Here is a 72,089-nt window from a genome sequence, read left to right on the forward strand (position 1 = left end):
CCAAAGCTAAACAATTAAATTTTCTTAAAACTGAGCTTCACCATCAAAGAATTATGGAACAAATCAACCATCCCAAAACTATTCATCAAATAAATCAACTTCGTTCCAAATTTGAGCATGACCTTTGCTCTGAGGTTCCCAATGCCTTCTGGCATTGGAAGAAACATATGGTTTCTCTTCCTTACACCAAAGATTTTTCTGAACATCAAATCCTGACCAAAGCACAACCTGCTCAAATGAATCAAACACTTCTTGAAACATGCAAACAAGAGATCAACGACCTTTTAGCCAAAAATCTTATTTGGCCCAACACGTCTCCTTGGAGTTGTACGGCCTTTTATGTTAACAAAGCCTCTGAGATTGAACGCGGCACTCCAAGATTAATTGTTAATTACAAACCCCTTAACGATGCCCTACAATGGGTTCGTTACCCAATTCCCAATCAAAAGGATCTTCTCCAAAGATTTTATCAAGCAAAAATATTTTCAAAATTTGATATGAAATCTAGATTCTGGCAGATCCAGTTTCATGAAAAGGATCGTTATAAAACTGCCTTCACAATCCCCTTTGGCCTCTATGAATAGAACGTTATGCCATTCGGCCTCAAAAATGCTCCCAGTGAATTTTAAAAAATTATGAACGATATCTTTAACTCCTATGGACAGTTTACAATTGTCTAATTTATGATGTTCTAGTTTTTTTTCTGATTCAGTGGAACAACACGTCAAACACCTTAGAACTTTCTATCAAATTATAAAAGCAAATGGCCTAGTCCTTTCAAAACGGAAAATGGAATTCTTTCTGACCAAAGTCCGTTTTCTTAGGCATCTGATTGAAAATGGTATCTTAACCCCTATCGATCGAGCCATTTCTTTTGGTGATAAATTTTCTGACCAAATTTCAGATAAAACTCAATTACAGAGATTTCTTGGGGGTCTAAATTACATGCATGATTTCTTCCCTTAAATCAATAAATTTGCTGAGCCATTATATCTAAGGCTCAAGAAGAACCTGGCTCTCTGGTCTTCTACTCAAACATGTGCCGTTCAAAACATCAAAAAATTAGTCAAATAAATCTCTTGCCTTTTTATCCCTAATCCTGAGGCATTCAAAATTATCGAGACCGATGCCTTTGATATCGAATATGGTGGAATCCTCAAATAATGGTCCCCTAATAATGACAAAGAACAACTTGTCCAGTTTACCTCTGGTGTTTGGAACTCTGCACAAAAGAACTATAGCACTATCAAGAAGGAAGTCCTTTCCATAGTTCTTTGCATACAAAAATTTTAAAATGCATTATTAAACAAACTATTTTAGTTCGTGTTGATTGCAGCGCTATTAAATTTGTTTTACAAAATGATGTCTCAAATCTTGCTTCAATACAAATATTTTCCAGATTGTAAGCCTTACTTTCTATTTATGAATTTCAAATTGAATATATTAAAGGAGAATCCAACTCTGTCCCTGACTTCTTTACCTGTGAATTCCTACAGGGCCAGACTCCTCAAATCAACCTTCTCAAGATGGCTCCCCCGAAGGAGCCCACTTCTTCAAATTCCTTAGTTCGGTCCAAATCCAGTTATGGCACCACTGTCGCTCCCTCAAACCAAATCATTACCTGTAGCCAGTCCCAGTTGGCTTCTTCAAATCGGCCATATTCTCATGCCGTGGTCCTTTCTTCAGCTCCTGGCTCCCTTCAAACTACAGACAAAGCTAGCTCCAGCCTTCAAACAACCCAGGCCAAACCCCTCCAAACAGCCTGGAGATCCAAACTCAAAAGCCAATACTATGAAAAACCCCTCAAAGAAGAACTCTTCACCATTGAAGAATTTCTTCAAAATTATATTGACTCACCAATCAATATAGCTCAAAAAGTATTTTTTCAAGGGTGGCATTTTTATTCCTCCTCTCCTGTAAAAATACAAGAATTCTACGAATACATCCTTATAAATACTGACTCTATCAGAATCAAGCTAAACTTTGACAAACAATACAAGTCCCTGGTTACGCACACTACTGTAACCATTTGTAAAATCCTTAGCCTCCAAGACTAGAACAATCATCCCCTCAATGCAAAAAATTTCTCAAATACCTATAACCCCTCTAGTTATACTTACTATGATTACCAAGAAACATGGTACAAAGCTTTCTGCTTCTAAAACAGAATTAACCACCATTCCTGGTTTTTCTGTTTTGATTACAAGTTCAACAACCAAACCCCCCTCTGGTTTCCTCGGTGGTGGGATCAATATGGTCCTATGTTTGACATCCTCCCACTCAAATTTAGGATTCTTACCAAATAATTTGTAAACACTCTCCACAGCAACCTCACCAACCTGATCTCTTTCGATTTTTCCTCCACTGCTGCCTGGCATGGATCCTTTTTTGGGAGTATGAGATCAATGACTACTAGACCCCAAAACTATTCATCAAATAAACCAAATTCGTTCCAAATTTGAGCATGACCTTTGCTCTGAGGTTCCCAATGCCTTCTGGCATTGGAAGAAACATATGGTTTCCCTTCCTTACACCAAAGATTTTTTTGAACTTCAAATCCCGACCAAAGCACGACCTGCTCAAATGAATCAATCACTTCTTGAAACATGCAAACAAGAGATCAACGACCTTTTAGCCAAAAATCTTATTCGGTCCAGTACATCTCCTTGGAGTTGTACGACCTTCTATGTTAATAAAGCTTCTGAGATTGAACGAGGCACTCCAAGATTAGTTGTTAATTACAAACCTCTTAACGAGGCCCTGCAATGGGTTCGTTACCCAATTCCCAATCAAAAGGATCTTCTCCAAAGAATTTATCAAGCCAAAATATTTTCAAAATTTGATATGAAATCTGGATTCTGGCAGATCCAGCTTCATGAAAAGGATCGTTACAAAACTGCCTTCACAACCCCATTTGGCCTCTATGAGTGGAACGTTATGCCATTCGGCCTCAAAAATTCTCCCAGTGAATTCCAAAAAATTATGAACGATATCTTTAACTCCTATGGATAGTTTACAATTGTCTATATAGATGATGTTCTAGTTTTTTCTGATTCAATGGAACAACACTTCAAACACCTTAGGACTTTCTATCAATTTATAAAAGCAAATGGCCTAGTCCTTTCAAAATGGAAAATGGAATTCTTTTTTACCAAATTCCGTTTTCTTGGGCATCTGATTGAAAAGGGTAACTTAACCCCTTTCGATCGAGTCATTTCTTTTGGTGACAAATTTCCTGACCAAATTTCCTGACCAAATTTCAGATAAAACTCAATTACAGAGATTTCTTGAGAGTCTAAATTATGTGCGTGATTTCCTCCCTCAAATCAGTAAAATTGCTGAGCCATTATATCTAAGGCTCAAGAAGAACCCGGCTCCCTTGTCTTCTACTCAAACATGTGCCGTTCAAACCATCAAAAAATTAGTTAAAGAAATCCTTTGCCTTTTTATCCCTAATCCTGAGACATTCAAAATTGTCGAGACCGATGCCTCTGATATCGAATATGGTGGAATCCTCAAACAACGGTCCCCCAATAATGACAAAGAACAACTTGTCCAGTTTACCTCTGGTGTCTGGAACTCTGCATAAAAGAACTATAGCACTATCAAGAAGGAAGTCCTTTCCATAGTTCTTTGCATACAAAAATTTTAAAATGCATTATTAACCAAACAATTTTTAGTTCGTGTTGATTGTAGCACTGCTAAATTTGTTTTACAAAATGATGTTCCAAATCTTGCTTCGAAACAAATATTTTCCCGATGGCAAGCCTTACTTTCTATTTATGAATTTCAAATAGAATATATTAAAGGAGAATCCAACTATGTCCCTAACTTCCTTACCTGTGAATTCCTACAGGGCCAAACTCCTCAAATCAACCTTCTCAAGATGGCTCCCCTGAAGGAGTCCACTTCTTCAAATTCCTTAGTCCGATCCAAATCTAGTTACGACACCACTGCCGCTCCTCAAGCCAAATCATTACTCGCAGCCAATCCCAGTTGGCTTCTTCAAACATGTCATATTTCCATGCTGTGGTGCTTTCTTCGACTCCCGGTCCTCTTCAAACCACAAACAAAGCCAGCTCCAACCTTCAAACAACCCAGGCCAAACCCCTCCAAACAGCCTAGGGATCCAAACTCAAAAGTCAATACTATAAAAAACCCCTCAAAGAAGATCTCTTCACCATTGAAGAATCTCTTCAAAATTATATTGACTCACTAATCAATAAAGCTCAAAGAGTATTTTTTCAAGGGTGGCATTTTTATTCCTCCTCTCCTGCAAAAACATAAGAATTCCACGAATATATCCTCGTAGATACTGACTCTGTCAGAATTAAGCTAAAATTTGACAAACAAGACAAGTCCCTGGTTACGTACACTACTTTAACCATTTGTAAAATCCTTAGCCTCCAAGAGTGGAACAATCATCCCCTCATTGCAAAAAATTTCTCAAATACCTATAACTCCTCTGGTTATACTTACTATGATTACCAAGAAGCATGGTACAATGCTTTCTACTTCCAAAACAGAATTAACCACCATTCCTGGTTTTTCTGTTTTGATTACAAGTTCAACAACCAAACCCCCCTCTGGTTTCCTTGGTGGTGGGATCAATATGGTCCTATGTTTGACATCCTCCCACCTCAAATTTAAGATTCTTACCAAACATTTTGCAAACACTCTCCACAGCAACCTCACCAACCTGATCTCCTTTGGTTTTTCCTCCACTGTTGCCTGACATGGATCCTATTTTGAGAGTACGAGATCAATCACTACCCGACCCCTGACTGGATTGCCCTGGTCCTCTGTTGGGTATACAATGTCAAATGGTGGGACAACTGTGATGTCTCAAAATGGAGAAAATCAACCCTCATCCAAAGCCTCACGGGCCTCAAACCAGTTTAGATTCTACCGACTTCATAAAAATCAAGCATCAAAAGTGAGAAGGAAGCTCTTCTGGCTCGCCTCACCAAACTCGGCTCTGACTCAGAAAAAAGAATCAAGTGACAGAGCCTGCAGCCTCAGCTCCATCCAAAGTTTCATGGCAGCCCATTGCCACACTCAACAAATGGCCCAAGACCCCTCTAATGATGACCCAAATGTTCCCTCTAGCATGGCATTATCTTCAAAAAAATTCAAGACGGTGACCTCTTGCAAGTCTCGTCAGGCCACCTCAAAATCAAAATCCTTGACCAAACACTGATTTGGTCTACAACGTCTGCTAGGACGGTTCTAGAACTAGCCGACCAGTGATGTCGATAACTCACTTAGTCAGTTAACCACGGACAACCTCTTAGAGGAAAGGTGGTACTGTTACTGTCCCAGGTTAAAGGACAGTCAGACCAATACCAGACTCAGTCAAATATGGTACAAACTCCTTGATCAACTCAATGCGGAAAACTGTGTTCTGGACACGTGGAATGCCGTCGTGCGATCAATGAAAATTCTAAATCAAAGAACGAGATCAACCCCAACTTTCGGCGCCAACAGTGCCTTCAAATAGTGCTCCAAATTCAAGTGCACAGTACCAAATGAAATGTAATTCGGTACTGTTTCAAATGTAATTTAGAATAGTATCAAATGAAACTCAAATGCGCCGCAAACACAAATGAAATGTAAATGTGTCCTCTTAGTCTATAAAAGAGACACTCCTCCTCCTCACAAATCACTTGGTTATTCTCTCTCAAAAATTAGACTTAGAGAGTGAGAAGCCTCCATCCAAAGGAATCGCCCCTCTCAAGTTCTTCAAAGTCGGAGCTCTGTCGGACTACCTCAAAGCTCCATCGGTCTTCACCAACAACTCAAGGTTCTGATCGTCCCCTCTAAGTCCGATCACCCTCAAAGGTTAGCATCAACAACCCTCAAAGCTCCATCAAAGATCCAAATACCCTTCTTCTTCTCAAATCCTCAAACTCAAGCCTGTAATCCAAAGATATCCAAATTATAAGCAAAGTGTATTTTATTTTTCAAATTATTATTTTGCATCATTATTTTCTTGCATCTGCATCTACATCTACAGCTTGCTTCTAGTTCTATCTTCACAGAGAAGCCTACAGTAGCGCCTCTCGACTGTGAAACATAGGCTTGGTTAAACAACTTTTTATTTTGAATTCTTGGTCTTGCTTTATTTGTTTACTTTAATTTTGTACAAATTAGTTCTAGGTCCGGTATTGCACCCATCCTAGTTCTCGTTTCCTTACCAGATCGGAGCATGGTATTGCACTGATTTCGTTCTTCTCACCATACAGAACCAAGAGAACCCTATTTCCCTGGATTTTGGTGTAAATCGATCATATTATATGACATATATATATATATCTGATAAAAAAAAAAGGAAAGTTACGTGATCTTTTTATACAATTTTATAAGGTTCATTGACAAAAGAATTCAATAGAGTGAAACTTAGGAACAATTGTTTCTTGGTTGGTTGGTGGCTTATCAGTAGAGTGCAAGAAAAAATCTTTCTTTATGAAGCATTATTTAATAAAATAAAATTGCACAATATGAAATATGATTTGTTTTCAGTGTATTTTATTTTCGTTGATATTCAATAATAGATAGGTATTCGAAAAATATATTTAAATTTTAATATGATAAAATTTTTTGTTAAAAAATTTGGTTTTTCTTATTCTGTTTTATATTTTAATTTTACGAAAATATTCTCACATTGCCGTGTTTGATTAAATCTGCACACTAAGGCAGAATTGGTAGGCCCGCCATTTCTCTTTCCTTCAAAATAACCCCACCCATGGATAATGCTTAGAACCTCATCTCTCTGACTCCTACCGAAATCGAAACCAACATTGACGGAAGACGTGGGTGGTTCGAAGAAGAACAAGTGGTTAACATAAATTATAGGAAGGAGGGAATTTGGAGATTTCCTATGCTTTCAAATTTGACAAGTACTTCTTGTGATGTTTTGATTTATTTATTTATTTATTTATTTATTATTATTATTATTCTCGTGGTTACTCATGGTTGATTAAAGACAATTTGATAAAGATCTGCATTCATGTATGAGTCTAGAGTAAGGATGTGAATTTGTAATCGAAATCGTTTACCGAAATTGAATCGATTTATTTGCACCGAAATCGCAAAACCATTTAGTAAATGGTGCGATTATGGTTTCAAGTTTCAGGCCGATAGCTAAATGGGTCAGGTCGGTTTTAACCGCGAAAGCCATTGGTTTCGAACCAAATTGAAACCGTTTAAACTGATCCAATTAATCCGTATAACAATTAAATAAAGCAAGGACAATAATCCTTACAACAATTAACAATTAAATTAAGTGTCCATCCTGCTTTGGTATGATTTATTGCAATTCAATTCAAGTTTAGGCTTTAGATCATAAAGTTGTAATCCATACATGTTACTATGTTATTATGTTATCGCAGATGGGGTGTTTTGGTTGAACCACCTATCATTTCAATATTTTATGCTTTAGAAGACTGGATTTAGATGTTGTATGGTATTAGATCTATATATTTGAGATGGTCATAGAAAGAAATAGCACTAGAATTTCAAATTAAGACATACCATCGTCAATATAGAATCTCTTATTTGTGGTTGGTAATTATTTTTCGATAAGCTTATGATCTTCAGTTTAGAGATGGTTGTAGGTTATAACAAACTGATTGTGAATCGTTTTACAAACCGTATGGAATAAACCGAAATAGAAACCGTTTAAAACCGTGAAATCGACACCATTTAAAAATCATGGAAATCGAAACTGTTTGCAGTCACAGTTTCAGAAAGTGAAACCGTTTAGTAAATGGTGCGATTATGGTTTTAGTCAAATAATGTGAACCGAATCAATCTACACCGTTTAAACCAAAATCAAACCGATTAACACCCTTAGTCTAGAGCGTTGACCTAGCTTTAACCCCTTGAATTGCTTATGATCATTGAAATAAAATAGGAAAAAAGACACATTGCAATTTTTGTATTCTCAAAGATTTCAGAATCCATAAAGCCAAGTTGCGAATGAGTAGAAGGGAGAAAGAAATTAGGTCAGATGAGACCCATAAAAAAGTAGCTACAATCCATGTTTCCTCTCTCTATCATGACCGCTGATGTCGTCAGGAACACTTGTGGGACGCTGAAGGTAGAACTGCACCCTTCTACACGACTAAGAAACTGTAGAGGATCTGAATCCCTTCTTGTGATGTTTTGATTTATTATTATTTTATTTTTTATTTTGATAAATTGCTCAGATGATATCAATTCCAGCCTATCCAAAAAGAGGAAAGGGATGAAAGTTGAAGTGACCTTTCTATACAAATTGATAGTTTAAATGACCAAAAGTTGTATAGATGAAACATTTGGGATCAAGTTCTTGCTCAGTTGGTTGGTGACTTATTAGCAAAGTGCCAAAAAAAAAAACCTTCGGACCGTACTATCAATGGATAGAATAACACGGGTTTAAAAAAAAAAAAAAAAGGATAGAATAACACGACACGATATGTAATATGATGTGTCTTTAAGTGTATTTCAATCATCAATTTGAGTCATAATAGATTGGTTATTAAAAATTTGCCTTGCTTTTGTCATTGGCAGAAAATTATGTGTTTTTACCCCTACTCGCAACATTTTTTTAAAACCTAGTGAGTCAAGCAAATTAAACTTGTTGAAGAACGAGTCTTATTACATGGACATTAAATTTATCATTTTGGATGCCATATTACTTTTTCACATAGACAACAATGATAACTTCTCTTTCTCATGGATCCAAAGTGTTTCCTTATATTTTTTGCCAAGTGTTTTTTCTCGTGTATAAGAAGGTTCTACAAAACTTTTTCTTCAGGGCTTCAAAAAAAACCAAGAAAAGTGTGAAACAGGCTGCAGCCAATATGAGCAAAGTGAAATGGACCTTTCTACCCCAAAAAAACAAAATATATATATATATATATATATATGAAATGGACCTAGTACGGTGGGTTTTTTATGACTCAAATAAAATTAGGAGTCAAGGGAAAAATCAGATTGATCAGGACGAAGTCTATGCATTTATAAGTTTGGGTGAGTCTTCAAGACTCTTGACCAAGTTTTATGATTTTTTCACTTGAATCGATGATTTTCCTTCTTGATGTTTGTTCTGTTTTATATTTTAATCTTGGAAAAGTATTCCCACTCTGGTGAGCCCACCATTTTCACAATTTCTCTCTCCTTCAAATTCCCCCAGGAGAATGCTTTAATTGAGTTATAACCTCATCACTTAAACGCATAACTTAAATATAATTACCTTGGTTTAAGATATCGAAATCAGTCTTGGGATCAGAAAGAGTCGATATCAATTTCATTTTGATCCCGTTCTGCCCCTATCGGCCTGATTAGATAGAAAAACCCTTGATTGTCATTGACAAAACTACTTTTTTACCTTAAAATCCTTTGCCATAATATCATCAACGGAACATATATCCGTCGCCATTTTGTCACTAAAACGTCCATCGCACAAGTAAAATGATTTCCATCACCAATTGCCGTCACCTAAAATAACATTTCTTGTAGTTAATACTGATCCATTCCAACAGATTCAGACCTATCTGATCCGATTCCTCAGACTCATGCGTCTCACCCAGGCTAGAAGTTTGAAAAAGCAACGGGATTCATGATTCATCCAGCGTGAGTTGAGTATTTGAAAGGTATTTTGAAGTCAAGAACCCACCATGATCCTTGAACTTTGAACATAGAACTCCCCCAAGTGCTTTCCCCATAGACTTATCCCAAACTAAATCCCATAAGTATATATGATTACAAGACCTTATTTCTCTTTTCCTTGCTTCTTCTTGCTCATCACACCACCACCATTATCTTTTCCCTCACTTCCTCTTCTTCTTGTTATCTTTATTATTAGTTGGTGAGCTAATTAAACTTGGCTCATCCTCCTCTTGCTTCCTTTTTCAGTGATTTCTTAACAATCTACCTACAAAGAGATGTCTTTTTCTCCAAGCGCGTCTCCAATGTCTAACACGAACTCAACAGCAGGGCACATCGAAACTATTATAGGTAAGCTATATTAGTTTCTTGGTTTCAATAGAAACTCCTTGTAAGCATTCTTTCTATTAACAATTATCTAAAAGTATCCACTTAATTGTTGTTTCATGTTCATCAAATTTAAAAAAATATATATAAATAAATATATATATATATATATATATAAATAATAAAACAATAGGGAATGTGTTTGATAAGTTGTTATCAGAGATGTCCTCATATGAAGACAAGACTTGGATATATCCAAGAGGGATCCAGAGAGATTTATGAAAGACAATAGGAAAGGGGGCAACATCAAATAGCAATTGGCACGGCAAAAGGGATTGCATACTTGCATGAAGGATGTCACCAGAGAATATATAAAGCCAGGAAATGTCCTCCTTGATGCAGAACTGTATCCAAAGGTTGCGGATTTTGGATTAGCTAAGTTTTCAAATAGAGAGAGTAGCTGTTAGATCAAACACCAAGAAACACGAATAAAAGGAGACAATAGATCCGTACGACATAGAGATTTAACGAGGTTCAAACACCAGGGTGGTGTGCTACGTCCTCGGGCGCAGAAGAAGATGATTCACTATGCAGAAGAGAGATTACACCCTAGCAGCGGCGAGGAAGAACTCGCCCTGAAACCCTAGCTTCGTGAAAACCCTAGAATACAATGACTTTCTCAACAAGCAACAGTACATTATATATATACTCCAAATCGCGGTTCGACCCATCGGGTCGCGGTCGATCCGGTCGAACCATACTGCACCCCCATACAAGATCAGTGATGGGCTCGATAGGCCCAAGCCCTCTGCTTCCATCACAGATCTCAGAAAATTTCCCATTTAGGTCGCCACCAAAATATGTCGGATCGGGTCAATCTTCAAAACGGGTCAAGAATTCGAGACAAACTTAACAGTAGCCATATAAACATGACAGATTGTAGAGGCACACCAGGCTATGCTGCACCAGAGCTATACATGCCATACCCAAAGACTCATAAATGTGATGTGTATAGCTTTGGTATGCTTCTATTTGAGATTCTGGGTAGGAGAAAAACCCACTATTCTAATCTTAGTGAGCCTGAGAACTGGCTAACAAGATGGACATGGGAGATGTTTGGGAAAGGGAAGCTAAGTGAACTATTGGAAAATTTTGGGATTGAAGAGGAACATAGAGAGAAGGCAGAGAGGATGGCAATGGTGGCTTTGTGGTGTGTTCAGTACTTGCTGGATTCAAGACCTCCTATGAGCAATGTGGTGACCATGTTGGATGGAGGAACTGAATTTAAATCTCCTCCAAACCCATTTCAACATCTAATGTCTGCTACCATAGATTTGACTATGAGCATTTGTGAGTCGAGCACTTATTCTGTCTCAAAAGAACTACTATCTTCTACCTTAGATTAGGAAGATGTTCGATCAAATCTCATTACATAGAACTGAGCTTGACTATGGAATTCCAATTCCATTTTTGTTGATTTTCATTTTTTAAGATAATTTACTACTGTTTACACTATAATATATGCAAAATAGGCAACTTTTACTGTCAATTAGAAAAATTTATTTCCATAATGAGATAAATTTTACTGTCAATTAGAAAATTTAATCTTACTATGCTTCTGGTGAATACAAAGGGCATGAATTTTCCATAGTAAATTATTTAGGCTATGTTTGGTTGTAAGGAGAATTAAAGGGAAGGGAAGTGAAATTTTCTATGTTTGGTTGTAAGAAATGTTTTGGTTATAAAATTTCACTTTACTTCTCATCCAAAACCCTTTGCTATAATATGTAAAATAAAAATTAAATGTAAAATATATTATTACTAAATATGGTTAAGAAAATTAAATAGTTTATATAATCACATGGGGTAATGATTATAGACATTTCTTTAACCCCAAGGGGGTAGCCGAGTTGGCTAGGGACCTTCGCCTCAAGAAGCATGTGGTTCTGCATTCCCTTCCCCTTTAAATTCCCATTGCAACCAAATGGAGCCTTAGCAACATGTGCTTAATAATAATCACAATTTTGCAATAACTTATGAGGCAACTTATGTTCAATGTTATAGGTATTGCCAAATTCGTAACTAATAATCTATAACCCAGGTGTTTGCCAAAAAAATCTATAACCCGGTTCAAGTTGGTTCATCAAAGGCATCAAATAAATAGATGAGAAAGGACCCTAATCCAATTCACTTTGGAATAAATAAAAAATTCAAGTAGATCAATGCCCCCTTTCAAATCTGAACCACATATTTTATCCTGGTTCACACACGGCTCACATATTTAAAGAACCTAGATATGTTCTTCCAATCGTGAAAGATAAGGGAATCAATATTTGTTCAATTCTTTTTTTTTCTCAAATATTTACGTAAACCAAAGAACTTAGTTGTAGGTGTATCCAAAAAGATATTTATACTTGTTCACACTAGGTTTAGATTTTTCAAGTTCATTGATGTCTTTCCAATTGAAAATACAAATGAAATCTATCCCAATTGAAGCTGATCCTTCCATAATATCCTTCTCCAAAATGTGGACAGATCCTCTCCAAAAGTCAATGTATTCCGGTTGCATTTCACCAAAATCCCAATAATTTTAGAAGAAAATCGGGGGAATGCCATCAGTATCAGGAGTTCATGCAATCTGCCTCACAGGATTGCTCAATTACAAGGATCAGAAGAGTACTTGAATTTGTAGATAAAACCAATTTTGGATAGAATGACCTTCGGCCAATTATTTGAGGATCTCTCTGCTTCGATATCGGTTTGGGTGATTTAAATTGGGAATTAAAGACAAGAGGTGGGGCTACAACTTTTGTGAGATACGAATCTAAAAATAATTGTTTTAAGAATTAAACTCTTCTAGGTTGGATCTTTGAGAGGGTGTGACTTCAATCTCTTTAAGGATGGGGTGAAACATAACTTGATTTCATAAGAAGAACTCTTCAAGATTCATAAGAAGCTTTGAGCAACTTTGAAATGTTTCTTTGATTCAATTGTGTTTCTACAACTCAAAATATGTTCTCTTTATATAAAACTACATCCTTTAACCTAGGAGACTACAACCATCTTTTAGAATTTTAAGTTGTGACATGGACCAATTACAAAATACATTGAAAAAAAACTCAATAGAAATCTTAAAAATAGAAAAAGTAGTTGAGGTCTTCCATTTGTTGAAGTCTCTTATACCTTGATTCAAGAGTTGAGGTCTTTCAATGCCTTGATGCAAATCTCAATATTTTGATTCTTGTTTCAAAATGAGTAGTGACTTCCAAATACGCTTTATTTGTAGCTTTCAAGGGAAGAGAAGCTTCTTGACTTAGGGAAGAGCAAGAGGAATTTAAAGGAATCTCTTAGGGACTCTTAATAGTGAATTTGGCCAAGAATGTTTGGGCAAACTTCTTTAGAGTTTTTCGATGGTTTGATCCACAATGTTGCTTGGTCATACATTGGTCCAGGGTCAAATGTGCTTTCTGGGCTTGGGCCTTGATGTGGGTAGATCTCTGCAAAAGCTTAAGTGTTGAGCTTGGATGCAATTGGGCTGCATCAAGAGTCTTAGAGCCTTCCATTTGAAAGACAGTATGTTACATTTCATCTCTAATAAACAGCCTAGGAGGACCTTGGATCTATCAATGAGGTGGCTTGAAAAAATCTCATTCAATTGTCAAAGTCTAGAAGAATTGAAGATGAGAATATATACCCATTCGTGGGCCGCCCAGATGATTAGGGCGAATAGGGGATTGTGTGGATAGGCACATGGTCCCAGATTCGATTGCTCATCTATGCATCTGCAATTTAAGTAAAGATCGTGGCGATGGGTTGCTGCATTAGTCTCCCCGAGGATTAGTCGAGGTGCACGTAAGCTGGCTCGGACACCTTGATTAAAAAAAAAAAAAAATTGACAAAATATCATAATAGAAGGTAACAATTTGATCATGAATCCATTGGGGTTCAGTTATACATCTATTGTCAACTTCCAACCAGACAATGCGACTCTTGTCTCTTATTTGAATTGTTGATGCATGAAAAATTGAGTATTTTCATCACAAGATTCAAGCCAATTTACTTTTGCTCTTTGGCTCAATTTTATTTTCTCCCTCTAGTGGTTCAAATCTTACTCATCCAAGAGCTTATTTTCTTTCTCAATGGAAGAGGATCAGGTGGGTTACTTTGAATAAGTTTGGGCCCAGTTTTTTTTCTTCCTGATTTGGTCGTCCACATAACCAAATTTAGTCTTTTTCTTGGATTTAAGGTTATATCGAACAACTTTTATCTTCTCACAAATCCTAAACATGACTGAACCAATATGAAAACTTTGTCATGCCTTTTAAATTACTTTCTTACAATTTGGATGGGTCACGCACATGTTTTCTTGGAGTTTTGTGCCAAGAAATTTGTAGATTTAGGAAAACCAGTGAGTTTTCTTCTTTTTTTTTTTAGAGAAAATTGCATTGCCATCCCCTGAACTTTGGCCCTTATTCAATGCCACCCCTTGGACTTTTTGAAACACCAAAGACACCCCTTGAAAATTCAAAAAATTTCAAATCAATCCCTGCCGTTAGCTGACTGTGTTAAATGAATAAAAGTCTGTTAATTTTTTCACAAAATACCCAAAACACCCCCAGCTATTGTGAGAGGACAATATTGCCCTCCCTTTCCCTTCTTTTTCTAAACCCACACTATCCCTTTCACTCCTCACTCATACGAACAAGGAAGAAGAAGAAAACCTGCAAGTTGACCGCTTCCCTTCCAGCATGTGATTCTCAGACCATCTCCGGCGTGTGATGGAGAGATGGTCTGAGAATCACTCGATTCTCCTCTAGAGTAAGCAGCACAATGAAACAAACTCAAAAGGGAAACCCGAAAAATAGAAAAGGAGAGAGAGAGAGAGAGAGAGAGAGAGAGAGAGAGAGAGAGAGAGAGAGAGAGAGAGAGAGAGATGTGGGGGGAAACCTCAGAAAACGCAAGTAATATTGAGGTAACAAACTCCTCAAAAACCAGAGATGATGTGAATCACCAAAACTTCAGGAGAAGGGAAATGGGTATGTGAGGAACGTGATCGAAGTCCCTTCACTTTACTGAATAGTCCTGAATAAGAAGGACCAAATGCATGAACGTCGGAAATATTCCGGTAGGATTTCACTCAGTGTACGTCAGGAAGTCTCGTTGGCGGTATCTTATCAGGTCCGATATCATTGACCACCCTCTATTCCGTGAACTTGTGGAGAAATCAAAAGAGTCGGATGCAATAACCGTCAGGTGCAAAGTGGTATTGTTCGAACACATGCTTTGAATGCTGGAGAACGCAGAGCCACAACCAGAGTCTTTAGATGAGCTCGTCGAGTTCTACGCTTGCTGATGAAGGAGTAAAAATGACATAATTCTATTCTTCACCCACACACAAGAGAGTATAAATTTCTAAATTTTTTTCCTTTCGGTAATAACAATTGAAGATTAGCAAGTAAATTGAGTCCCCATTAAGTGTGAACTGTGAGGATTAAGTTTAGCACAATTCATATCTATTAATCTTAGAGGACTTGGAAGTCTTGAATCTTGATGGGGATTTGTATTTCTCTATAATTTCCTTATTATTGTAAGTCTTTTTTTTTTTTTGCCCCCAATCTGGGTTATATTCTTCCGTTGGTTAGTTGTTTTGGGTCATATTTGATCATCCCTATCTATGGTTTTAGATTTAGATTTAGAGTATTGAAACTGGATTGGTTTTTAGAGGTAGGTGGTGTGTAGAACTCATACAGCTCATCAGCTCAATGAAGAATACAGCTACCTCAGTTCATCGAGGACTTACCTTAAGTACTATTTGGGTTCGTAGTTTCATTTATAGAATGAAACAGAACGAATGAGGATGGATGATCTGCGAACTGATCATAACTGTTACAGATTTATACTATATAATAGAAATAGAAGAACCCTCTCAACCTCCTCTAAGCCAAAAAGGTATTTAATGGACATGTTTGGCTTTCCTTTGTGAGTTGTAGCAAAGCATTCCAATTTCCAATGTATCCAGCGTTCCTAAAACTTGAAATGACCTTGCTTCCCTCTAAATGTATGACTGAAACAGAAGAAAAAAATTAGTCTATAATTTCCTTTGATATCCAGCGTACACTGGGTGAAATCCAACCACTGGTCCTCTCCTCAGTCCTCGCCTATAACAGTGATTCCGGCCATATAATTTCCTTTGGCATATCTTATTACCTCTCAGCATCGACCATAGAAATTTTCCCCCATGAAACCTTGTCACTGCGAATGTCTCAATCAACAAAATACTGACTCAAGTGCACTGGCGTTTCCCAAGATGCATGTACATAAACAGTGAATTTGAGAATCGCACACCGGACGGGAGTGGTCAAGTTGCAGGTTCTCTTCTTCTCGGTTTGGGGCTTTCATTGTTCGTATGAGTGAGAAGTGAGAGGGAGATTGTGGGTTTAGAAGAAGAAGGGAATCGCACGCCGGTGAGGAGGCGGTCTGAGAATCGCACGCCGGAGGGGAGGGGTCAACTTGCAGGTTTTCTTCTTCTTCCTTGTTTGAATGAGTGAGGAGTGAAAGGGATAGTGTGGGTTTAGAAGAAGGGAAAGGGAGGGCAATATTGTCCTCACAATAGCTGGGGGTGTTTTGGGTATTTTGTGAAAAAACTAACAGACTTTCATTCATTTAACACAGTCAGCTAATGGTAGGGACTGATTTGAAATTTTTTGAATTTTAAGGGGGTATCTTTGGTGTTTCGAAAAGTCCAAGGGATGGCATTGAATAAGGGCCAAAGTTCAGGGGTGGCAATGTAATTTTCTCTTTTTTTTAACTTTCTCTTTCTATGATTTTTTAAGCAAAGAAGGGTTTCTTTGTTAGGGTTGTAAACGGACCAAATTTGGTAAGGATATGACTATATCCGCATTTGAATTCATTTAGCAATACCACTGATCAAATTTGTTTCCATATCCGCCAGAAATGTAAAATCAATTTTCAAATTCGAATTCGACTATGCAACAGTTATTCGGGATTTTTGGATATCCGATTCGAAACATGCATGATGCCTCTGTTTGGCCGGTTGAGATTGCTCGAAGGTTTCTTGCATCGCTTTAGGGTTCTTCTGTAAGATTTCCTATTAGGTGGGCTAGCATAGTCAAAGATTTGTTTACAAAACCGGTTTAATGGTGTTGACTAAAGATGGAGTAAGCAGAAAGAATCCAATATTATTGGTAAGTGATCTCTATGGAGATATTAGATTCTATTAGCACACCTTAATGGTATGAAATATTTATTACTATGTGTGGACCTAAGGTATTGTTTCCTTAATGGGGAGGAAACCCTAATTTTATTGCAGGGTTCGTCCCTACCCTCACCCCTATATATAGTTATCACTGACCCATTAAGTGAAGCTAACAATCAAAAAGCATAAGGGAAAGAGGGTAGACCAGACCAACATTGATCGTGTTGTACAAGGAGCATACAAGAAGACATTGAGGAGTTCTTATTCTTCAACCATGGATTCAGGTATGCCTAAAACATGTATTTTATAGTGTTTGTCGTGCATGCTTATCGATCTTCATAAATCGTTCCGTATCTATTTTCTATCAATGGTATCAGAGCCTCGTTCATGAAAAATCGATTGGCTATACCACTAGTAATAAACATCAATTTTTTCTCCTCGAGTCGTTTTGTTTTGAAGAAACAAGAAAAGTAATATATTATTACTAAAGGACAAAATTTACAAAGTTTTATTTAAAAAAAAAAAAAAATTGACAAAAGCAACCATGTTGCTTTTTACGGTTTGGTTTAAAAAAAAAAATTGACAAAAGCAACCGTACTTGATTTTACGGTTTGGTTTAAAAAAAAAAAAGTTGACAAAAGCAACTGTGTTGCTTTTTACGGTTTGGTTTAAATTAAGAAAAAAAAAAGTGACAAAAGCAACGTACTGGCTTTTACGGTTTGGTTTAAAAAAAAAAAGTGACAAAAGCAACGTACATGCTTTTACTGTTTTGGTTGTTTAAAAAAAAAAAAAGTAACAAAAAGTAAAAGGTGTGATTGCTTTTACTGTTTTGGTTGTTTAAAAAAAAAAGTGACAAAAAGTAAAAGGTAAGTACGGTTTTATTTGAAACCGTGTTTTGGTTGTTTTAAAAATAAAATAAAATAACATAAAAAAATGTCATGAGTTTTAATTGGTTGACTCATAACAGAACCATAAAGCATAATTATTTACAGATTTACTTTTTGTGACATTTGGTTTAGTCACTAGCACATTAAATATCTAATTTTGTTATTTCATATTAATTCTTGTGCTATTGGATTCAGTCACTATAGGGAATTATTATGCAACCCATGATGTTGTTCTGACCTGTCATAATAGGAACACTTATGATTTATATATTAAAATTTTATGTGCTTTTGTTTTTTATATTATTATTCAGTAATTCTTTGATGAAAAATTGTTAAAAATATAATGGGCATACAGTTACAATCCAGATCTATAAAGTCTTCGTAACTTTAGAGATTAGACTTCCACTTAGTGGGCTAATTCCTAAAGATGCAGAATCACTATAGACCATCCAGATGGATTGCAGTCAAGAAAGCCATATGGCGAACGATGTGCTCTTGCCAACACAGGTGAGTCTTCGTTTGGTCGATTTTGCTTGATGGTGTGAGGGTGACGTTTTGAGCTTCACTATTTTGAAGGTTCTTGTCTTGCCACCACAGGTGACGGAATCTACAATATGGTGTTATTTTTTGGGTGTCTCGCCTTACATGTGAAAGATTTCACTGCATGTTGGGCGATCTTGCCACCACAGGTGTGACCCCAATGATGCTGGATCTTTTCCCAGTTTATGTTTTTCATACAATTGTTAAAATTGGTATTGGGATAAATCTGATTAATAAGCCCTAATTAGTCAGTTTTCATTATATTATTGGGATGTTGATATGCTTTTGGTTATTGCATATTGTATGTTTTGGTAAAATTTTGGTAATTATGATTGCCAGCTATGACTTCCCAATTATCTTCCATCAAAGTCCTGAATGGTTCCAATTTTGAGGAGTGGATAGACTCTCTTACTGTGTCTCTTGCAATCATGAGACTCGATTATGCCCTGAGAACTGATAAACCCCCTGAGCCCACAACTGAGAGTGATGCTACTGCAAAAGCACTTTATGAAAAGTGGGAGGAGTCCAACAGATTGTGCCTGATTGTTATGAAGCATACTATGGACAAGACCATTAAGAAAAGTGTGCCTTCGAAAGAAAATGCTATGGATTTTCTTACAGCTGTTAATACAAAGTTTACCAAATTTGATAAGGCTGAGAAGGGAACATATTTAGAGTGGTTCTCATCCACTCGATATGATGGCACAAGTGGAGTACGTGATCACTTTATGAAAATGACCAATTATGCTGCCACATTGGGCGAGATGGAAGTGAAGATATCTAATTCTTTCCTTGTGTGGCAAATTATGCAATCACTTCCATCATCGTTTGATACTCTTAAGACCTCCTATAATGCACAAAAATTGGAGTGGAATCTTGAGGACATGACTTCCATATTGGTACAGGAAGAGGAAAGAAAGAAGAAGGAAAAATTTAACTCTGCTTATTTTGTTTCCAATAATGGGGGTAAGAAGAAATTCAAGAAAAATTGGAAATACAACAAGCAAGAAAAATCAGGAAAAATATAACAGAAAACCGATCAGAATCTGAAACCAAAGACTAAGATTTTTCAAGGAAAATGTTTCTTCTGTAAAAAGGATGGAACTAATTCGTGGTGGATTGATACTGGAGCAACTATTCACATCACTAATTGTTTGCAGGAATTAAGAAGCAGGAGGAAACCAAGTGAGGGAGAGATGATGATTTACATGGGAAATGGAGAGAAGACCAAAGTTGAATTTATAGGAGTAGTTAGATTACTTTTATCCACTGGTTTTGTTTTGAATTTGAATGATGTGTTTATGTACCATCGTTTAGACGAAAACTTGTTTCGGTATCTAAACTTGACAGTTATGGTTACACTTTTAATATTGGCAATGGAAAACTTACTCTCTATTCTGGTTCTCTTATGGTTGGATCTGCCTTGCTATATGATGGTCTTTATAAATTTGATTTGGATATTAGTTCTTCCAAATATGCCAACAGTTCTTCTGTTATAAATTATGTGGTTACAAACCTAAACGTGCTAGATTGGATGAAAATTCTTCTATGTTGTGGCATAAATGTTTAGGACATATTTCTAAACAGAGGATAGAACGATTGATTAAGGATGGTACACTTCCTCAATTGGATTTTTCAGATTTTGAAATTTGTATTGATTGCATTAAGGGGAAACACACTAGAGCTAAAAAGAAAGGTGCAACCAGGAAGGATGAAGCATTGGAGCTGATTCATACTGATATTTGTGGTCCATTCATTCCTACTACCATGGGTGGATACAGATATTTTATTACTTTCATAGATGATTTTTTCCGTTTTGGTTTTATTTACCTTATTCAAGAAAAATCTGAATCCTTAGATGCTTTCAAAGTTTTTAAAGTAGAGGTAGAACTTAAAAGGGAAAAGAAGATAAAAAGTGTGAGATCTGATTGAGGTGGAGAGTTTTATGGTAGATATGATGAAACTGGACGTAATTCTGGACCATTTGCCAGATTCTTACAAGAATGTGGTATTGACGTTCAGTACACTATGCCTGGTTCACCTGAGCAGAATGGGGTGGCTGAAAGGAGGAACCATACCCTTATGGATATGGTGAGAAGCATGATAAGTAATTCAATTTTACCTGATTTCTTATGAGGTGATGCTTTGAAAAATCAGGTAAAGTTGAAAAATCAGGTAAAGTTGAATTACTTATCATGCTTCTCACCAAATGTCAAATTTATCTCATTTTCATATATGGGGATGTGCTGCAGAGGTGAGACCTTACAATCCTCAGATGAGAAAGCTTGATCCAAGGACCATTAGTGGTCATTTTATCGGTTATTTTGAAAGATCAAGAGGATATAGATTCTATTGTGCTACACATTCTACTAGAGTAGTGGAATCAAATCGAGCAGTTTTCTTTAAGGATGATTTAGATTTTCAGTCTGCTCAACCACTTAACTTTATTTTTGAGGAGGAACGTGTTCTTGTACCTATGCCTGTGACACTGCCGTCTACTGTATTACAGCCTCACATTGAGCAAGAGAATGTCCCCACTCACGAACCTGTGCAACCTATAGTGGTTGAGCCTGCACCCCCTATTGTTGATGAGATTCAGGACCATATTGTTGCTGATGTTCCCTTGAGGAAATCAGAGAGAACTCGTAGGCCTGCCATATCTGATGACTATGTTGTTTATTTACAAGAACATGAGTTTGATATTACTTTGGATTCAGATCCAATCAGTTTTGACCAGGCTGCCAATGATCCCAATTCATCAATGTGGATGTTTGCCATGCAAGATGAATTGAATTCTATGTCTGTTAATGATGTTTGGAATTTGGTTGAATTACCAAAAGGATGCAGACCGATTGGTTGTAAATGGATTTTCAAGACCAAACGGAACTCTAAAGGTGAAATTGAGCGTTACAAGGCTAGACTTGTAGCAAAAGGATTCAGCCAGAGAGAGGGCATAGATTACAAGGAAACATTCTCGCCAGTCTCGACAAAAGATTCTTTTAGAACCATCATGGCTTTAGTTGCACATTTTGATTTGGAACTTCATCAGATGGATGTCAAAACAGCTTTCCTAAATGGAGATCTTGAAGATGATGTTTACATGTAACAACCCCTTGGCTTCAGGCAAGCTCATACAGAGCATCTTGTGTACAAATTTAAGAAATCTATTTATGGTTTGAAACAAGCATCTAGACAGTGGTATCTTAAGTTCGATGAAGTTATCACTTCTTGTGGTTTCAAAGAAAATCTTGTGGACCAGTGTATTTATCTGAAGATCAGTGGGAGTAAGTTTATTTTCCTTGTGCTTTATGTTGATGATATTCTTCTTGCCAGCAATAATGTTGATATTTTGCATGAGACAAAACGATTATTATCAAATCACTTTGATATGAAGGATCTTGGTGAGGTCTCTTATGTTTTGGGCATTGAGATTCATCGTGATAGGTCTTGTGGTGTTCTTGGTTTGTCTCAGAAAAGTTACATTGAGAGGATATTAAAAAGGTTTAATATGTTAGCATGTTCCCCTAGTAAGGCTCCAGTTGTAAAAGGGGACAAATTTGGCAAGTCTCAATGTCCACAGACAGAATTGGAGTGTAATCAGATGAAGAACATACCTTATGCATCTGCTGTTGGTAGTTTGATGTATGCTCAAGTTTGTACACGGCCTGACATTGCCTATGTTGTTAGTGTACTTGGGAGATATTTGAGCAACCCTGGTGAAGCGCATTGGGTAGTTGCTAAGAAAGTCATAAGATATTTGCAGGGCACTAAGGATTTTATGCTTACTTATAGAAGAACCGATTCACTTGATGTAGTTGGTTACACTGACGCAGATTTTGCTGGATGCCTAGATGACCTCAAGTCTACTTCTAGATATGTTTTTGTGATGGTAGGTGGGGCTATATCTTGGAAGAGTGTCAAGCAGACACTCACTGCATCTTCTACTATGCAAGCTGAGTATGTGGCGTGTTATGAAGCCACTATTCAAGCTTTATGGTTAAGGAATTTTATCTCAGGGCTACAGATTGTTGACTCTATATCTAAACCATTGAGGATGTTCTGTGACAACTCCGCTGCGGTACGTTTCTCTCATAACAGTAAAAGTACTTCAGGCTCTAAACACATTGACATTAAGTATTTTTTGGTCAGAGAAAAAGTTCAAGAGTCACAGATTACAATGGAGCAGATTGCTACAGAAAACATGATTGTAGATCCTCTTACTAAGGGCTTGACTCCAAAAGTTTTTCAAGAGCATGTCACTAATATGGGACTTGTTAGTTCTTTTGATGCATTTTATTAGTGGGAGTTTTGCTCAATATGTTTGCATTTAACTTTCAGTTTTATTGCATTATTATTGTTCTCAAGAATATATATATATATATATATGCATTTTTTATGGCCATTTGTTTATGTGTATACACTTATCTATTTGCCTCCTACAGAAAATTGAGGTTATATGTGGTGTATTTACCTCATTCGGTATCTGAGGTTCCAGTCAATACACATACATCCAGTCACTAGTAAAGCCTCGTTTGATTGAGGTCTAGTGCTAGTGTTGTGGGACATCCGGACCCAGTCCCAATGAGCTTCTTTGATTGAAGCTTAAGCGTTTGGGAAACGCTTGTAATTAATGAGACCTTCGGTATCTGTCTCATAGGGCTCATTTGGTTTTCGAGCCAGGACCAATTTGAAAATAGACATGATGATCACTATTGCATGTTATTTCCATACCACACTTTCATACTGTTCAGCCCAAGTCGGTGATGTTATGAGCACTTTGACGTGTGTGGTCTCATATCGCTTTAGATGTGATGATCAATACGGTTGGGTGTTTGTAATTCTCATTCGGACCAAGGCATTTGGTTTAAGGTGCACTCCATTCGACATTGTTTTGTTTGTGGCCACATTCAGTTTATCTAAATCGGAAAGTCGTTTTAAATAAATTTTAAAATCTAAAACTTGTGACATATGCTGCCCAAGTGAGATTGTAAGATTTCCTATTAGGTGGGCTAGCATAGTCAAAGATTTGTTTCCAAAACCGGTTTAATGGTGTTGACTAAAGATGGAGTAAGCAGAAAGAATCAAATATTATTGGTAAGTGATCTCTATGGAGATATTGGATTCTATTAGCACACCTTAATGGTATGAAATATTTATTACTATGTGTGGACCTAAGATATTGTTTCCTTAATGGGGAGGAAACCCTAATTTTATTGCAGGGTTGGTCCCTACCCTCACCCCTATATATAGTTATCACTGACCCATTAAGTGAAGCTAACAATCAAAATCATAAGGGAAAGAGGGTAGACCAGACCAACATTGATCGTGTTATACAAGGAGCATACAAGAAGACATTGAGGAGTTCTTATTCTTCAACCATGGATTCAGGTATGCCTAAAACATATATTTTATAGTGTTTGTCGTGCATGCTTATCGATCTTCATGAATCGTTCCGCATATGTTTTTCTATCATATAATTCATCAGAGTCAATGTATTAATTGGCAAACATCTATTTGCATGAGTTATTATACATCTGATCGGTGACTTTGTGGCATATTCAATGTACCATCTCTTGTAGCCTATATCTGGGAGTGACCAAGAAATCATGGAGATGATACTCTTTCTAGTGGTAATGATGTTTGTTGTTTAATAGATGGAGTAATTGTTCGAGCATCAGACTATGGGTATGAAAGTGTAATGGGTGGGAGAAGATTGTGTTAACAGTCTTCCTTCTTTATTCCCATAGTGCACCGGCTGGGTCGTCTCGAGCATCAAAGTCATGCATGTAGATTATTATTAGGCTTAGGCGACGGGTAGTAGCCGTTGGCATTTACATTTTTGGCGACGGATTTTTTTATACTGTTGCTATAAACAAATTGCATCTATTATTTATATAGTTATAGGCGACGGCATTTGCTGTCGCTAAAAATATATTTGGGGACGGAAAATATAATACCGTCGCTAATATTATTTTTCCCAACCCATGTTTTTCCGTCGCCTATTTCTAGCTGCGGCAGTATAGGCGACGGAGTTGGCGACAAAAAATTAACCGTCGCATCTATATTTAGCAACGGTTTTTTATTTTTTGCAACGCTTTTTTACCGTCACCAAAAGTGTATTTTCCTGTAGTTAAGGATTTAAAACATAAGCAACATAAAAGGGCCTCATAACCAGACCCAACAATGATCAGACTCCTATCCACCTTCGGTATTACCATCAGCAGATAGAAAAACTGATCCTGAGATACAAATCAACTAAACCTGAAACGAGGTTTACCTGTAGCATCCCAATTAATATTAACAATAACAAAACATGGAGGTGATCACTAGGGGTGTAATTTTAGCCTTGACGATCCGAACCCGCCTTGAGCCCGAACTCAGTATTACCCGACTATGAGGGCCAACCCAGCCTAACCTGACCCAACCCTATCTGGGGTTGGGCCTGGTCGGGCCAGGGTTGAGGCATAGAAAACCCAGCCCAACCCTAACTCACCCTGAGTCTAACCTTGATTATTATTGTGTTTAACTAATAATGTTTTCTCACCCTAGTATACACTATATAATTATATAATGTATTTTAAACCCTAGCTCTCTAACCCCTTTGCTCTTTTCAAATGAAAAAATTGTAGAAATCGACAAGGAAGCTTGGCCTATTTGGGGATTTGGCGATAATTCTCATCCTGGAATTCCATTGTGGCAGAGATTTATCTCATTGCATCCTATTGTATGAATGAAGAAAATAATTAGAACAGGACAAGGAAGCTTTCCTAAGCTTTTGAAAAATCCGACAAAAGAACTTCATTAGTAGAAGGGACCCTTTCTCTTTAGACTCTTAGCACTTTGAGGAATTTAGGGGGCGGAGAGTCACTTACGGTCAATGTTTTTCAAAGTTTGAAGGTAGCGGAGTGGTTTGAAAAATTAGAATTGGAATTGAAATCGGAATTGAATCGTGCTTAGTGGAATGTCATTCCACTAAGAAGACCAGTTGAGTCAACCCGACCCAACCCAGCCCAATGCTGAGCCCAATAGGGTTGGGCCTGAGCATGACCTTGGCAAGGTTGGGTTAGGGTTGGATTGAGTTTTGGGGATTTAAAATTAGGTTAGAATTTTAAGAAACCCGATCCAATCCGATCCTATTTCACCCCTAGTGATCACCCATGATGTTAGTATTAAACCAATAACCTTCCCGTGAGGGAGAGAGAGAGAGAGAGAGCCTACGTTCATTTTCCTGTATTTTTAGTTGTTGAGAGAGAGAGAGAGCCTATGTTCATTTTGCTATATTTTTAGTTGTTGGGATGGAGTAGCTATTGTACTATTACACACCATTTTAACCCACCCATCTTTATTTCATCACCAACATATGTTTTAAGGAAAATGATTCCTGTCCAGGAACGCAGCCTATGCTAGCGTTCCCCTCTCTTTTTTTCTCTCTCCTCTGAAATGACCTCTTTACCTCTGATGAAATTATTCTTTTCTAGGCAGCACTTATTGGGTGTTCCCTGCCGGCATAGGCTATGGCTCTGCTGCTGCAATACCTTCTGCCTTTTGTGGCTTCATATGGTAGGTTTGATGTCCATCTTTGTTTTCTTCTCAAGTAAAACCACAAGATGCTTTACCCAAATAAAAAAATGAAAACTACAAGATGCTCCTTGTTATTATTCTTATTTCTAATCGAAATTGGAACTTCATCAAGTAGAAAAATCATAATCTACCGATGATATTATCTGTGCCCATCCAGTAGGCTACCACCTGAGTGAGAATGTTGTTTTTTGCGACCCTTGAGCCGGTGTTTGGTGTATATTCTCTCCCCCCTCTTTTTCTATAAAATTGATATTATCTATTCCCCTCTCCCAATCCCTCTCCCCACCCACCCCCCCCCAAAAAAAAAAAAAAAAAAAGTTTGGGACTTGTATATTCCTTTGTTTTATGGAAAAGAAAATAAAGTTTATCAGAGGTCCTTGTTGCAATTACACATCGTGGATTTCCCCATAACAATGGTTGATTTTGCAAGTCTATAAATTGGTGTACTAGATTAGAGTGTTTGATTGCGAACAAAAGAGTTACCCAATACAGAATCCACTGTCTTTCTCGAGAATATCTAAGAGACAATGTGTATGATTGAACATAAATTCAGATCCATTGTCGTTTTTGTAAAATGTTTGCAATTTTTTTTAGTTATTATTATTTATTAGGAAAAAAGGAGCTTGTCCGGGGGCATTACTCGTGTGTTCTGACACAAGCCTTCACAAAATGACTGACCCATCCCCTATGAAAGATAAAAATCTCACTCTTGTTTATGATTCCATGAGCGCTCTCATTGGCCCAGGGGCTGATGCAAGAGCACTTTGGACAGAAAACTCTCCCCCTATTTATTAATAATATTATTTTATTAAGTTATTTAACAAAATGTTTACGTCCAATCATTGACACAAAATCTCCATGATGATATGTACAATGAACTAGGGTTTGATGGTAATACAATTACATGCACTATAATCCATTATGTGATATTGTTCTAGTAAAATGATTAATATACAATTTATAGGATTAAATTGTGAATCATTTATAATTTTGGGAAGATAATGGTAATAACTTATTGATTAATATTTTATAATTATCATTAAATAATATTAGTGTTAAATATAAAGTATTTGGATGAGACAAGATTCTCATTGAGATCCTACTTCTTCCCACTAATTTGTTTTTGGTAGGAACCTCTTCCAACTAATGTAGTAACAAGGAAACTAGCTATTGACAAGGGACACTTGTCATCATGGGGATTGACAAGGACACCTGTCACTGCAAATGATTCATGGAGCAGAGACAAACAATGATTAAGAGGTACTTCAGTATTAGTGGGTGACCTTGTCTATAAAAAAGAATTGTGGTGAGAAGGATTTTTGAAAATGCCTCCTGCCCTTCCATCTATTTCTCCTTTTCCCTCTGTCTTGCATTGTAAATATTAGGGTTTTCGAAACCCTAGGTGAAAGAATGTCAAGCCTGATATTTTTCTTGACGACCACAGATGTTGCAAACACAAATGTCAAATCTTAGATTCCTTGAGCACAAAAGAGCTAAGTTCGCATGGAAGAACTACAATTGCTGTTTAAAAGATAACCAATATTTTTTTCATTAATTTTGAACATAAAATTCTCATATGATAGGAGTTCAATCCAATCCTCCAAAAGTTTGGCATTGTCTAACACCCATCACTTATTAGGATTCGGCTCCTCTCCATAAAGGGCATTTCTTAGATAGTTCCATAGGGACCTGCGCATGTGACACATGTACTTGGATGATCCAACAGTCTATTGGGGTGTCAATTCCTGGCCCACACCAGTAGGCTTAATCAAACCCAACATGTCTATGGCCCAACCTAGTCCGGCCCAGTTGAGCCCGGCACGTTTATAAACAGGTAATACATAGTGCAGCCACCTAACCTGATGGACACCCGACCAGCCGACACATTTACAAGCCCGACTTGAACTGACTTCTTTAAGCCCGACCTAGCCCGACCCCTTTAATACTACTTGTAATTTTTTTTTTCTTTTACTATTATTTGTATTTAGTGCTAAGGTTATGTGATATGTACAATTGAGATTGTGGTGATTGTTGTCTGAACATTCATCTTTTTCAGGCATAGTATAATTCATTTGAACTTGCCAAACTTGGGTTATTAGGTATAGTTTAATTGATTTGAGTTCCGTAGGTTAAAAACCGAGTATCTTTGTAACTTAGTTGTTGTGTCAATCTTTGGCTTAATCCATTTTGACTATGAGACCCATCTTTGTCTCATTTTATTTCTTCAAGAACATTTAAGAGACCTAAAGAGGGTCCATTTAAAAATCGCTTAAAGTTAAATATGTCTATAGGCCGATTAAGACCCGTTCATGGTAGCCTGATAAGAGCTTGAAACCGACCGACCCGATTATCAACTGTACCATGCCTACCCTAGCTAAGCCCATTTAGCAAAATGAGCATTCACGATGCAACTTGACCGTGACCAACCCGGCCTGACCGCTTGATACCACTAACAGTCCACATCTTCTTCCCCAAGAAAAAGACTAGGGGTGCAACAAGGCCGGGTTGGGTTGGGTTTTAAGAAACCCAGTCCAACCCTAAGTCCCCTTAAATGGGCCCAAACCCTCCCTGACCCTGACTTATGGCCGCAAAACTTCGACCTTGACCCTACCCTTCAGGGTTCAGCACAACCCTTACCCACCCTGATTGGTCCCGATTTTTCAGGGTTGGGCCGGGATGACCCTAACCCTGACCCTGATTGACCGTAACCTTGGTATGCCATCAAGGGCTGGGTATACCCTGACCCAGCAAAATATAAAATAACTTTAAAATAAAAACTATTCATAATAAAGAGGAGATAAAAAAATACAAAGTTACAAATTTCTTGGTAAAAAAAACAAGAGAGAATGGTGAGAAGATATATTAGGAGTTTTGAGGTGTCAATGACTCAATGTCAAACAATATATAAAATTAGGTTAAATTCAAGGTTAACATTAGGGTCACAACTAGGGTCAACATCGGAGGCAAAAATCAGGGCCGTTTCAAGGTGGGTTGGGTGGGTCAAAGACATCAACCCTTACCCGCCCTGACCAGGGTCAGAAATTTCAAGGTCGGGCCAACGGTTTCAGGTAGTCTGGGCCAAACTTGCACCCTTAGTTTTGACCCAAATCCGAGAGGTCTAATCGGAAAGTCCTCTTCTCCCCAAAACGCTGAACTCCAAAGCTCTCGAGGGAACAAGTTAAGCTCCTCCCCTCTGACTCGACTGATAAAGACCCTACTTTCAAATGCTTCTCTGTTTCGGACCTGAAGAAGGTCATGGCTGGTATCTGTAAGATCTGTGAAAAGGAAAGGCAAGTAGAGGTACTTCCCTGTTCCTCATGCATTTTCCAATTTTTGTAAGATCAAATTTCCTGTTTTATGTTCCCTTTTTACAGAATAGTGTTAAAGTATATAGAAATCACGACCATTGATATGGGAGTTGTCCTTATTTGGAAGATGATAGAATAGATGACAATTTTTCATTTAGAACATTCCGACGGCTGGGAGGGACGGTTGAGAGGATCGGGCGCACCCCAACACACAGGCATGCTCCCCAAGGTCCTTCCAGCCATTGGATACATGTTAGGCGCCCGTCAGCTGAAGAAGATCTGGGTCCATTTCCTAAGGGGGTAGGGTACCAGTGTTTCAGGTGGGGCGTGCAGTTTTGGTTTTAAGTGGGCGTCGTGGGAAACATCAAGCCAAACAATTAGAACCTAATAGCATTCTTTTATCCTGTGGAGACCAAGATTTCTCCCAACCTCCTAAGCTCTTGGATATGGATATGAAATTAAATATGTTTATATATACATTGGCCATGGCTGCAAAGGTTAGTCTTAATTTAGCATCTTCTATTTCCCTCAAAAAAAAAAAAAAAAAATTATAATCTTCTCATCTTTCTCCACTCTCAAGCTCTTCTTGATCCTCCATCTGGCCTTCTTCCTTATTTGGGTTAACACTACCAATTTCATGACTACTGCTATGCTGAACAAACCACTTAGAGGTAGGATCTTCTTCATTGAGGTCCTCTTCGTATTCATTATCCTTAGGTGAATGTGAGATCATGTCACTGTCCATCCAAGCAGGGCAGGGATATTCAACTCCAAGAGCAGCCTGAACTTGTGAATCATTTGAAGGACTTAAAGTATGTGATGGTGCTTCTGAAGTGTCATACCTCAAGCATGAACATTCTGGGACTGGGTGTGTGAGAAAAGATAATGGCTTTGATCTTGTGGATGCTTCTGTTAACCCATCAATTATGGTTCTAGTGAGATGCTTGCGTATTGATGTCAACAAGGTACGATTCGCTTGATATAAATGGTCCCGTATTTCGTCTAAAAGCTTGACAACTTCTTTTCTGTGTTTACAGAGCAAAAAGAAGCTGTGTTAATGATTAGTTGATACAGATGAATTGAAACTAAAGTATGTGGTAATTCACTCATGATGTTAAAGTTCACAAGCATAGCCATCTATTATGGCCCATGAGTTGCAACAGAGAGGTCTTGGGTTTCTGTCCCAGCTCCAAAACAGAATTATAACAGCTAAAAAAGTGGCAAGGAGTAATACAACTAGACCATATGAGGATAAATTCCTCAAGTAGTGAGCCTGACCAGGAGATAAAGATATGTAGAAATCACGTCAATTCTGTCATTTCAACCATCTGATACAATCCCATGGTCTGGTTCTTCTAGAAGTATCTAGGTGATGGTTTCACAACAGGAAAGTCCATCCTGCAATTGACAACGAATTACACGAGAGCTTTTGGCTATGCTAATCTTCTAGATGGGACACTCACAAGGATTTATCAGTCAAATCAAAAGAACTACATTTTAGGACTCAAACTTGTCTTTTGTAACGATAGCATCTAATCTAATTTATTTTTTCATTTACCCATATTAGCTCACAATCCAAGAATTTTCTTATTATTTGGGAAATTATCAACGAAGTATTAAAGATATGGAAAGAAATGTCTACACGTCATCAGTAGGAAGAAGAAGACTAAATACCTGTCAGGTCTGTATGTTTTTGATTCAGCTGATTGGTAGAGCCTGTGGCCCATCACCAGGCTTGCAAAATTTGGCCGTCCCTTGCCATCATGATCAAATCCAGGGATGAATGCATCGGCTTCAACACAAATCACATAGTCAATTGCTTCCCATAGTAGTTTATGAGCATTGATTCTAAGCTCCATAACTGTACTCTGAGGTTCATTATCGCTCTCAGCTACCCAACCCCACCAACCCTCGATGTTGTATGATTTGGGTCTGGCAGGAGGAGGTGGCAGTGGACGAGGACGTGGACCTGATGTTGTCCATTTATCAAGCTTTGTTTCTCCTTCAACAGGAGGGGTTTGCTGAGAAATGTCAACCAAGTGGGTTTCAGGCCCATATATTCTAGTAAGCTCCTTGACAGTGCAAAGAGATGTCCTGTCAACAACATTTTCAAACATTGCATGCAGAGGAATCAGTATCCTCTGGCCTCCAAATACTTCACCCCCTGAGATATATATTACTGTGTCTGATGAGTACCCATATGCACGAAGAAGAATGCCAACCTGCGGAATTAAGCATAAATTATTATGTGCATTTTAAACTCTGACAATATGTTTCAAAGTCAGTATGTGATGTTTATCTGGCAACATTGATGAAGATTACCTTGATCCATACCCCTTTTATGGCCCAATAACTCATCAACCTGGACCCTTTTGACCAATGGGTCACCATTACAGCGGAGAACCCAGAAGACATAGCAGACAAACCCAACTATGGAGCCATTTCCAAAGTTACCTTTCTATTACTAGTATAAATAAATGAAGGGCTCAACAACAACAACAACAACAACAACAAACTCAGCCTTATCCCAACTTAATGGGGTCGGCTACATGGATCCAACCAAGAAAAAAAATAAGAAAACTGAAAGTAAAAGGAAAATAACACAGCCCTAGAAAGTCAGAAAACAACAACTCAGCCTTTTTCCCAACTCAATGGGGTTGGCACCAACAAGTCAGAAAATCTCAGCTAAATGGGGTTGGCTACATGGATCCTTGCCCTCCAATCGCCTCTATCTAAGGTCATATTTGGAACAAGACCTATACTATGCATGACTTTCCTCACTCTCTCGTGGTTATTTTAGGCCTGCCCCCTAGCTCTTTAGCTCCTTCAATCTAAATCAGATCACTCCTCCTTATTGGAGCATCCCTAGGCCTCCATTGAACATGGTCATACCAACTCAAACAACTTTCTTGGAACTTATCATTGAGCTGGCCATACCACCTTATGTTATCCTTCCTAGTTTCTCCGTACACCCATCTTAACATCCTCATCTCTGTTACATATAGTTTATCTATACGACACTTCTTAATTGCCCAACATTCTATCTCATACATCATAGCCGATCGTACAATAGTTTTATAGAATTTTCCTTTAAGCTTTGAAGGAATATGTTGGTCACACAACACTTTGGTCGCGCCTCTCCACTTCATACATCCCACTTTAATTCTCTGTAAAACATCATCCTCTATGTCACCTTTTTATTTATGGTATCTAAAATAGTCAATTTGCGGTATCACTCTCTCCTCAATTTTCACCATAGCGTTATCCATCATAGTTGTGACTAAAGTTACACATCATATATTGCAGGCTTCCAACTTAGAACTTATCTTAAAACCTCTTGCTTCTGAGGTTGATCTCACAACTCCAAGTCTCCAACTTAGTATTAATCATTGCTTTTGTCTCATCCACCAAAATGATATCGGTAAAGAGCATACACCAAGGGACTGAATGCTCTTAGTTAAACCATCCATGTAAGCGCAAACAAATAAGGATTTAAGGCTGATCCCTGGTGTAACCAATCGTAACTGGGAATTCATTGCCTTGACCTTCCATAAAACTCGCACTAGACACCATGCCCTCACACATATATCTTAATTATACCCACATATTTACTCAACACCCCTCTATTCTCTGTACATGCCAATTAATTCTCTAGGGACTCTATCATAAAATTTTTCTAGGTCAATAAAGTTGCAGGCTCTATATCTTCCTATGAGCCTCCTCAGTAGTTAAATAAATTTTGTTGTGGATCTACCTGGCCTAAAACCAAATTGGTTCTCCGATATAGTAGTTTCTCTTCTCAGGCAGGCTTCAATAACCTTCTCCCATAATTTTATAGTATGACTCGTTAGTTTTGTGCTTCTATAGTTATTACCGCTCTAAATGTCACCTTTATTTTTGCGGATCAAACCTACAATGCTTCTCCTCTATTCATCTGGCATTTTCCTTGTGTTTATAATCTTGTAAACAAATTGGCTAACCAAGATACTCCATATGATCCTAAGCCATAGTTGTCATGGCATCACCAAGGCGGCGATTTGGCGTCCTGGCTGAAAAAGAAGTTCATGGCAGTGCTACGATTTACGTGACTCACAAATGGCGGTCGCCATTGGCTGATAGGCGTCTCAATGGCACCGCCATGGACACCAGGTCACGCCAGATTCACTAGGCGGTCAATTTTTTGTAAAATGCAGGGTGATTTTGATAGGGCTATGTTGATTTTTGATGATTTGATGTTGCTTAATGTTGGTTTTATATGTTATAAAGTATATATTGTAAGCTTGTAGCATGCTAAATAACTTTAGAAAATAGTGGAAATAAAAAAAATAGCATACTAAATAACTTTAGAAAATAGGAAAAATAGGAAAAATAAAAAATGACAAATGGGCGATTTGGCCGCCATGGCAACGCCATAACGGGCGATTCATCGCCAAATCGATTAGCCACCCCTCCACCACTTTGGATCGATTTGACACCGTGACAACTATGTCCTAAGTTCTTCCACACTTCTATTGGGACCTCATATCAGCTTGGTATCTGGCCTACTTTCTACATCAGAGTATCAACGCGGCACGTCGCTAATTGGGGATGCCCTAGAAGGGCGGCTGAACATCATACTAAAAAATAATGCGCTAAAAAGGCAATCGGATCCATGCGAAGGTGATTGGCTGAATAAAATAAAGTGTGTCAATAAATATACAATATAGGTATAAGAAATAAGATAAAATGAAAACACCTAAAGCATTAAACAAGCAATCATATTGATTAAAAAGTAAGGCAAATGACAAGATGCATAAGTCGACAAGAGCTAACATCAACATGAATTAATTTCAGTACCATGCCTGATCCAAGAGACGCCTACGCGAATAGACCGGATGAGACCATCCAGGCACAAATATTTCATCTTCTATGCTACGCTAATAAGTTCTGAAGATTAGTAGACAAATTTCAGGGTCCTCTTAAAGATCTTACCTCCTCCGGCATTAAAGGACATGAGCCATTACGATGTTGCTTCACAGAATCCACAAGAAGCTTGCCTTTGACAATCCCACGTTTTATCATCCATGATCTTCTATGCTGAATCAGTTCAGAATGTACATCCTTTGGAAACAAAATGCAAACGATAAGATACAGAATAAACTTTGTAAATCAGGGAAATAGGATCTTGACCTATCTGTCATGTCCCAAGGACATGAAATTTATACCTGGAACAGTTCAGAGCAACCATGATATGCCAGAGCATCTCGAGTCATCCCTGGATCATAGGCTATAAATGGTCTTCCGGGAGCCCGCATCCTGAAAGAAGATTTCAATTAAAAGAAGAAGNAGAAGAATGCCAACCTGCGGAATTAAGCATAAATTATTATGTGCATTTTAAACTCTGACAATATGTTTCAAAGTCAGTATGTGATGTTTATCTGGCAACATTGAAGAAGATTACCTTGATCCATACCCCTTTTATGGCCCAATAACTCATCAACCTGGACCCTTTTGACCAATGGGTCACCATTACAGCGGAGAACCCAGAAGACATAGCAGACAAACCCAACTATGGAGCCATTTCCAAAGTCACCTTTCTATTACTAGTATAAATAAATGAAGGGCTCAACAACAACAACAACAACAACAACAAACTCAGCCTTATCCCAACTTAATGGGGTCGGCTACATGGATCCAACCAAGAAAAAAAAATAAGAAAACTGAAAGTAAAAGGAAAATAACACAGCCCTAGAAAGTCAGAAAACAACAACTCAGCCTTTTTCCCAACTCAATGGGGTCGGCACCAACAAGTCAGAAAATCTCAGCTAAATGGGGTTGGCTACATGGATCCTTGCCCTCCAATCGCTTCTATCTAAGGTCATATTTGGAACAAGACCTATACTATGCATGACTTTCCTCACTCTCTCGTGGTCATTTTAGGCCTACCCCCTAGCTCTTTTAGCTCCTTCAATCTGAATCAGATCACTCCTCCTTATTGGAGCATCCCTAGGCCTCCATTGAACATGGCCATACCACCTCAAATAACTTTCTTGGAGCTTATCATTGAGCTGGCCATACCACCTTATGTTATCCTTCCTAGTTTCTCCGCACACCCATCTTAACATCCTCATCTCTGTTACATATAGTTTATCTATACGACACTTCTTAATTGCCCAACGTTCTATCCCATACATCATAGCCGATCGTACAATAGTTTTATAGAATTTTCCTTTAAGCTTTAAAGGAATATGTCGGTCACACAACACTTTGGTCGCGCCTCTCCACTTCATACATCCCACTTTAATTCTCTATAAAACATCATCCTCTATGTCACCTTTTTATTTATGGTATCTAGAATAGTCAATTTGCGGTATCACTCTCTCCTCAATTTTCACCATAGCATTATCCATCATAGTTGTGACTAAAGATACACATCATATATTGTAGGCTTCCAACTTAGAACTTATCTTAAAACCTCTTGCTTCTGAGGTTGATCTCCACAACTCCAAGTCTCCAACTTAGTATTAATCATTGCTTTTGTCTCATCCACCAAAATGATATCAGTAAAAAGCATACACCAAGGGACTGAATGCTCTTAGTTAAACCATCCATGTAAGCGCAAACAAATAAGGATTTAAGGCTGATCCCTGATGTAACCAATCGTAATTGGGAATTCATTGCCTTGACCTTCCATAAAACTCGCACTAGACACCATGCCCTCACACATATATCTTAATTATACCCACATATTTACTCAACACCCCTCTATTCTCTGTACATGCCAATTAATTCTCTAGGGACTCTATCATAAGATTTTTCTAGATCAATAAAGTTGCAGGCTCTATATCTTCCTATGAGCCTCCTCAGTAGTTAAATAAATTTTGTCGTGGATCTACCTGGCCTAAAACCAAATTGGTTATCCGATATAGTAGTTTCTCTTCTCAGGCAGGCTTCAATAACCTTCTCCCATAATTTTATAGTATGACTCGTTAGTTTTGTGCTTCTATATTTATTACCGCTCTGAATGTCACCTTTATTTTTGCGGATCAGACCTACAATGCTTCTCCTCTATTCATCTGGCATTTTCCTTGTGTTTATAATCTTGTTAAACAAAGTGGATAACCAAGATACTCCATATAATCCTAAGCCATAGTTGTCATGGCGTCGCCAAGGCAGCGATTTGGCGTCCTGGCTGAAAAAGAAGTTCATGGCAGTGCTACGATTTACGTGACTCATAAATGGCGGTCGCCATTGGCTGATAGGCATCTCTATGGCACCGCCATGGACACCAGGCGATGGGGACATCAAAGTGTACAGGCGCAAAAAGAAGAAGAAGCAGCCATCTTTGTGGCTGGAAGAATAGAAAGAAGAAGAAGAAAAAGGAGGAAGAAGGAAAGCTCGATCCAGCCATTCCAACGCTAGATCGAGCCCCTTTCTCTTTCCAGATTTTAGTAGATCTTGTGGGCCCCATTAGTTATTAGTTTAGTAGTTTATTTGTAGTATATTCTTTTCCTTGTTAATCTTTTAATTAATTAGGAAACTTCTTTATTGGTTGATTAGTTTTTAGAAAGTCTTTATTTACTAGTCAATTGACCCTTTTTATTTTTAGTAACTAAATTGATATTTATGTAATGGCTTAGGCCACGGTTGAAGTAATGAATGTTAATTGAAAAAAGGCCAAGAGCAAACCCCCAACCCCCTCACGGTTCTCTCTCTCTCTCTCGTTTTCTCACTTTTCTCTCTCGCCTCTTTCCTCTCTTACTCTCTCGGCTCTCTCTTCTCTCTTCTTTCTTGTCTCGCCTCCCTCTCTTTCTTTTCAGTCTTATTTTTTTTTCTGATGCTGTTTTGTTACTGCTGACCTCCCCTATCGATGCTTACTGCTGCTGCTACACACTACTGCCGTTACAATACTGCTGCTGCTGCACACTGCTGCCTTTACCTCACTGCTGCTGCTACATACTGCTGCCGTTACAATACTGCTGCTGCTGCACACTGCTGCCATTACCTCACTGCTGCTGCTATACACTGCTGCCATTACATCACTGCTGCTACTACTCTCGGTTGTTGTTTACCCTCCGCTGGTGCTGATCTCTCTACAATCGGCTGGATTTGTCTTCATCAACTAAAGGTGGACTGCAACCTCTTTATTTTGGAGGACCTTGATCTCTTCTTCTCTCCTCAGATCTGAACAACAGTATGGTAAAGCATTAAACTAAACCCTCCCCACCTCCATTAATCCCTATTATATATTGCAGCCCATTGACGTTGAAGCCTACCTTTGCCCTTTGTTTATGCCTATTTTTACCGATTGTTTAAGTTGTTTCGTCACTGTTATATCTCCCAAGAACCCTTGCTGATTTTCTACTTTAGTTGGTTGCTAGAGGATATCGATTGTTTGCATATCTAATTTGGGTGTCTAGATGGATTTGTGTTGAACCTAATATTCGTATGTCATTTGTTCCCCTCCCCATGTCCCCACTTGAAACTTGAGTAAGAATTTATGTGTTTTTCCATCTAGATTATTATTGCTTTTGGCTACTTTGTTTATTAGTCTCGTTTTATCTTGCATGCTTAATCGTGTTTGTTTAAGATTCTTGGTCCTATCTACCTAAGCCTCTTGAATTAACCCTACCTAGTTAGTTAATCTTGTAGAAGACCTAGTCACCTAGGAACCCCCCCTACATCACCAGGTCACGCCGGATTCACTAGACGGTCAATTTTTTGTAAAATGCAGGGTGATTTTGATAAGGCTATGTTGATTTGATGTTGCTTAATGTTGGTTATATATGTTATAAGGTATATATTGTAAGCTTGTAGAATGCTAAATAACTTTAGAAAATAGTGGAAATAAAAAAAATAGCATACTAAATAACTTTAGAAAATAGGAAAAATAAAAAATGACACATGGGCGATTTGACCGCCATGGCAACGCCATAACGGGCGATTCATCGCCAAATCGATTAGTCACCCCTCCACCACTTTGGATCGATTTGACGCCATGACAACTATGTCCTAAGCTCTTCCACACTTCTATTGGGACCTCATATCAGCTTGGTATCTGGCCTACTTTCTACATCAGAGTATCAACGCGGCACGTCGCTAATTGGGGATGCCCTAGAAGGGGCTGAACATCATACTAAGAAATAATGTGCTAAAAAGGCAATCGGATCCATGCGAAGGTGATTGGCTGAATAAAATAAAGTGCATCAATAAATATACAATATAGGTATAAAAAATAAGATAAAATGAAAACACACCTAAAGATTAAACAAGCAATCATATTGATTAAAAAGTAAGGCACATGACAAGATGCATAAGTCGACAAGAGCTAACATCAACATGAATTAATTTTAGTACTATGCCTGATCCAAGAGACGCCTACGCGAATAGACCGGATGAGATCATCCAGGCACAAATATTTCATCTTCTATGCTACGCTAATAAGTTCTGAAGATTAGTAGACAAATTTCAGGGTCCTCTTAAAGATCTTACCTCCTCCGGCATTAAAGGACATGAGCCATTACGATGTTGCTTCACAGAATCCACAAGAAGCTTGCCTTTCACAATCCCACGTTTTATCATCCATGATCTTCTATGCTGAATCAGTTCAGAATGTACATCCTTTGGAAACAAAATGCAAACGATAAGATACAGAATAAACTTTGTAAATCAGGGAAATAGGATCTTGACCTATCTGTCATGTCCCAAGGACATGAAATTTATACCTGGAACAGTTCAGAGCAACCATGATATGCCAGAGCATCTCGAGTCATCCCTGGATCATAGGCTATAAATGGTCTTCCGGGAGCCCGCATCCTGAAAGAAGATTTCAATTAAAAGAAGAAGCCCAGTAAGACAAAGCACAGCTATGAGGGTTTATGCAGCTCCCAACCTATTTAAAATTTTTGTGGCAAGCTCCAGGACCTCCTGTCGAAAACTAAGAGCATGAAAAGCAACCCTGCATCGCAGCCTCTGGTACTCTTCAAGATGGGGTGGAAGAATGGCCTGTGTCATTAAGGTCATCAAACCAAGATCCCAGGCAATTAGATCCATGATCAATTAGAAACAAAAAAGGAATATCTGTAAAGAACAAAAAGCTTTCGCACCAAAGTGACGGCAAAGCTAAAACCATGCGGACAAACCAAGACTAGGAGATCGTTGAAAACGAAAGAGCAGTTTGCTCAAGTGGAACTTCAAGATCTAAGAGATGGAAAGGCTATTTTAGGCATAGTTCTGATATTTTGAAATAACCTCATTTTACATGCTTTCAAATGGAACACATTTTTTAAAAACTTTTTCCATTCAAATCCATAATAGCTCAGCTGATCAAAATAAGCCCATTTGTAAATGACCTTATGACTCATTTTCAAAGAGACTCACTAAAGTTATAACTGGACAATTGGAAAATATACGACTTGACATTCAGTCACACACTATTAATGTTTCAAGAGTCATTGAATCTCTGCATCAGCTCTCAACTATAATCTGTCATTGTCTCATTGATTCCTTAAGAACTAATGTTTTCAAGTGTTTAGGAAAACAAATCCTTCAGATTGCTACCATAACTTAAACTATCAACATGGATACGCTTTGATAAAGTGGGTGTAGTTTAAGTTCACGAAGAAAGATGAAGAGCCAAGAACAAATAGGAGAATGGCTAGGGGTACATTTGTCACTCCCCACTCAATTCCTCACGTTGAAGTTATGTAACTTCCATTCAGCATCTTATGGAGTAAAATGAGGCCATGAATTTACTAGGAAATGCAAGACACACACACAAACATAAATATATTTTGACAAATGAATAAGAAAAAGCTCACTCCAGCTAGCACAAATATCTATCATACCAAGCATGCCATGAATCACGTGCAACTCAGAGAAAAGTAGGATGTTTCCCCTCTCTGAGGTAAAGTAGCTATGAACCCCCCCCCCCCCCCCTTTTTTCCCTTTTTTTCTTTAAAAGAGTACAAACCGGGTTGAAGTAATTATCAGTTACCACTGACCCATTGACAAAATGTAGCTCATGAAGTTCACCCTCAAGGTATAACTCTTCAAATAGCATTCAACAGTCTCATGGAATGGCTTATAAGCCAATATCCTTTCGCAGCATTAAATAAGTTTGGGAAGTGTGCAGTATATAGAAGCACTAGGCAGTTTACAAGTTAATCAATGCAATCAGCTGAGTATAACAAAATGTCCAGTCCATATATGCTGCTTCACCTCACTCCCACCGGGTTAACAATAACTCTAATATGAAGGAGAATGGAGGCAGTACAAAGTCCAACCTCAGAAAGAGAACGAGATATGCCAGGAATAAACAGAGATCCCAAAACTTTGCCCAAGCCATAGCAAACAATAGAAAACCCTCCATATAAAAACACAAAAAACCCAAAAAAGAGAAGAAAAGACCAACAAAATCCCCATTGTAAAACCGCTAACACATGCATGCATGTCCACATGCAGATAGGAAAATGAGAGAGAAAGCGAAAAGTTGGTCACAACAAAATCAAATGGGTAAATTAAACCTAGGTCCCCTATTGGGGTACATATCACCAAGGTCCTCCATGCACTAGATACGCCTTTTTGGGTCCCTCCATTAGGGAGACGTTGAGCCAGCAGTAGCAATCAACAGCAACAACAACAACAAACTCAGACTGATCCCAACTTAATGGGGACAGGGTCCCGGGGTACAAGGATCCATACCAAACAAAATAGGAAAAAGTCCAAAGAAAAGAGATGAAAAGATAAGAGAAGAAAGATGAGAGTAAGAGGAAAGAGGCACAGCCCAACAAGGCAGGAGAATCTCAGCTACATGGATCCTTGCCCTCCAATAGGTTATATCCAAGGTCATACTTGGGACAACACTAAGACAATGCATGTCATTCTCACTTCATCTATGGTTATATTAGGCCTCCCCCTAGCTCTTTTGGCTCCTTCAATCTGAATCTGATCACTCCTTACTAGGGAGTCCTCAAGCCTCCTTTGAACATGGCCATACCATCTCAAACGATATTCGTGGAGCTTGTCATTGACCGGGGCAACTCCCAAACCAGCTCTAATATGCTCATTCCTTACTTTATGCTTCCTAGTTTTGCCGCACATCTATCTCAACATCATCATCTCAGCTACACATAGCTTCTCTATATGGCACTTCTTAACTGTTCAACATTCTACCCCAAATATCATAGTTGGTCGCACAACAGTTCTATAGAATTTTCCCTTAAGCTTTAAAGGGATACGCCGATCACACAGCACTCTGGATACACCTCTCCACTTCATCCATCCCACTTTAATTCTTTGTGAAACATCATTCTCTATGTCACATTCTTTAGTTATGGTTGGACCCTAGATACCTAAAATGGTCACTTTGTGGAATCTCTCCTATATTTTCACCATTTCACTATCCAACAATGACTAGTTTGCCGATGACCGTATAGATCCTCTTTTTTAAGTCTAAGAATTGATTCCTCTGCCCTCACTCAACATCCACTCCCACAACCCTCTTTTCCATCACCAACAAACAACTTGTACGAGCATCAAATATAGCCCGACAGATGAATATCTTTGGATGATCTACGAAACTGACATACAAAAAACATTGAAGAAGTCGTTAGTAACCAGCTGCTTGTAGAGAGATTTGCAGACTTGACCAGACGTGAAAAAGAAGAAAAGGCACTCATATCAATATCCATTGCAACAATCAAATCGGTTGATTGCAGAAGTACAATATCGACAAATCAAGATTGCTTCTGGGTTATCCACCTTATTCGTACTTTTTCAATTGCATTGATGAGCTCATCAGCCTGTCGCCATAGTTGTCACGGCGTCAAATCAATCCAAGGCGGTGGAGGGGTGACTAATCGATTTGGCGATGAATCGCCCGTTATGGCGTTGCCATGGCGGTCAAATCGCCCATATGTCATTTTTTATTTTTCCTATTTTCTAAAGTTATTTGGTATGCTATTTTTTCTATTTCCCCTATTTTCTAAAGTTATTTAGCATGCTACAAGCCTAAAATATATACCCTATAACATATAAAACCAAAATTAAGCAACATCAAATCATCAAAAATCAACATAGCCCTACCAAAATCACCCTGCATTTTACAAAAATCGACCGCCTAGTGAATCAGGCGTACCTGGCGTCCATGGCGGTGCCATAGCGGCGCCTATCAGCCAATGGCGACCGCCATTTGTGAGTCACGTAAATCGTAGCACTGCCATGAACTTCATTTTCAGCCAGGACGCCAAATCGCCGCCTTGGCGACGCCATGACAACTATGCCTGTCGCTGAGCAAGAACAAAAACAATGACAATGACCACAAGAGCAATAGGAATCTATTAGGGCCTACATTGAATATCACCACCTCAAGAGTCTCAGATTGTCACAACAGTTTCAGGTGAAGTAGCGTGATTCAGTTTAAATCCAGTTATTATTGCATCGACAGATTTTCACTGCTGAATAAGAACGGGAAGAGATGTTGTATCAGACCTCAAGAGGAGCAGGTGAGTTGCATTCCCCATTGAAGGAGCTGAGTCAGCTTTTATAAGTTGTAATTCAATTTTACAAGGCTATATAAACAGCTTTTATAGATGGCAATAGAAGATAAGTTTTGGGGAATCAGTTTTATGCTAGCTAGCATATCGTTTTCCTGAGAAAGAATGTTCAACAGCTGAGATAGATGTGAGTGAGTAGCCCAAGGCTGAGATGGCCATTTCCCACCCATATCTATCCATTCTATGCTTCTCTTATATATTTCTCTTCTTTTTATTCTATTTTACTTGCTCTTAATTGTGAGTTGAGTGATCAAACAAGCCTTGGAGAAGCCCCCTTGATCAAACAATCAACCGCAACAAATTGAATGGCAGAACCATCTCTGCAGCCAGATCGATACTCAGATTTGGGAGGATTTTGACCTGGTGTTTCTCCCAAACCAGAATCCAATTGAAGATAACCTTTTAGGGTCTTGTGGAGGCCCCTAGGTGAGAGACTCGATCCACTTTGTAGTTTGTATCTCCTCAACCGAAGATCAATTCCCACACCTGTTTGGAATTTTTATCAAGTACTATAAGAGCAACACTCAACCATAATATTGGACTCAACCGAACATTGATTTGTGAGTTATCAGGTGGATGTATTTGACTAAATTTCTAGTCTATTTTCCATGTCTTTTTAATTGAATCTGATCTATTCCAAGTGTTTGTTGGAGCTTGTGATGGACTCATTGGGAGTTTGGGACTGATTACCCTTTGGTAATTTAGTCTTAACACCAGCAACACTTGGTGGGTCAATGACTTGGCCCCTAATTCTTCTCCTTCTAACTCCATTCTCTTTCTCCTCTGAAACGTGATCTGTGTTTCCCTCTCTAATTGAACCTTCTCTCTTTTCTTGCAAAGAAGAAGTTATTACAAGTGATGGGCATTGGTGGAGTAGCCTTAGGGAGAAGAGGGAAAATCGCACAAGAGGGGGAAGGGGATCACAAACCACGCACAAATTCACTAATTCTAAAATTAAATTCACTCTAAAAATCAAACATTGAGTTTATGCAAGTATTTAAAGGGACTACTCATACTTAGACTCTAACATTGGAATAAACTCCTACTTATTCTACCCAAAGACAAACATGAGAAATAAAAGACATAATATAAAACTAACTACTACCAGCCCTTGTTGGACCAAAAACTTGGGCTGGACTGGTTCTTCTTGGCCCTTGGCTTCCACAGCCGGTTCTGTCGGTCCAACCAGGTAAGTGCAACTGTATCTACATAAGCTCTCCCCTTCTGAAAAGAACTCGACTCCGTCAAGTTTGGATGAGATCCAAGAATGCCGTCAGATTCGTTGCGCTTTATAAGAAAAGTACCAATTGTCCTCTTAAGCTTGAGAGGGGGAAGATCCTTTGATGGAAGAAACCTCATCTCAAGGCCACCATGCTGAAAAAAGTATGTATTCTCATATCCACAGTGCTTGGCTTTCTTGTCGAACAACCATGGGTGCCCCAGAAGAATGTGACAGACTTTTAGAGGGAGAACATCACACTGAACCTGATCAATCAGTCTACCAATGGAATACGTGAGCAAACACCTTTCATGAATTTTTAGATTATTGTTGTTTACCCACCCAACCTTGTAGGGGTTCGGATGAGGCTCAGTTTTTAGACCCAACTTGCGAACAACATCTTCTACAACAACATTGGTACAACAGTCGTGGCCAATCACCATATTACATAAACTGTCATTGCATCGCACCCTGGTCTGAAAGATACTGTTACAGCGCCAATCGTCTTCCTCGGGAATCATCTGTGTAGTCAAAAGAGGAGGGATCACATAAAACGGTTGAAGCTCACTATCACTGTCACCATCATTGATCTCATTAGGCTCACGATCACATTCAGCCTCCAGATTTACTATTCCTGTTTTCGGTTGCTCTTCTGGTGCATAGGGTATAAAATTGTCCTTGTCAATGTAAGCCAACAACCGGTTAGGACATTGATTAGCTCTATACCTGTACCCCTTGCATGAAAAACATTGAATAGCCTCCTTTAGGAATATTAAGTTTCTGTCATAACCACACTAAGGTGAGGAATATGGATAATTAGGCCTTGAAGATGACATGTCTGAATCACAACGAGGTGGAGAATACGGTTGGCTAGGTCGTGAAGATGCCATAAATGAAGCACTAGTCTGTGGTCTACTGATTGACTTTTCCTGTGGAGACGACTGTGGCCGAATAACTAGGAACTCTAGGAAAAGCATCTGTAAATGGCCTCCAATTGTATTGACATTTCAAACTCTCCTCAACCTGATATGCTACTTGTACGGTATCTTCCATTGTAGGCAGTCGGTTAGATGGAAGGGCGGCACTAAGTTGAGGGTGCAAACCATTGTGAAATTATGCTACAATACTTCTTCATCCCACTCAAAATCAGAATGAGTGGCCAAATAATAAAATCTAGCAACATACTCTTCAACAGTCAAATTCACCTGTTTCAATTGTGCAAACTTGAGATGTATGTGTTGCTTGTAATCAGAAGGTAAGAATCTCTGGTTCATGACTTCATGCATTTCAGCCCAAGTAGTGACTAAACCAATGCCTCGGGTTCGGTTCTGTCGTTGTTGCTTGATCCACCAGATTCGGGCCGTGTCTTTCAATTTGGCCTCTGTAAATAGGATCTTTCGAGCCTCAATCAACCCATACCATCTGAAGAATGTCTCTAGGCTATGAATCCAGTCAAGGTATAGTTCTGGATTGTTGTCTCCATGAAAATCAAGGACATCTAATCTTGCTACTCTTTTTGCTCCATCATCATATCTACCAGCTCCATAGGCTGGTGGAGGTGGTGGAAGCGGTGTATGATGTGGTGGCAATGGTGGTAGTGGTAGTGACGGATCCTGTGGAGTGGTATTAGAAGAATCCCCAGATTGAATGAGACTCTTCCCTCTATTTGCTACCACCAAACGATCAATAGAGGCTTACATGGATTCCATCATTGTCATAAGAGCTTCAGTTTTTGCACCAGTTTCTCCCTTATAGGAGTTTAGCTGTTGAACAACTTCACTATTGGCTACCATGGTGGAGATGGGCAGATTACACTCAACAAAATAGTAAATAAAAGATGTTTAAAGGGCAAGGACAGAATGGTAAATAACTCATTTTTTTTTATGGGTAGTAGTTCAATTTGAAACACAAGAAGAATGGATTTCACTTATTAGGGAAGAGGGGTATACTTGGAAAGACGAGGTAAGAAGACATAAATAATAAAAGGTGGGGCAAGGGTATTTTGGGAAATAAAAAGATAATTAAAGGAAAAAAGGAGAGAAAAGGAGAAATCGTGGGGGTTTATGTTACCGACAAAGGAGTCCTTCTCCTTCTTGGAGATAGAACGAGAGGGGAAGGCGGGGCTTGACGGAAGAGAAGGAACCGATCAAACCAGGTATGTTCCTCTCTCTCTTCTTCTTCCTCGTCTTCTTTCTTCTTTCTCTTCTTCTTTTATTCTTTTTTTCTTTCTTTCTTCTTCCTCTATTTTTTGTTTCGCTCTCTACTGAGCTTTTTTTTTTCCGATCTTCTCTTTTCTTCTTCTTTTGCTTCTTCTTCTATTACTGTTCTTCTTGTTTCTGCCTCTCTTCGATTTTCTTCTTCTATTCTTTCTTCTCTCTCTGCTACGATGCTCTTTCTTTTTTTTCTTTTTCTTTTTTGCTAATGGAACCCTAGAAAGGGATTCGATGGAAGAAGTTGAGAGAAAAGGGGGGGCAGTGAGTTATGGAGGGTCGACTCTCCTCTGGCAGAATCGATTCTCTCTCTTCTTTTTTTTCCTTTTTTTTCTTTTTTTTTTCTTTCTTTCTTTATTTTTTTATTTTTTTATTTCTTAGTCTATGTATGAACAGAACATAGAATGGGAATGGAAAAGAGAGATGGCGGGGAAGGGATGGGGATCCTTCGGCTTTGATACCAATTGATGGGGTAGCCTTAGGGAGAAGAGGGACAATCGCACAAGAGGGGGAAGGGGATCACAAACCACACACAAATTCACTAATTCTAAAATTAAATTCACTCTGAAAATCAAACATTGAGTTTATGCAAGTATTTAAAAGAAAATAATAAGACTACCCCTACTTAGACTCTTAACACTGAAATAAACTCCTACTTATCCTACCCAAAGAAAAACATGAGAAATAAAAGACATACTATAAAACTAACTACTACCAGCCCTTGTTGGACCAAAAACCTGGGCTGGAGTGACCCTAGGATTAAAGTATTGGTATCGATCGCCGTATCAGTTAGCCAAAATTAAGATACGTATCGGAGGGTATCGTATCGTATCGGAGATACGCTAAGATACGCTAAGATACGCTAAAGATACGCATATAAATGGATATAAAACACCTTTTTAAACACTTACATAAAAAATTTGTTAAAAAAAGCTATTGATAACATGTATTATGCATAAACACTAAATTGAGGGGATCGCACTAAGAATTCAAGGTTTGTAGTTGTCCCATAAATGTAAAATCTTTGTTCCCAACCTTGATTTCCACTTTCATTAGAGAGAAATATGGTTGGCAGCAACTTTGGAATAAAAACCCCTCAAAAAATCGTGTTTCCTGAAAAATACCCATCTTGGCCATTATATAACCGTAGCGCACTGTATCGGTACATACCGATACTCACCAATACATACCGATCGATACTTATCGATACTCACTGATACGTGTTGATACTCACCAATACGTACTGATCGATATACCAATACTCACCGATACGTACCAATATATACCAAAACGTATATTTCACCTCGATTTTATATTTTCCATAGAGTATCAGTACGTATCGATAGTGTATCGGTGCATATTGGTATTTATCGTAGCATATATATCGATACGAAAGGATTTTAAAAATCCCATGTATTGTATCGGTGTGTATCGTATCGGTCGACAAAATTTAAGATACATATCAGAGGGTATCGTATCGTATCAGTATCGAAAATACTTTAAACCATGGGCTGGACCGGTTCTTCTTGGCCCTTGGCTTCCACAGCCGGTCCTACTGGTCCAATCAGGTAATTGAAACTGTATCTACATCAGGCATTTAATGAAGATGTCACCCCATCCTATAGTCTAGCAATACCGTCCGTCTTTTGGGAACCAAAAAAGGGATATATAAAACAGGGAGGAACGAATCATAGATTACCCTAATGTGAGGGACCCTAAGTGTAATTCACCCACATCAAATTTGCTGGCTTCAAAATTTTGGAAATAGATGAATATCAATCACTCTCACAAGGTTAATCAGCTCTCTACTTTACAGCTTATAAAATAAAATGTACAAGTAACTGACATCCCCTCCCTTTCCCTCCAAAGAAGGAAGGTGCAAAGGAGACGATAAATACCACACATTATTCCAATCTAATACAAACAGTAGGAGGTTACATAGTGTGAGTTCCATTCTGCCTCATCTCCAAGGATGACAAGACAACATCAATATTTTAGGCTTGTTTTGAATTCATGTCTCCACAATTGAAACATAAAAAAGTAGCAATGCTAAAAACCGAAGCTTTACACCTACATTCCCATTCAACCTCACCACCACCACCCAAACAACAAGCAAAGGGAGGGGGAGGGGGGGGGGGGGGGGGGGAAGAAAGAAAGAAATTATCAATGATTTAATGACAAAAGAAGCGTAGGTGGTAGCAGCATGGACGTCTTATTAAGCTTGGCAACACTTTCTGCTTGATATCCGCAATGTGGTAATCCACCCGGCCATCAAATTTAGTGCAAAAGCAAGCCATACCATCCCCTAGCTAATAAAATTTCAATCCTGTCCGAGTTTTATATATCGAGAAAAAGCATGTAAGAATATAGTCACAAAGTAATTGGGAATAATTAATACAAGTTGGGCATATGATTGAGTTTGATTCAGAATTTGACACGCGACTAATTTTATGGAGGACCCTAACTATCCATATGGTTGGAAGCTGCCACATTATCAGCCACATGGCCAAAGTTTAGTTGGGACATGCTGTTGAGCTTGGGAACACATCCATGCTGCCACAAATTTTCCATAAAAGAAACACAATAACAGCAACAACAAAAACAACAGTCAGTACCTGCAAGCAGCCACCATCAGAAACAACTAGTTCAACCACTGAATGCCGATTTAGTACTGGGAGAACATATTTCAGATAAAAATCTGGAGAAGCTGAGTTAGGCACTCTAAACACGGGTATTTCCTTTCTTCTCCTCGCCCTCTTGAGATTTCTTGGAAGGCTTTTTACAACTTTGACATCCTTCACTAATGCTACTGTGAACTGATCCTCATTGTAAAGGTACGCAAAACTCTTGTAGTCAGTGCTGCCCAAAAAAATATGAAATGATAGTTAAAAAATTTTACTACTACTGGTCTGTGTCATGCATAAAACACTTTAATAGAACATGTTTTAAAGAAGAGAAACCTAATTCCTTTGCTGCTTGTGGTGGGCTGGAGTTCAGGAATTACTAATGTTGCATTCATAAGGCGAGAAACAACCACAACATCACAAATCTGGAAGGCAAAAGAGATTGCATTAAAGATAAGGATATCCAAAATTTCAATACCAAACTACAGGTGGGCTGAAAGTAAAATCCTCACCGAATTCCTGATCTCATGGAAACTTCCTTGAATCCTAACGAATATAAAGCCATTGGTTGGTGACCCAGGAGCTGTCATGAGCATTTAAGTGGGGAGTAAGTAAACAAGGCACACGAAAAATAAATGCAATTGATGTAAATTAGTTTAAGCAAAAAAACAATATCGCTCTCTACCGTTTTCTTTAACTGACCCAACCCCCCTTTTTGGCACATAGCTTGGGTTCAGACCGCCAGACCCTGACCTTGCCCCTAAGGTTTTCAGCAAAGGAACACGTAGGACTATTGGATACAATATTATGTTTTGATGATAACTGCCAATGATGTGTTTGGTAGTGTGAACCAAACATGTCATGTGACTAGTGAATGTTTGAATGGAAGACAAGCATTCATGAGGCTTGGTAGTGATGAGCACGCTTATGGACATGATTGTCCGGGTCTGTGTCAACGTGTAAGACAAACTTTGTTTGTGCAATCTACAATAGTGAAATTTATCAAGCATATCTCTAGCGTAGAAGGAAAGGCAAGGCAAGAAGACTTGAGTGAAGATTAAAAATGTTCAAGCAATGAAGATCTCTCAAGAAAGTCATGCCAAGAAGCCGGATAATTGAGAAACTTAAAGAGAAGCTTCACTATAATCCTACTCTCACACAAGCATAAACTCATGTTTCCCTTGTTCCATTCTCAACAAAAGAGCAACCCAGGCTTATGTAGGGATACCTCAGAAGGTATGTTTCCCATCTATAATATAATCCATCTTCCTTCTTAAAACTAAACACAAAAGCATGGAATAATTTGTACCAAGATATAAATGTCATTTAGGTAGGAACTGCTTATACAAAATTAAATGGATAAGATTCCTTACCATAGGATGGTTTTCCATGAAGTGATCAACATGAGGAGTTTAAATCCTCTTTCACTAGAATTAGCAATCAGGTTGATCAGATTTTTTTTATTAGGAAGTTAAGGCTTGAACAGTGATGAGCACATTTATGTGTGAAATCTAGGGTAGTAAAACATGTATTTTACATATTTAGAATGGAGCTACCTTGGGTTTTACTCTCTTTTTGCAGGTTTTATATTTTTAAGGCCTTAAGGAATATCTGGCGTAGTATCTCCAACTTTACACATAAAGAGATCACATTTCTTTCCATGGCTACGAAGAGGACGAAATTCTGAGCAAGATGGACGTGTTGTATTAAAAGTACACATCCGTTTGGTCACCCATACAAGTGATTATTCTTTTCGGGCCAGAAAAAGAATAATGGATCAGAACTAAACAGAGATGCAGAACTAGCCCGTCTACAATTGTCCCAGGGGTATAAGGAATATTCTAAGATGCCAACAAGGATCAATGGATCACACCCTTAAGTGATTGAAGATTCGTTTTTGGTAACAACTACCTAGTGTAATTGGTGAGTTGTGATGTGCAAAATCCCTCGATTCAAGCAAGGAATAAAGGTCGGCCAAGGGGGTTTCTTGTGCAAGAAGAGAGAGAAAAAGGAAAGACAAAAAAAAAAAAAAGAAAAAAAAAAAGAGAAATAAATCCCGTCCAAATCGTGTCCTCCTCCACATCATCAACAAAGATGTCCAAATCTTCAAGCAAGCAGAGAAAATCATCCAAGGGTTGTGGGCAAGTTTGAAGAGAGAAAAAATAGAAAAAAAATATAGGAAAATCGTGGGCTACACTCTCTCTCCTCCACCTCACAATTGTGGGCCCCTCAAACCCTAATCATTGGTCTCTCTCCCTATTTCTCTATAAATAAAAAATGTTCAAGGGGAGAGGACGACTAGTTATTATTTTTTTGTGCTCTTTTTTCTCTCTCCTTAGGCACAATTCTATTTTAGGGTTTTATCTCTTTCTCTAGTTCTCTTCTCTAGGTTTAGTCTCTTTTTAGTTCTTACTTTTTGGTTAAACACTTTTGTAATGGAGTTTTAATTAATGAATGAAAGTTTTCTTTCATGTTTATGGTTTATGGTATTGTAATTTTAATTCGCTAGTTCAAGGTTTAGATCTAGGTGACAAAAACAAGCTGTGGAGCATCTCTGTTCAAGTTCAAGTTTAAGTTCCTCTTTCAGATTCGTTTTCTCTAGTACTAGCAATTTCAGATTTGGTTTATTCCAGATCTGGTTTTTAGTACTAGTAGTATTTCAAATCTCAATCAAGTTTTCAAGTTCAAGTATTGAAATTCAAGTAAGTAGGCTTCTACAGTATTCTCACCTCCCTCTCATTCCCTCTTCTTATTACCCTTTCATTCTTAAATTAGGTTTTAAATTTCCAGTTTTACATTATTGCTCTCCCTTTCCCCCAAGGTTCATGGCTAGATTATGCATTGGCTTTGCCTCTCTCTAGCTATGGATCCATCCTTTTATTTTGATTATTTATATTGCATCCCTTCCCCTAAAGCCAAGTAGAAAAGTCCTTGTAAGAGTACTCTCTGGTCAAGTAGAGAAGCTCTTATTATTTATGGTGCATCCCTCGGGCTAAGTAGAGATACCTACTTGTGTGCCTCTCTCTAGCTTTTTCCCCTTTTTATTTTATTTATTTACTTTTCAGCACTTTTACTTTCAGTTATTTGCTTTTTAATTGCGTGGTTTGAGTATTTAAATTCTTAGATGACGAATGGTTAGGGTTAGATGTGAATGGTTAGGTCATTCAATTTTTATTTCAATTGCTATTCCAATTTCCTTAGACATGTTGGTTAGGACGTTTTCAGATACATTTGTGTTAGGACGGTAGTTAGAAGTAGATCACCATAATCGATCGTTACACTTTCGCATTACTAAAAGAAGCTTAAAATAAAGTGGCTGCTCTCCTTATATTCGACCCGTTAGCTACACTGATCCGTACGCTTGCAGTTACTTTTAAAATTCAAACAAACAACTTGTCCATGTCGTATAGAACCCTGATTCTGCATAACCAGTGATTTCATGGGCAACTTAGGAATACTTACATTAATCTTTGGACTGAGCTCGAAACATGAAAATTGTAGCTCTCTGAGTCCTTTTTAAAATGAAAAAGAAATCAAGTCAATATGATCTCATATGAGAACGTTAGGTCCAAAATACTAAGACCTGACATCCGCTCCAAGAGTGGATGATCAAATTGAGACGCCCAGAATCATCTCCGGTCAAGGGGACATCCGCTAACTTAAGTGGACATCTGCACGGGGCAAAAATAGTTGTTGTTTGCCCCTTTTTTTACTGTTGGGGAGCCAAAAAGCTGGTTTCTCGGAGAAACTCTTTGTAAATATATATAGCGGACTTGGGAACTTTTTAGGTGTCTTTTGGAGAGTTTATGGAGTACTCTTAATGGGGGGGGCCGGTGGGTCCCAAGAAAACCAACCCAATTGGGTGTGGGCCCACTTAAAAGCTTTAAGCAAATTTAGGTCTAAGATTAGGGGCAAAAACAACAAATATGGTGTTGTTTACAATAGAGTGGCAATCCTGTAAATATATTGAAGTTCATAAGGGTGGAAGGGCAATTTTGTAAATACCCAGAAATCCTTAATGCTTGAATGGTCGCTTAGGGAGGACACAATGGGGACTTTAGATTATAGTTCAAGGGTAAACTAGGAACTGAAAACAAAATAAGGGTAAAGTTGAATTAACCTAAAGGAGGGGTATTTTTGGGAATACGCAATTAAAAGTATAAAAAGACCCCCACACATTAGGTTGTATTCAACCTCACGACAGCCAGCACCAGAGGAAAATGGTTTGTTTCCCTGATGAGATTACACTCTCGAATCACACTCAATAAAGATGAAACTTTGAGGTTCACTCGCTGACCCTTAGGACTCTTGAATCCTCACAAAGAACAACCCAACCTGCATGTCAGAAATTAATAAATAATTCCTGAAATAGATCAGGTGGTAGACAAAGAACCAGACCTGTGTTCAGCTTATAACTCACAGCAGGGGTCGATTTGAGACCTAAGTTTCTAGGGTTCCAATCACCCCTTGATGATGAACCAACACCCAAAACATTATGAAGAAAGGAAAAGGGTGGAGGAAGTCTATCGATTTCTATGGGTCGCCAAAAGTCTGCTTCAAACAGGGCAGCAGGGAAGAAGGAGAGAATATGTTAGAGAGATAATGGAAAGCAGCTGATTTCAAGAGAGAGAAAGAGAGAGAGAGAGAGAGAGAGAGAGAAGAGGAAGGAGAGATAGGGGAATCACAGGGAAGAAGAAGGGGGGTTGTCTCGCTAGACAAGGAGGAAATAAGAGAGAGAGGGGTAAGGGAGAAATTCCACAAATTAAGAGAGAAGGAAGGGGGGGGGGGAGGAAGACAGCCACAAAGGGTTCTCCAAATTATTTCATACTTCATTAATTCACTGATTTGGGTTACATGTTTAATTTATAATAACTAAAATAAAATAAATAAAAAATCCCTAATTAAAGTCAAAGAATAAAATAAAACTAAAATCTACTAAAATCTAGACTAACAGGATTAGAAGTAAATAAGGACTCAAATAGGATACTACCCCAAAATAAAAAGATTACAATTATTCTCAAATAAAATAAAATCCTAGAATATTCTAATGATCTTGGACTCAAATCAGTAACTTGGAACCCAAGTTGGATCTGGGTCTTGGAGCGGGTTTGGGTTGATCCATCAGAGTGCTGCTGCATCAACTCTCTTGGGTGAATTTTGAAAGACAGTGAAAGCCAAGCTTGGAAGATCTCAAGAATACCCATGCGCCAAACTTTAAGAATCATCATTGTGAGTATAAGGGGAACCAAGTCGTATGTGTATCCATGGAAAATCAACCTACAAAGAGGCAAAATGTAATGTGCTTTAATTTGTTTATCTTCCTATAGGAGGTCATTGTATGTGCTTGTATTGGTATATCCGCCTATCTTACAGGCTTTTATGTTATTGAGTTGAGAGACTCATTCAAACTCTTTCAAAGAGTTGCAAAAGATAGGTGTGAACCTTAAAACGCCCACGTTTGGTGTCAAGTTGAGTGAAACACCGGGTTTAATGGTGAGCCGTGAAAACCACTCGAGACAAGACCTAAACTATGCATGTCTTTCTTCAATACTTCTCCTACAGTCACTTTAGGCCTGCCCCTAGCCCTTATAATTCCTTCAATCTGAATCAGATCACTCCTCCTTAATGGTGCATCCCCAGGCCACCATTGAACATGGTTGTGCCACCTCAAATGACTTTCTCAGGAATTTTCATGAATCAGGGCAACTGTCAAATCAGCTCTAATATGGTCATTCCTTATTTTATCCTTTCTAGTTTTTCCGAACATCCATCTCAACATCCTCATGTTTGCTATACATACCATCAAAATTGCAAAAAGCTATATGATGGATTCTTGCATTTATTTTTTTCATCTGCCAAAGAAAATTTCCTACGGTTTAGATTGCAAACATCCATGGGCAGCACCAGTTCCTTCCACCACCTATGAGGTGGCATTTCAATTTTTCTGAAAATTTTGGCCATGTCTCAGCCACCATGTTGTGAGCATGAACCAGAAACAGAATAACAAAATATCTATCAGAAATATAACACTTCAAAAAATGAATTATACTTCAGAATTATTACCTAATATTGAATACAAATATAGCAAGCACCAGCCTGTCTAAGTACATTCTTTCTTTATTTCATACTTACGAGAACAAAATGACCTAACATGTGTATATGTATATGAATTTATCAATTTGTATATGTGCATATAAAGGTGATGGGGATGGGTAAGCTGAACACAAGGGTTCAGAAAAGTCACCCCTAAACAGGATCAAATATAACCTCGAAACCAGATTTAAAGAAGTTTATAAAAGTCAAAGTTGAACTTTCAGATGGAGTTCCAAGTCTGGTCAAATATAGTAAACCAATACTTGATCAAATCCCTAAAATATAATGATAATCCATGGCTGGATTTATAAAAATAGTTGAATATTCACAATCTGGCCACAAAAATTCCAGTTTTGGGTGATTATGCATACCACCAGATCAGAGAGCCTGACCTGCTCCAAACCCTAGTCGAAGGTCAGCTTAGGGCAGCACTTTAACGCCCTAAAATATCTGGCCTGATCTGTTGGTTAGATCCTTATCAAGAGTGATCTCGATTCTGCTCTAAAAGGCCTCAAACAGAGCATCCTCTAGGGTGTTCTTGTGGGGTTTCTAATATATAATGAACACTAGTAAATCTACTTTGAAAATCAGCAGTTTACTTAGAGTTTACTCTATCAAATACATTCATAGTAATATATTTGTTTGCTGATCTTTAGCAAAAATAAAAAAATAAATAATCTATCAAAATCACAAATCCAATCACAACCAATAGTGCCAATCGATGGAAGGAGATAAAAGCAACTTACTTGCATATAAACCAGAGCAGCAATAAAGGGATATGACCTTGATTTCCCACCAATGGCCTGGATCAGATTCTCTCCAATGAAATAGAGTTTCTCACTCTGACCGTCTCTTACAGGCTTACAGCTCACTGATTCTCTCAGCAGTAAAGGCATGAAAGCCAAATTCATTAAACACCATCAAATTGTTGGGCAAGCCCGTACAAGCTATGTTTTTAAATAAAAAAACTCCCTAACAGTTTAGGTAACTGGCTACCCACAATAACAACTCAATTAGGAAAACCAAACTAAAAAGAAACCTCAAAAGGAAGCCCCCAACGCAAGGTAAAGGAGTTCTCTCAAGTTCTCAACGATAAGACTCTTTAAAAATAAAACAAATAAATCTAAGCCTGGGTAGGCCCACTATCAAGCCGAAGGCGCTAATGAGGCCCACTGTAAAGCCAAAGGCTCTAATGAAGAACCCTGGGCTGTTTCCTCTTCTTCTTCTTGCGGCTTTATTTTAAGAATTGCTTCCCCGCATCAGTATGTGTATTAGATCAGTACCTATCAGTGGCTATCATAGGGGATGAAATTCCAAAGATGTTGATTTATCAGACTTGGCTTGGTGTGCGTATATATATATATATATATATATATATATGCCATACGGTATTCTTATTTTGACATACATACATCAATCCATGCTTTAGTGCTAAGGCCAATGCCCCATAGTTTCCAGGACCATCTTCTAGGGGTACCATTGAATCCTTATGCAGTGTTTGAATTCTTACATTGTTAAAGGAAATCCTCTATGAGCATTGCAAAGGGATTTGCTATATGCCACTAAGATGGAATGTCACAAGGAAATATCTTGATTCTGGAAGGAGACTCTGTTAGTGAGAGCAGCTAAGCTTCCTCAAATAGATACAACCTCTCCCAAACTGATCTACCAACATTTACCACATTGAATTTGGTAGAGGATTTTCCTCCCAGGGAACACCAAATACATTGAGGGGCTCAAACCAATCTCACAATCCAAACCGTTAGTTAGAACCTGGAGCCATACCAAGCCCACCGGATCATTTCACCCTCAGAAAAATTTATATGAAGACATGTGACAGCCTTAAAGCACAAAGGAACATCGAGATTCTCACATAAGAAGTAGGGTTTTAAACATTGGAACGGGTCAGAATCAACCAAATTGACTCAGAATCAACCGACGCAGATCCCGATTCTTTGCTTATTGACTCCAACCGGTCCGAGCCCGGCCAAGCCCGACTGATTCCAAGCTATTCTGATTGTTATAGAATTGGAATATGACCCGAACCATCCCATAATCGATGAAGACCTATCCTGTACCTAGTTCCAAGTTTTTAAACCTAGATAAGAAGTTAAGTCTATTTACCGCAATGTAAGGGTATGGTTCATGAAAGAAAAAATATGCTGAAGCCTGAAAACCCAAGCTTCATTCCATGAGTTAAATTGCACTTTAATGCTACAAATCACAGAGCTCAATGCTTGCACAATGATCATTACTTATAAGCTATAAGAGAAAAAGGTTATGGGATTCAATGAAATTCGATACAAAATCAACAACCTCCACTTTTCATTTGGTATAGATAGTCTATCAATCATATACTAGTACAGTTTTTACCATACTGACACTGAACCGGCTCCCAGTTTATTATGCACAACCCCCAAATCATAATCCATTATTGATGAGGAACCATCCAGAATTTATCTTCTCATAGTTGTGCTCACTGGATTTGTTGAAATGCTGTCATGATGTACCACATTAAGTTTAAGAGTAAGGGTTCTTCCTAGGATTCCATAAGCCTTCTTTCTAGGCTTATCAGATGTTATATTAAAGCTTAGGTCAAACTGGTGGACATTTTAAAACCTGGTAATCATCTTTATAAGCTTAAGAGGATTGGACAGGCATGACAGTTTAACTGGGTGGGAGAGGGTGAATAAATTTGATAATAGCACTTTTGAGAAAAGAGGGAAACAAAAAGGATTGTAGATATAAAAGAAGACAAATAGGAAGAAAAATAATCTCCACACCAGCCTCAAAAAAGAAACCCTTAAAATTTATCAGAAAGGCAAAGAACACCCCCACAAATAAGAGCAATGCTCTAGAAACAGGGCTTGCATCTACAGTTACATTTTTCTACTTTTATCGAATGACTAGGTCTTTACATTTTCATGTGCTTCCTGAACAAAAAATGCCTTTCTACGGTACTTTAACAAGTTTGATGCACTTGGAACTCAATTAAATAAGAACAGCATATCTGTTTGGTTAGAACTCCATGTAGAAATGTCACGTAAATGGGTTATAATGACTGAAAATTTGTAAAACATCTAAATTTCTGATTAGCTTTCCTCAAACCTAAATAAAAAAGAGACAATAGGCCACTGCATTCTTTTGTTAAGACTATAAATATTGTTTAGACAATAGGACATTACAGAAAATCACAAGAGATCTAACCTTCATAGCTTTCTCTGGGATTTGCATGTGGAAGTATAGACTCAAGATTCCTAACAGGACCCCATAATCTTCTATACATTGAACTCTGCATAACAGAAAATATAACTAATTAACACCAACAAAAAGGTGAGAAGAGAATATGAAATTAAAAAATAAAAACATCATCTTGGGAAAAATTAAACCTTTCGTTTGTTACAGAAATTTGGTCAGTTCAAAAGTGGAAACCTAACAACAAGCTCCTTTAAGCGAACAGACAAAGAATTGTCACATGTTTTCTGCTGCCATAAGGTAACATACGAATACACTACTGAAATTTTAAGCTAAAACTCGAATTCGGCCATGAAGGTCCTCATCTTAGCTGAAATAATTTTTTCTTCCGAGAAGAAAAAGGGACTAGAAAGAAGGTCGATCTCCACCCAAAAACTATCAGAATTAAAAATATAATGAACTGGAAGGAATAAAAAAGCGTAAAAAAAGATGAAATTTTGGTGGGTTTTGAGCACATTACAGTTCTGCTAAGATCTGCATTCTCAAAGATGGGTCGCCAACTGAAGATTCTGATTGAAGCCTGATACACAGAAATGTTCTTCCCAGTATACAAAGTAAGAAAAAAATGAGTACATAAAGAGAAAACAGAGAGAACAAGTCCAACGAGAGCAACCCATCTCATCTTCGACTTAAACATCTTCCCTCAACCTTCATGGAACCCCAAAGTACAAAAACCAAAGAAAATGGAGAGATAATGGCGGAGTTACAGTTCACTGATCTGAAAACCTCACTCCGGCGGTTCCCCTTCCACTTTGGTAATAATCTTTGAACCCACAAGGAGGTTAAGGAGAAAAACCCTGTAGAGGGAGCAGAAGTCAATGAACACTTGAAACACAACCAAGATCTTGTCTTGAAGACTTGAACCAAAACACAAACGGAAGTGGAAAAATCACTGTAAATCACTTCATATATAATTTCAGACAGTTTACCCTTTTTTAGGATATTTGTTTTATATTATCTAGAATATAGGATCGCATCATACTTAGTAAGTTCGGGACGGCAACAATACGGGAATATATACGGCAACTAAATGGATCATATGGTAATAATGTATTTCAAAAAATCCAGTGCAATAAAACATGTACCACAATGATATGGCACATGTTTAATACGTATTTAATATGATTACTCTGTAAAAATCCGAGAGTAAAAATCCAAGACTAAAAATGATTGTTTGAAACTAAATTCTAATCTACCATGTTTTTATGAACACTATAATCCAATCTGATTTTCTAATTTGAAATCGTTTCCCATTCTTTTGGATTTTCACATTTAATATTAATTACATTTAACCCCTAAAAAGGGTATGGTAGAAATAACTAAGAGGAGAATCAAACCTCATCTCGTCTTGTAACTTTTTCATGTTCTCTTCTTCTTTTTCTTGGTACGAAAACGAGGTTCAAAAAGACAAAGAATAAGTGTTTGCAATCGTTCATCCCAGAGATGCGCTTGAATTTTCTTGAAATTTCCATGGGGGTACATCTAAAACCAGTCACGGATCAATTTTAGGGCTCAAGAACCTCCTCCCTTCAACTCCTTTGATTTCTCAGATGCAATATTGTAAGAATAGAGGGAAGAGAATACCCCTGTCATTTCCCTCTTTCTAATTCTTCACATTGTCCGACGGCAACTATGTTTGTAAATAATTGTTGGACTAATTCAAATAGTGATTGTCTACAAAATTTTATAGAAATATTTTCATTTCAACCCCCTTTTGGAGAATCCCAAATCTCTTTTGAATCTTTATTGCTTCTCGTTAAAAATTATTTGCAGATGCAATCACCCTTGATTGGATTTTCAACTATCAATGGGAAGAGAAACGGATAAGAGGAAGGATTGATTGGGTTTTCAACAATCGATGGGAAGAGAAATGGAAAAAAGAATGAGAGCAGGGAGTATTGATATCTTACACATTGCCCTCGGTTGCTGGCCGCAGAGAACGGAGATGGAGGAGAAGGGGTCACTGGGGCAAGGTTTCCACTTTTTTTTTTTTTTTTTATTTACTTAGACGAGGGAATAAGAAGGGTTATAGTTTCGATCGATTAGGGTTCCTGATAGAAACAAGAGTCAGGAATCGAGATTTGGCCCATTTGGTTTAATCTCATTTTTTTTAACCCAAAAGTTATATTGAGTATGTAATGTATTATACGAGTATTATTCGTGTATAATACGATTATCTTTAAAATCCGTGTATTAAACGGTTTTTTTCAATTGATACGCCAAATTATGAACTTGTGAATTAAACGTTCGGATGCACATATTATACGCGTATAATACTCGTATTTTACTAACTATGGTCGCATCTCTGTGTCATGTGATAAACACAATAGATGCATAACGGCGGTTACGGTAAGGGTGTCAATTGGGTCCTAAAAAAAAAAAAGGACAATTTACATCAACCTTCTATATTATGTGTTTCTCTTCAAAGTTTATTTATTACGTTTAAACCCAAAAATTTAATATTGTAAGAAAGATGTTAGTTTTAAAATACAAAAAGACATAATTACCCTTCTTCTTCTTGTTCGTTTTCCCACTTCTTCGTCGTCTTCTTTATTTCCCTAATTTCTTATCATTTGTTTCTACCTATTTCATTAAGTTTTCTCTCATCTACAAGCTCTAATACATTCCCTGTCTATGCTAATTGCCTACACTAATCCTGAATATATCGTGTACACTATTAATATTTGGATTTCTGATTTAAAGTTAATACAACATATTAACTCTGTTGCATTTAATTACTTCATTACAGATGGTCCAGGAGACATCGTATGCTTACCTCCTACTTTTTTTTTATCTAATACATCATAGTTTTTGTTGGTATTACTGATTTTTTGGACAAGAAATCATGTTGGAGTTTTGGCACATATTTTCAAGGTCAACTCAAGTTTCTCCAAATGGGGATTACATCAAACACAACGACAGAGGAGACTGAGACTTTTGGGATACTTCAAGGACTAAACATAGCGGTGTTAAAAGGATGGAATATAAGTGAAGTTTGGTTCCCGTGCAAAAGCTTACTTCAACTTATTCCTCAACCATCTAATGGTTCATCATGACCCCTCAATCAGTTGCAACTTTTTAGGACATCTTTAAACTCTAGTCCAAATATGATGTGTTTTTGAGACTTAGCTACTAGGGCTAGTGAAGGTAGTTTATTTTCTGATGCTATTCTTGGTTTGTCAAACTCTCACGTTTAATATAATAAAAAGGAAAAAAAAAAAAAAAAATTCATATTAGCCTTCTTTATAATCACAAGCATTAAAACTCCTAGACTGTACATATCAGCCTTCTCCATCAAATACCCACAATTCCCATATTCTGGTACTACATAACACAGTTCCTCTTACACTTGTTATACTACTAAGCTCACGGCTGAATAGATCTCCACTCCACGCTGAATTCCACATTGGGATCGCAATCATTCTAAATCTGTTCCCCCAAAGTAGTAGCCTTTCGGATCCGAAACCTTCGACCCAGAGCTAAATGTGGGACTTTGAAGGCCCTTCTGCAACTGAGTTCAAGCTTTCTTAACTTGCCACCATTGTTGTTAATTTCTGCAAGGTTTTCTTCTTTCCACCATTCTTACATCTTCCTTTGCTTCTTGTAGTTACCATTCTTCCCACCCTCGTATTCTTTCTTCTTTGGACGTTGGGTTTCATTCACATTCTCTAATTGATCCATCTGTGTTGTTTCAGGTGAATTTTTCTTCTCTTCATCCCAATCAGAGCTCGTCAATGTGCATATCGAGCACAGATTAATGGAATGAAAGAAACAAATGATAAGAAACTGGGAAATCAAAAAAGAAGACGAAGAAGAAGTGGGAAAACGAATAAGAAGACGAAGAGTATTCATGTCTTTTTGTATTCTAAAACTAACATCTCTGGATGTTAAATTTGTTGTTTTAAATATAATAAACGAAATTTTAGGGGGGAAAACATGATATAGGCAAACACGAGGGTATGTTGATGTAAATTACCCAAAAAAATATATTAAATTATAAAATCATACCAAATGAAACTGTATCCAAAACCGAATTATCGACTATATATACATAAAAGTAAGAAAAATGGTAAAAAATAAAAAATTTAATCTAAATTGTCTGCAGTGAGCATTCAACAGTTGAGAGGGTTTGGTCATGCACCTCAGCCATTGGATGCTCACTGCACCTCACCATAGACGATTTTGACGCAAAAACATTGTACTGAAATCATATTCGTGCCGAATAAAAATCATATTCATATCGAAAACGTACCAAATCAAAATCCGTAAGGTATCAAATTTTCTTGATATGGTACCGTTTTGATATATACTCATGATATGTTGTACCATACAGAAACTGTAATGAATACCATATGGTTTTAATTTTTAAATGAAAGAAAGAATGATATCCATTAGTGTCTCTACACCTAGACACAATGGGTGCAAAATGACCATGTTACCCCACAGTAAGATACTTCCACTTGCCATTATTGGCCTATGTGCTCGAGTGTTCTTGACTACCTGTGTCAGCAAGACTATTGCTCTTTTTTAATCTCAATACCAATATGTATCAAAGAACAGTTGGTGCAACTTTTTATTATAAAATTCAATTTTTAGATAATTTTTTTCAGGCAAAAATGTTCCCTTGTCGTGCCATCCCTACACCCAAACATAGAAAGGACGAAATTATATCACCACCTATGTAAAATGCAAAAGCTCAACTCCCTGTCTAATGTGGGGACCCCACAACCAGTACTTGAAACCATAGGAACTTGGAGTGGGTGCAGGTTTGACAAATCACTAGGGTCTAAATTTTTATATCAAGCATCATCTTTCCTTATAATATGTCAAATTCAATTTCATATATATATATATTTTCTAAATCATCTCTTGATATAGTCTTTAATTGGAACTGAGCCTTTTCATTTATGGAAATTCTCATGCTCACCAAAAGTGCATGGCAATCCATTTATGAAAAGTTTCTTAATCACGTTCTTCTTCATCACATCCATTCTATTTCTTTTCTTTCCAAAGAATTTCTTTATTTCAATCATGCAATTCATCACTTCTCAAGCTTTAGCATGGCACCCTTCCCTACTAATAAGACTTCTTAAAATTAATAAGGATGGCTTCGCCAACCTAAATCCTGACCATGCTGGCATTGGTGGACTCATACACGACTTTGAGGGCCAATATCTTATATGCTTTCTCCGAAATATTGGCATTACAATAAATTTGGCTGCTGAGCTTTAGGCACGTCGTATTTTCTTATCTTATGCTATGGATCATGACTTACAACATCTTATTATTGAATCTAACTCTTGTGAATCTGATCTGGTCTTGTGAATGAGAGCGTGTAAGAAAGTAGGGGTGTCAAATGGTTGGCACGGTTTGATTCGATCAGGCTAAATCACCCTTTTTTATTAAAAAAAAAAATGATAAATTACTAAGTTGTAAGCTTCTTTTAATTGTTTACGTAAAAAAAAAAAATCCAAAAAAGTATTTAATGCAAGGGTAAAAATGCTTTTAACAAATTGAAAATCATTTAATGTATTATTTATGTGAAATGAAAGGAGTTACCTCATTTAAAAAAAATATATACTAAAAGGACAAAAAAATAATTTTCAAAATGTTTTTCATCAACCTTAGTTACAGCAAGATTTACCCTGTGTGCAAAGTACAAACCTAGAGACTTATTGAAGCCAACTTAATTTTATTCAATTTTCTTAAAACGAATTCCAATACATGCTCCGCACAGCTCGACTAGGGTTAGATTAGGGTTTGAGATTTTCACCTTAGGCTCCAAGTATGATTGGTTGAGTTTAGGGATGGGATTTGTATCCTTGGGCCAAAGGCTAAGATTCAAAGCAACCATATCCGAGTTTGGCCGCAATATAAATTGATTATCAAAAAAGCTCATATAAATTCTGATTTCAAAATGCAGTTTCAATATGCTTCAGTTGCACATTAAATCAACTTCTTGACCACCAAATAAAACAAAAAATGACCTTTTATTTTTCTATATGATTAATCATTAAAAAAAAAAAAAAAAAGGACGTACTTAGTACACGAGGCTTCCATATGTACGAGGTCTGAAGGGATGAAAACTACACAATCTTACCCCAACAATGTTAAGAGGCTGTTTCGACCACTATGTAATCAATCATAAGATCAAAATAATGATTTGCTTTTGCACACAAGTCTCAACTTAGAATTAGGGGTGTCAATTCCAAACCCGCACCGGTAGGCCCGACGGAGCCTGACACATTTATGGTTTGACCTAAACCGGCTTGATTAATAAATATGTCGGGCTTGAGCCCGACACATTTATAAATAGGTAGTACACGGTGCAGCCACCTAGCCCGACGGGCACTCGATCGGCCCGACACATTTACGAGCCTGATTTGAATAGACCCCTTTAAGCCTAACCTAGCCCGACCCCTTTAATACTACTTTTGTGTGTGTGTGTGTGTGTATGTATGTATATATATATATATATATATATTTAACACTATTTGTATTTAGTCTTAAGGGTGTGTGATATGTACAATTGAGATTGTGGTAATTGTTATATGAACATCCATCTTTTTTATGTATAGTTTAATTGATTTGAGTTTCGTGGGTTAAAGCTCAAATACTTTAGTAATTTAGTTACTTTGCGCATCTTTGGCTTAATTCATTTTAACTATGAGATCTTTTTCTTTATTATGCTCATCTTTGCCCCATTTTATTGCTATTCCTCTTCAAGCACATTTAAGAAATCAATTTTAAAGAAAATCCGTTTAAAGTTCGTTTAACGTTAAATAGGTTTATAGTTCGGTTAAGGCATGATTAGGGCCGGTTTATGGTAGCCCGATTAAGTCCGAGACCAATCGTCCCGATTATTAACCGTACCATGTCCGCGCTAGCTAAGCCCGTTTAGCTAAACGGACGTTCACGGTGCAACCCTAGAAATTGGCCAAACCCGACTAAGCCGGACCGAGACCAGCCCGGCCCGACTGCTTGACACCCCTACTTAGAATAATAATTTCCTCTTGAAATTATGATTTTGTTAAATTTTTTTGAAAGGAGGGGGTGGGTTAGGAAAAATAAAAATTGACGATTATCCACATTACATTTATGGTTGTTATACTGTATCTACTAAATTACTAATTTTTTATGAAAATATTAAATCATTATTTTTGTTGGAGTGAGGACTCCTTTCTTGCCATGGTATTGTGATATCTTATGGTTTATTAATGATGTGCTGATTAAAATATGGTATCGTAGCCTTAATATGTTCTTTTATTTTTGGATGCAAGACCCACAATGGGCTGCTAGGGACCCATGAAGGGGCCTAGTACGGGACCGCTAGGCAATAGTTACTACTAACTACTAATCCTTTATGAAAAATATTTCAAGAAAGTGGGTAGGAATTTTCTTGGAGCATCTTTTTAAGTAGGTGTGGTCTATGTGGACATTAAGGTTGGTTTGAGTGTTTGATCATATAAACAAACCAATGGTCCAATGCACATTTTGTATTAATCGATAGAGAATCAAGGATTTTGTTCTTGGCATTGATAGGTGTGGAAAAATGCTATTGAAAATGCCATATCAAGTAAGTCTAGATCTGCTTTTCCTTCTTGTAATCTTAGAGTTGATAGGAAGCCCTCTCCTTGTATTAACCATGCATCAAGTCTTTAGGTCCCACCTCCAATGTATAGTTCAACTTATTAGGACTTTTATCTTTGTATTTTCAGTGATTATTTTTTTTTTAAAGTAAAGAGATTAGTTGAAATTACATTAAAGTTATTGACAACTTGAAATAATTTGTTACATTACTTTTTTATTCTTTTAGCAAGACATTTTTTTTTTTTTATCAATGAGGGTAATAGTGTCACTTCATATGTGTATTTGAAAAATAAGCATGATAACGATATGGTTTTTTTAAATTATTTTTGAAAACTTTTTTATACCTTTATCTTAAAGGCCATTTAGGAATAAAAGGTAAATTTCTTATTTTATTTTTTTGATTAAGAGTAAAAGAATTTATTAAAGAAAGTCCGCAAAGTAGTAAACCAACAAATTAAAGAAGAAGACATAAGAAAGCTAGAGGGAAATGTTACTAAAAGTCTAAGACAAATTAAATTTAGAGGCACCTTGGCTAGAAAATGAGCAAACATATTAGAGGATCTAAGGAGACAACTGAGAGCCAGGGAGCTTGGATAACCGACCTTGTCATACCCCCAAACTTAGGCAGGGTTCAATAACAACCGATGTGACATACTTAATAACATTATAGCAGAAAGCACAAAACTTAAATAAACCATGTGCATCATTATCCGGGATCTAACAAACATTTCTCATGTTAGTTTAAGTTATATAGTTATCCATGGAATACAGAATATTACAATACCTTCAAAATTTCATCAAAATTCCCCAAAAATTATTTCACTTTTCTAACACAATATTTCTCAAAAAAAGCCTCCACAAAAGCGTCACTCCAAGAGGCCTAACTACTTCACTTTAGGGCACTGGTCCTTAATCTGTAAATATTCAGTAATAATAGAGGTGAGAATAACAGGCTCAGTAAGTAACCAATTCGCAGACCATAAAACTGCGTTTCTTTTAGTAAACTATAAAATTGTGTTTAGGACACAAAATTTTGGTTTCAAAACACTTAAACATTATTAACACAAAATTTCACCTGTAAATATCAGTAATTCAATCCAGTGAGGGGATGTGGTTTCAATCATTTACTTTCCATATCATTCCAATAAAAGAGAAAAACCTAAAATATATCAATCGCATTGGATTAATTCAATTTTATAAATACCAATTTCTTTAAAAGGAAAAGGTCTATTTCACATGCCATCTCCAATGGATTCACATCATATTTAAATTACTTGAAACCACCCAATGAGGTCTAGGTAATCTCCGGTGATGAATCAGATAGGCCCAAATATGTTCTATTGATAAATTAAAATGTGGGCAAAATGGTCTTTGTGGCTCATCTTGTCGATGTATCAGATGAGGGACACAATTCCACATAAGGATGTGAATTTGAAATCGAAACCATTTATCGAAACTAAACTGAACTGTTTACACCAAAATCGCAAAACCGTTTAGTAAATGGTTCGGATTTGGTTTCAAGTTTAAAACTAGTTAGTTAAATAGGTCGGGTCGATTTTAACCATTCAACCCGTTGGTTTCAAACTGAATTGACACCGTGAAAACAGAACCATCTAAACTGTCAAAATCGATCCGATTAACCTTTATAATGACTAAATATTTGGTTGTTTTAACAAAACATAATGGTTTTTAATTTAGGGAAGAATTAAGGACCATAGAGGCTGTCCAACATTCTATTCAATAATTTATTCCTGTTATATAGTTATGTAGTTAAATCCTTGCTTGTTCAATGCCTCAGTTAATTTGATACAAGATTGAAGCGTTTATCAACAAAAGCAAATTTTAATAAGTATGCGAATAAACTAGCAAATCGATTACTAACTGTTCAGAAACCACATGAAATAAACCGCCATCAAAACCATTTAAAACTGTGAAATTGACACCATTTAAAAACAGTGGAACTGAAACCATTTATTAAATGGTTGCGGTTTTAGAAAGTGCAACCGTTTAGTAAATGGTGCGGTTTTAATTTCAGCAAAATAAATATGAACCGAACTGTATACACCGAAATCAAACCGATTAACACCCTTAGCTTACACAATGGTTGTAATTTAGGGTTAGATCTAATCCAACTTTAACCTAAACTGGGTTGGGTAAGTTCAGACTTCATCCTTACCCAAAAAAAAAAAAGTTTCAGACTTCATACTAAGACATGGTTAGGGCATTCATAGACCAAAATGGGCCTAGCTTCTACTGAAATTCGAGTTAGTCCATATGGCTAAGGAGGCCCACTCCCCTAATATAGAATTTTAATGTCCATGATACTGGCACTTTCAGCTTCAGGTACCATCGTAGTCCAAATTTAGCTAGCTTGGCCCTCCTAAACTAACGACTGAGCTCAAGCTTACACCCCATCATCCCTATCTGCCTTAGTTGCTCTCATTAACAATCTAAAGTTTTGTATCTCTTCTACCAGAAAACACATGGAGCTAGCTATGTAATTCTAATGAGAGAAGGTTACATTGACACCCCATATGTGACATACAAGGATTTGGTTTTTGGTTCACCAATACTGATTCATATCGTCCCTACTGACCTGGTAGGTTTTAACCCTACTTTTCATTAAAAAAATGGGTTTTTTTTTTTTTCCTACGATTTCATCTGTCAACAGATGCCACCGATCCAATTTAGATACCTCAATCCCTATGACATTTCGCTACTTCATTGGCACTCAATTTGTGAACATGTTGTTGACATCATTATCCATCCACTTGAAGGCCTAAAGCTCTGAAAATTGATTGTCCTGCTTTGCCAAATTTGGTTTAGCTACTGAAAAACATAAGGACAACAGCCCTAACATGAAGGAAGAGTCAAATTTTGGGCCAGGTTCAGGCCCAGTCCTCATCAAAATTCACCAGTTGTCCAACCCACCATAGCCCAAACTACATCCCAAGAGTTGCCGAGGTACATCCCCTAGTCTCCCTTAATCTAAAAATTGGAAACCTATGAACCATCAAAGTTTCCTATCACACCTCTCCTGTTTTTGTACACACACATATATATAAATAAATAAATATATATATATATATATATATATATATTTATATGACTCCACATCTTGTTTTATAACTTACAAGTACAGAACCGGAACTTCCCCTCTTGACCACAATGAGCCTCTTGTTAAACAGTTTGGTTTGGTGCAAAAGGTTTGATGCAAGGTTTTTTATGTAAAACTAAAATCGAATTATTTAATAAACGGTTTCATATATTGAAATCAAAATCATTTATAAATGGTTTCGATTGTACAGTTTTAAGTGGTTTTCTTATATTTCTAATTTTATATCCATACCGCTTCTTAATCTTTAACTTTTTTTATTGAAATGAATGTAAACTTTAACATTGATTTGAATTATTTATTATTATATGCTTTCTTTTAATAGTTGTTCAATGTAAACTTAATTTTTTTTTTCATTGAAATGTATAGGTTTAAACAATTTAATTTGAATTTTAAAACCAAAATTGAACTATTTATTAAACGATTTCACGATTTCGATGTAAATAACTCGATTCAATTAAAACGATTTGAATTTAATTTTGACATCTTTATCCCTATTATCCACGGTAAGTTTCCCAGATTATTAGGGCAAATTGAGGATTTTGTGGATAGACACAATCCCAAGTTCAATTCCCCATTTGTGTATTTGAAAACCATGATGATAGGTTACTGTGCTAGTCTTCTCGAAGATTAGTCAAAATACATGTAAGTTGGCCTAGACATCTTAATTTAAAACAAAACAAAAAAAACTATTGATTAAACTGACGCTACCATTAGTGTGGTGTAAGAGATTCTTGAGATTCTTCCCACAACCCTGGCAGCTTGAAAAACCCTTCCCACAGAAAATAATAGACAACAAAAAACCATGGGCTTCTGAGTCCCCTTATGTCTTTTCTGCAACAATATTCTGCATTTTATCCGAGGTTCATGCATCATCAGTGTTATTGAAATTCTCCACCATAACGGATAAACAGGGACGGGGTATATTTCAATAAAATAAAGGGACACGTGTCAGGATAAGATGAGCAGATGGTCAAGAGGGGGAAAACCCCACTTGTCAGCATTGGGTGCAGCCTTGGACAAGAATCCTTTCCCTGCACCATGCTGCCGTCCTGCACGTTCTCCACCTCCCTATCCTGATTCCTCCTTTAAAGTACTTAAAAAAAAATCTTGAGATCACAGCCTTTGACTTATTGTCTTTAACGTTTAGGATGTTTTTGTAAATTTTCTTTGGTTTTGAAGTGGATATGTATGGGAAGATGTTTTCCTGTCACATCTACATCTACGCAAGAACCAATCAGCAGACTTAATTCGTCCCAATCCATAGAGGATAAGAAGATCATAAGGAAGAGAGGAACAAGAGTGTTGGTGTAGGAGTTACATACTCAAATAAAAAACATTTTCTCTATATATATGGGGCAAGTGTTTTCTGTTTAAGAATGGTCTTTGCCGGGTGTACACTCTAATGGCGACACAATGATTATGAGATGGGAGGACTGTAGATTCATAGATGGAAAATCGAACCTGAAATATTATGTTTATTCACACAATCCCTAATTCATCCTAATTATCTGAGCAATCTATGAATGAATCACAACTATCATAAAATAACACAAAAGAAAGAAAATAGGGTGCTAAATGTCACATAGAACTACATTGAGAGGAGACCCCACAAGTGACAAGCATGCCAGCAGCTGAGTTTCCTTCACAAAGGATGTTTAGGTCAAAATTTTGGGTGAATCGACCAGCAAGTGTCCAGCAGTCTTCAAGGATGTGCTTTATTCTCCGGGACCAGTAAGTTAATTCACTAAAGGTCCAAAGGGACCACTTATTTATAACCTACCTACACTTGCTATTATTACTAACCGGATGGGGGCCGGGTAGGAGGCTATCTCTTGATGCCCTAGACTTGCTTACGCATAAAGATAAATTTACTCGTGTGCACATCTCTGATAATCCACTTGTTTTCTCACAATCTCTCCCCTTCTTGTTAATCCTCTCACTTTTCTTTACCTCATAAAAGCCATTAACATCTGCTCTTTATGTGGCATGGGAAACTTCTTCACTCCGGCATGATGATCATGAGAAACCTACTCTTGATTTTTATAAGAAGTTTTCTCTCTTGATAAATTATGCCAACAAGTGACATAAATTTTACATAAATAAATAAGGCTCTGGTCCCCTGGTCCCTGGTCCCTGGTCCCCTGGTCCCCTGCCCCTCACATGCTAAGAAATGGACAATATATATGTAGACCATGCTCTAACTATATGCCCATAAGAAGCTTTTAATATAAGGGATGTGCTCTATTAAATCTTTAAGATTGATTAGTATTTCATTCATAGCCTATCTAAGAGGGTGCATCGAAGGATATCTTAGGTAAACCAATTTGGAGGTAACCACAAGGGGTACATGTAGAAGGGTAGGGAGACCATATAGACTTCGGTTTATTGAAGCAATAATTGATAGTAGGTATCAACTAATAATAAGTCAAACACTGTAATTACCGGTTGAATCAATTGGCACCTTCATTTGAAGTGTTCAATGTGCTAGGAAATACATATTCTATATGCTTTAAAATGTACATGTAAAACCTCACTTTTTTTTTTTTAAATTAATTTTACTTGAAAATTTTTCTTTGTCACATGAATTTTATATAAAAACATAATCTTATTTGGATTTTCTTATTAAAGTCCTTCAAGGTTTCAAAAGTTTTGTATTTCTATTATTTTTATTTTTAAATATGACATACAAGAAATTTTACCCAAAAAAATACACAAAAATATTTTTTTAATGACTATCATTTTACATGCATACGTGTATGATAATGAGCATTTTTAATAATGCCATATTGATATGTCATTTTCAACTTATTTTAAAAACTATTTTGTACCTCTATTTTTTAAATCTTCTGGCAATAGACAATGGACAATTAGGAGAATGTACCAAGTTCTAAATACACATACAGAGGTGTTATTTAGACTTTCCCTTTTGTAAATA

At 37.5% G+C, this 72,089-nt stretch overlaps 2 protein-coding genes across 3 annotated transcripts; one reads left to right on the forward strand and one right to left on the reverse strand.

Moving 5' to 3' along the window:
• Positions 1-10,907: 10,907 nt before the first annotated feature.
• Positions 10,908-11,384, forward strand: LOC122072175 (PR5-like receptor kinase). Its single transcript, XM_042636747.1, has one exon. The coding sequence runs from the start codon at positions 10,908-10,910 to the stop codon at positions 11,382-11,384; it is 477 nt and encodes a 158-aa protein (XP_042492681.1).
• An 18,503-nt stretch (positions 11,385-29,887) lies between these two features.
• LOC122082044 (O-fucosyltransferase 27) lies at positions 29,888-59,339 on the reverse strand. 2 transcript variants are annotated; one of them, XM_042649549.1, is made up of 11 exons: positions 58,907-59,339; positions 58,399-58,483; positions 49,611-49,681; positions 49,435-49,523; positions 49,090-49,333; positions 39,382-39,494; positions 39,215-39,305; positions 38,982-39,110; positions 31,185-31,732; positions 30,353-30,535; positions 29,888-30,247 (listed from the first exon to the last, which is right to left on the reverse strand). In XM_042649549.1, the coding sequence occupies exons 1-11, from the start codon at positions 59,081-59,083 to the stop codon at positions 30,070-30,072; spliced, it is 1,908 nt and encodes a 635-aa protein (XP_042505483.1). In that variant the 5' UTR covers positions 59,084-59,339; the 3' UTR covers positions 29,888-30,069. The 2 variants fall into 2 exon arrangements, with proteins under 2 accessions (XP_042505483.1, XP_042505481.1); XM_042649547.1 differs by having other exon boundaries at positions 29,888-30,535; positions 58,907-59,336.
• Positions 59,340-72,089: the final 12,750 nt, after the last annotated feature.

The sequence above is a fragment of the Macadamia integrifolia genome, chromosome 1 (assembly GCF_013358625.1).
Source record: "Macadamia integrifolia cultivar HAES 741 chromosome 1, SCU_Mint_v3, whole genome shotgun sequence".
Lineage (NCBI taxonomy): Eukaryota > Viridiplantae > Streptophyta > Magnoliopsida > Proteales > Proteaceae > Macadamia > Macadamia integrifolia.

What these genes read in the sequence shown, in the direction of transcription:
- LOC122082044 (XM_042649547.1), bottom strand. Translation starts at nt 59,083, where the DNA reads ATGTTTAAGTCGAAGATGAGATGGGTTGCTCTCGTTGGACTTGTTCTC. An exon ending in TCCATGAGATCAGGAATTCG is followed by an intron (nt 49,524 to 49,610) that starts GTGAGGATTTTA and finishes TTTGCCTTCCAG; the next exon opens with ATTTGTGATGTTGTGGTTGT. An exon ending in GTCCTTTAATGCCGGAGGAG is followed by an intron (nt 31,733 to 38,981) that starts GTAAGATCTTTA and finishes TTAATTCCGCAG; the next exon opens with GTTGGCATTCTTCTTCGTGC.
- LOC122072175 (XM_042636747.1), top strand. Translation starts at nt 10,908, where the DNA reads ATGACAGATTGTAGAGGCACACCAGGCTATGCTGCACCAGAGCTATAC.